At 43.6% G+C, this 70,870-nt stretch overlaps 6 protein-coding genes across 7 annotated transcripts; 3 read left to right on the top strand and 3 right to left on the bottom strand.

The window, feature by feature from the left end:
• Positions 1–5,511: 5,511 nt before the first annotated feature.
• On the bottom strand, positions 5,512–6,069 carry LOC117894153. The gene has a single exon (XM_034801049.1). The coding sequence runs from the start codon at positions 6,067–6,069 to the stop codon at positions 5,527–5,529; it is 543 nt and encodes a 180-aa protein (XP_034656940.1). The 3' UTR covers positions 5,512–5,526.
• A 13,600-nt stretch (positions 6,070–19,669) lies between these two features.
• LOC117893757 (cytosol aminopeptidase-like) lies at positions 19,670–33,620 on the bottom strand. 2 transcript variants are annotated; one of them, XM_034800493.1, is made up of 3 exons: positions 33,612–33,620; positions 33,322–33,330; positions 19,670–21,256 (listed from the first exon to the last, which is right to left on the bottom strand). In XM_034800493.1, exon 3 carries the CDS (start codon positions 21,251–21,253, stop codon positions 19,751–19,753), a length of 1,503 nt encoding a protein of 500 aa, XP_034656384.1. In that variant the 5' UTR covers positions 21,254–21,256; positions 33,322–33,330; positions 33,612–33,620; the 3' UTR covers positions 19,670–19,750. The 2 variants fall into 2 exon arrangements, with proteins under 2 accessions (XP_034656384.1, XP_034656383.1); XM_034800492.1 differs by lacking the exons at positions 33,322–33,330; positions 33,612–33,620 and having other exon boundaries at positions 19,670–21,334.
• LOC117893758 lies at positions 22,944–23,747 on the bottom strand. The gene has a single exon (XM_034800494.1). It carries the CDS (start codon positions 23,686–23,688, stop codon positions 22,966–22,968), a length of 723 nt encoding a protein of 240 aa, XP_034656385.1. The 5' UTR covers positions 23,689–23,747; the 3' UTR covers positions 22,944–22,965.
• Positions 24,699–28,556, top strand: LOC117893756. Its single transcript, XM_034800491.1, has 3 exons — positions 24,699–25,021; positions 25,077–27,325; positions 27,380–28,556. The coding sequence occupies exons 1-3, from the start codon at positions 24,826–24,828 to the stop codon at positions 28,370–28,372; spliced, it is 3,438 nt and encodes a 1,145-aa protein (XP_034656382.1). The 5' UTR covers positions 24,699–24,825; the 3' UTR covers positions 28,373–28,556.
• Positions 33,621–54,513: 20,893 nt separating the features above from the next.
• Positions 54,514–58,506, top strand: LOC117893351. The gene is made up of 3 exons (XM_034799941.1): positions 54,514–54,597; positions 56,308–56,353; positions 56,768–58,506. Exons 1-3 carry the CDS (start codon positions 54,514–54,516, stop codon positions 58,504–58,506), a joined length of 1,869 nt encoding a protein of 622 aa, XP_034655832.1.
• Positions 58,507–59,088: 582 nt separating this feature from the next.
• LOC117893347 lies at positions 59,089–60,780 on the top strand. Its single transcript, XM_034799936.1, has one exon. The coding sequence runs from the start codon at positions 59,089–59,091 to the stop codon at positions 60,778–60,780; it is 1,692 nt and encodes a 563-aa protein (XP_034655827.1).
• Positions 60,781–70,870: the final 10,090 nt, after the last annotated feature.

The following is a 70,870-nucleotide window of genomic DNA, read 5'->3' as shown; positions in this document are numbered from 1 at the left end:
CCACGCCTTTAGTTGATTAATATGTAAAGGCTCAAAATAAATTTGAGGTTTTTGCTCCTTAGAGTATGGAGTGGGGTTGGGATGGACTTAAAACCTTACGCGACGGCAGCACTGTTGGTGAAAACTCGGCGCAAAATTCGACAGTAACTCTGTTGTTTCCTTGTCCGCGTCCGAAGTTTTTGTGAGATACATTTAGGCTTAGATGGAAAATGGAAAACAGCAAGTGGGAAAAGGACTCAAGCACAGGTCGGAGTTGCATACGAGTTGCGTGTTGCGTTGGTCTCGTTTTGTATGCAAAAAAGACTCAACTCCGCAACGCAAACTAGCTCGAACATGCTCGACGCGAGCAGCGAACACGGCATCGAACAGCCGACTGGGCTTCGGCTGTAGAACACTTTGGGTGTGTATAAAAGTTTTGCAGTGCATGTTTTTGCGTGTGCTGTGAGAGAGAATGAGAGAGAGCTTGTGAGCATGTTGCGGTTTTGAGATTAGCTGCGACTACCTGAAAGGCGAAATAAAACTGCCTTAATGTATGACAGCGCGACCTTGATTCTTCTGCCTACTCCATGAAGAACATCAGCATAAACTTGGTCAACTACTACCAGAAACATATGTGTTATGACTAAAAGAAACCCCCAAATCAGTTCCGCCAATTTCCTTTTATAGATGCTGTCAGTGAACACTAAACTTTATGGATGCCCTCATAACGATGATGATTATGATTATTTACACAGGCTCTTTTTGTGTGTGTTTGTGTGTGGGTCACATAATTAGGCCATTAAATACACAAGTAAAGTGCCTTCGCCTTGGATATCCATTCGGCCGCCCAAACAGCAAATCAAAGAAGATGATAAACAAATTTCACTCTTGACAACCAGAAACCTAGGGCCATTTTAAATGGAGATGGCCATAAGGAAAATCATTTCAGACACAACTTTTCTTTTGGCGGAAAACGTAATTGAATTTTTATTGACATTTCTAGGAGACACGACCGAATCGAGAGGGAGGTGAATGACAGAGTTGCCTGGAAAATAAAGCGCAACTATTTTGCAGAAATTGCCAAGACAGACAGACAGATTGCGAGTAAAAGAGGAACCAAAGGAAGGAGTAAGAAGAGGGAGCATGAACGAAACAAAACCAAAAACTTGAGAAAATCCCAGGGAAATGAGAATACTGGATTTTAATTTGGTTTCTTTTCTTAAGAGGTTTTCCAAATGGGTTTGTGGTGTGGGTTGTTTATGGTGTGGGGGTACCAGGAATAGCTCTAAATGGTAAATGCCTCGAGGGATGGGAGGTAGATGCGATTCGAATGGGAATTTAAGCAGCTTAAGTTGCAAGTTGAAACCGAAATTATCTCTCTGCTTAATCAGGTTCATTTAAAGGGGAATTTGGTTAATTATACTCGTACTTACATATTGCAGTTGTTGAATTAATATCAGCGCAGCCATTCTCAATATCGAGTTGTGTAAAATGATGCAGCCTCAAGAAGAAACCGTATTTGATAGAGGGAGATGGCACTAGTGTTCTAGAAGCATCTGTGCACTCTCTCCACTGTTTCTTTATCCGCTTCTCTCCTGCTTCGCTGTTGCTTCTAAGCGTATGCATTCTGTTTGCAAGAGAGGATTCCAACGGTAAAAAGAATGCCTCAAGCAGAAGAAGGGTTCTAACATCTCTGCCGCTTGTTTATGCCTTTTTTGTTGACCGATTTCAGCAATGAATTCAAAGAATTAAGCCGGTGCGCGATATACATATACACGTTCACTTTATTACGCTTGTTTTTTTAACAGTCGGCTCACAAAGATTTGTTTTTTATTATTTACATCACGCGCAATTCACTTTTCGCGTTGGTGGTTGCGGCGTAATGAAAGCATGTGGATCGTGAGAGCGAGCGCATGGTGAAATTACTAATAGGTGACAGCTTATTCAGCACGCTCTCTCGGCTCTCAGGAATATTTAGAAGAGAGTTTCTGGAACTTTTTATTTTCAGTTTTCAGTTTTTCTCCGCTTAAAGATCTTTGCCAGAGCTGTTTTTGACTCAAAAATTACTTTAGCCCTTAAGTTCACCAATTTTCTAAAGAATAAACCAACTTTTATTTTAGTTATTTGTTTATATTATTTTTGAGAATTTCTTAAGAAGAATTCACTCTTTACCTTAATGTCAGTTCTGTGGAAGTGTTCAACATTTAATCTCAAACCAGCGCTCTTCTGCATTTTTTCCTTGTTTATTAGCTGCGATCCGACACCAAGATGAGTGCCGACTCCTGTGGCTGGAATTTGTTGAAATGGTAATTGTCTGTGGCATAATATTATGCCCATGGGTGTAATAGTGGCAGTACTCAGTACTTCCTTTGGGAAAAACACAAAACTTTCCCCATCTAAGTAGACTCCGACTTGGGAATTTGTTGGGGTCATAGGCAAAGCCTGGATTTAGTTCATTCCAATTTTGTAACTCGTAGAGAACGGACCTAAATATTTCTTTTTTTTTTGCTTTGTATAATAATTTTTGTGTGAGAATTTCATTGCATTACTTTTTCTTTGAATCGTAAAGGAAAAAATCAAGATGAGCAAAAAGAGCAATAAGATTGTGAAAAATAAAGCCAATCGTGGCCAAGTAGAGGACATTGAAATGGCCGAGCAAGTGGCAACCCAAAGGTAAGAGAAACAAATATAAAACAAATACCGGAAAGCATATTCAGACAAAATGAAACATTCTAGCATCCTAGAGGAGTTCGAACACCTCAATGAATCTGAGGCCAAGTTCTTCCGCGACTACGTGGCAAAGCAAATTGGCTGCCTGGTGGAGATACAGTATTGTTGGTAATTACATTTAAAGAATATATTTTTGCAAGTCCTCCTACTAAATGCCGTACAAAATTATCTACAGTTTTCTTGCAGAAACTATTTGGTGTGAAATTAAATTAGAGACTACAAAAGGTTTCATGTGACAATCAACATTTTTTGTCTTTGACATTTTCTTCAAAGGCAAACTAGATCGGAAAGAAATTTTAATAGGAAAGAACCATGCCAAACAGTTTCTGCACTTAATATGATTGACAATTCGCGGTGTATCGAGGGGATGCATAAAACATTTCTTAAACAACCTTTCTTACTATTTTACAGCTCTTTTCATAACGAACTGTTACAGAAACACAGCAAGGAGCCATCTGCCTCCTATCCCTTAATCAACCATCACATCTGGAGTCGAGCTCAGGGCCCCATTCCACCCACCATTTTCACGCCAGGGTTCTTTTTCAATGTTAAATGTCGGGACAACAAGAAGTCCGGTGGGGTTGTCGAGGTGCCTGAGATCTTGGATGAATATGCAACTGGCGCGGAACTTGAGAGAAGGAGCTTTAAGGCAAAGCCTCAGTTGCCCGACTTTCGCAAGATAAGGCCAGATCTCTTCCATAGGTCTCTCACAAAACCACAACACTTCAAGCCAATGCCCTGCAGAATAAAATGCCAGGGACATGCCATTGTTGCCAGGAAAACAAGAAAACAGGAAAGAAAACACACACAAAGTCCATCAAAAAGTCCAGCAACAACTAAATTTTGGAAAAAATACATTGATAGAATCCAGATACAAGCAACATTAACCGATACAGATACAGATTAAAATAGAAATAAAACCATTAAAAATATATATTCTACGAGGGATAGATAGAAAAAAGGTTGGGCGACCATTTGGAGATACAATATCTCTCAATATATCTCTCGAAAAACATCAGAAGAACATTTCAAAAGAGGAAATTGCTTTGATGTTGTTCGCTGCTCATCTCTATGCCGCCGTGCGTTTCATTTGACGTGCATCGATCTGCATTTGGATGCTGTTCAACTTTGAATTAACTTGCCTAATTTGTTATGGCAGTGTGACTATTGTGTGGTTGCCAGTGACTCTCATTCCACTCGCTTGAAAGCCTTTTTCGCTTTGTCGATCTGAAGTCGGACTTTCAGGCAGCCATTTCCGTTGATCGCCGCTACTCGAGCCCCCACACTTATACGCCTCTTTGCCATGAGCAACCCAGAGCCCGTTGTATTACATTTGACATTCCTCTTCTACACAACAACAACAACAACAACATTCGCTTTTTTCGCTCTGCGCTTTGTGCCACGTTCGTACGGCTGCTGTTGGATCGGATAGCGATGCTCTGGCTGGAGCTCTCTTTCGATTGCATGGCAACAACATAAGTAATTTCACCATGAGCGTAAGCATAAGCTTACTCTCAGAGAGCGCTAACAGTGAGCTGTAAATTGCAGCTGCAGCGACCGCTAATCAATTACAGAATGTTAAGCTGTTAGCCCCGCGGGCTGTTGCTCTCGCTTTAATTAAAGTTTCGGCAAAGCCAAATAATAATTAAGATTTTTTTAGCTTTCTATGGCTGTGTGTACTAATTTTCGTTAACATTTACACTAATTGAATATTTGCGCTTTGCTCTTTGAGCACCTGCTGCAGTACCGTAGCTACTGCTTGGACCATCAACTTGTGTGTGCCCTCTGCACTCTCTCTCTCTCGTTTTCTCATTATGTTAGCGTGTCCGCTCTCTCATATGTGTATCAAATTGCTCTATTGTGCTGATACCTTGCCATTCCACTTCCAATTAAAGCCGGACCTGGGCCAACACTTTGTCATGGGCTATCTGCTATCTCCGTCCCCCGTAATATGTGCAACTATTATCATTTACAGTCACCCGCTTTATGGCCCCCCGAACGTTTTGCTCATTACCAGAAGATAGCCCCGATCCTCCTCCACCTACCAGTCGGTGGTGCCTCCGACTCCACCCTCTACCCCACAGTGCTGAACCACAGAACCACTTTCCCTGGCTGGTCATTAAATTATTTTATATGGCACATTAAAAGCACACACACACACACAGACACAGCCACGTGGGGAAATGCATTTGCAGGCGAGGGTCAAAGGCGAGGGTCAGAGCATGGGGCTGGAGTTGGTGTGGCAAGTACTCATCTGTGGCAGCTTCTAGCTGCTATTACATTATCATGGCTGGACCTGGGTGCTCGGACTGTGTGTTATTATTGTTATTAGTGTGTGCCACGGGGCACTAAGCAATTATTTAAAGCACCACAGAGAGGGAGAGCGAGCGAGAGAGAGAGAGAGTGCTGCAAATGCCACACATTTGCATGCAGCTCCACCTCTGCCTGGTGTCCTCTGGGTACTGCCTCACGTTTGCTGCTGAGATTTCAATTTAAAAACATGAAAGGGGAACCCAACCCAGACCATGCCACAACTTTGCTGTGCCAGCAGGACATGCCACAAGCTGGCAGGCTGGCTGGCTGGCAGGCTGGCAGACCCCCCAGCCTGTGATGGAGCTGCTTGCTCGCCTGATTGCGGGGCCATTGTCCAGAGATGCTCTCACATATTTATTTACAATTTAAATGCAGCAGCAGGCCACAGCAGCACTGTCTACCTGTCCGACCTGTCGACAGCCGCCTTTGTGTCGCTTTAATTGGGCCAATCAATTGAGCCAACAAAGAGGTTAAATGCTTAAACAATTGGGGGCCACTCCACAACTATACGCGTCGTGGTTTTTGCTTTTGTACGGCATCCAGGAGCGCACACCGCAGGTCTTGCAGCGTCTCTGGACTATGATCGTCGTCTGGCGGATCCGGGATCTCCTCCTCTGGCTCGGCATGTTCGGCGGACCAGGGCCAGGCAAAGAGTGTGCTCTCCGTGCCGCCCAACAGGCTATGCCAGAAGAGTTTGCGACGCACAGCCTGCACCACATGACGCTGCCGCTGGCAATCCTGCTCCGACACCTTCTCCTTGATGTTCATCACATCGTCAATGTTCTTATACGGCGTATGATTATATTTCTCTATGGGCCGCTGCGCGTGCAGCTTGTCCAGCAAGCGTTCAAGCTGATCCAAGCGCCAAAGTGTGTCCTCCCAGTGGGCCGTCAGATTGGTGGAGCGCGCCAGGCACTCAATAATTTCCGTGAAGTTTGCCTCCTCCATGTGAAGGTTTCTCGCGCAATCGGAGAAACTTTTGCGGCTCTCTCGCTGGCACTGGGTGAGGGCCAGTAGCTGTAGGAGGAGCAGCAGAAACAACAACATCTTCGGTTCGGAGTTGAATAAAAACTGATATGAGGTTGATGGCTGCTCGAGGGCTGCTCCATGACTGCAGTTTGCCCTGCAAATTGATTTGTTTCGCACAAAAGAAGTACAATTTCAGCGGTGAAGCTCCAAGAATTCCGTGGCTATTAATATCAGTTTTGCACTTGTGTTGAATCGTGACTGTTGCGGAGGAAAAACTGGCAGCTCATCCGGCTTTGCAGACCAAGTTGCGGGATCATAAATAATCCATAGAAATTAACGCTCTGAGAGCGCGCAAAAGAGCAACAAAACTCGAGTGAAAAACTGAAACCGAAGCCGAAAACCGCGAAACCTCTTGGCACGTAGAATGTTTAGCAGTTTAATCGACGGCAGCAACGTTTGAAACTGCCAGGAAGCTGCACGAAACGTGGAATAAGAGAGGTGAAAAAAGCAGTTATGATACCCTGTAGAACGATTAAGCTGTGGTGGGTACCACTTGGGACAAGGAAGAGACGTGGAGATGGTATTGATTGTATCTATGGGATGCTTAGCAGCATTTTCTATGACTTTTTTCACCTTTTCTTTTCCCAACTCTTAAATTTACATTGCTTAAAGTTAATCCATAATTAATTTATTAACTCAAGTCTACCTAAACTTCTGTTTATTGCAGTATTTTAAATTCGTTTTAGCAAAATGTTTCCTATATTTTTATGTTTTCTTTGCAAAATATCGCTTGAGTTCCACTTGGAAGCCTGACGAGTTTTTAGTTCCGTTGAGGCAGCTTCTGGCTGGCTTCTTCTTCTTCTTCTGGCTGTTTTTGGTAAGCAAAATTTATTGTTTGCGGAAGCTGTCTTTAATGGTGCGCACCCCAGCAGCCACGCCTCACAGCACACACCACCACCCCCCTTGTCAGTGGCCCAACCGACAATCCTTAGAGTCCGCATTTAGTTGACCTTCAGCTGGAAATAATTTCAACTCATTGAGTTTAATGTCCTGTGCCTTCTGGGCGTGTCCCCAGACCCATTTGTGGAGCTTCATTTATTTCTTTTATGGACTACAGTGCGTTATGAAAGTGTAAGCATATAAAATGGAGAGAAATTTGAACAAAGAAAATAATTAAAAAGGATTAAAAGGCCGAAATACAGTTAACATCTCTTCCAATATTTCCTCTCAGAATTTTAGCTTCATCTACCATGAAACGCACTGTACTTTGCCTGCATATGGCCACGTGTTTTTATTTTGCTTCCCCTCCAATAATCGCATGATTTATGCCCAACATTGGTCAGGGAACACATTTTCCTCTCTTGCTCATAAATATTTTATCTACACAAATTTGTTTTTTTTTTATTATATATTTTTGTATACATATTTCGCATATTTGTTTCTGGCTTGCAAATTGTATTTTGATATGGGTATTTTCCCCTTTTCTAGTCGCCTTTTGGGACTGGCTTGGGGCCCCCTAATGCGTTTATAAAGTGTTAACATTGCGTATGTGTAATATTTAATGGCAGCTGTGCGGATGAGTACCCCCCGCTGGACAGCTCTACCTACCCCTTGCTTATAGTTTATGTCTCAGATTTGATTTATGCTCATGCCACGCCCAGTTTTTATTGCCTCCAAGGCGATGCGGGTCGTAAAAATGTTGAAGCTCACTCGAGCATTTTGTTGAAGCTGCCGCTAAGAAGGTCGTAAATTTAATTGCTGCGATTATTGCCGGGAAATTATCGCAGATCGCAGATAATCACATTGCCCGGAAGCACCGAGAAGACAATAAATTTCGCAAAGTTTATGGCAAAAGCCACTGGCACACTACTGAAAGTGAAACTTGATTGGCATTGCCCCAGCAGCGGAGAGGGCAGCTGACGGGCAGTTTGAAGAAGAAAATTGTGCTTTAAAAGTGGTTAAAAATTATAGTAGGTGCTTAAAACTTTTAAATGGTTTAATTTGGTTAAAATTGTACTGCAAAAATGGGTTTTAATAATAAGTGAAAATAGTACATCAAAACTGGACTTAAATAATTTATGTAAAATATAAAGAAAATGTTTTAGAAAATATATTAATACCTTTTTTAATTTTCTATAAATATTTTTGGTGGATTGCAAATTTTTTAACGATTTCTTGGAGGTGAAAACAATGTTGCAAAAATGGGCTTTTATTATTTTTGGTGAGATTTATACTGCAAAAGTTTGTTTAAATAATTGTAGTTGAAAATTGTTTTGCCAAAATGTGTTTTAATAATTTATGTAATAAGAGATTTAAAAATATTTAAAGTTTGTTTTAGGTGAAAACTAAACTTGAAACATTTTCATGGTTTGTATACACAAAATCCTCCATTAACGCTTATTTTTATAGTTTTCAATAATTAATTTTAGTGCTAAAATAAATCAACCCAGTTTAAAAATAAAATTTTACTTAAAAATGGCTTCAAAATAATAGTAAATGTTTTAGAATACTTAATAGATTATTTAGGAAGCAATGATGCTGCAAAAACGTTTACTAATAAATGTAATTAGCTTAAGTGTTCTGAAATTATTAAATGGTTTATTTAAGCTGATAATTCTACTGCTAATTACTTAGATTCTTAAGAAATGTATTAATATTTATTTTTATAATTTATATATACAAAATCCATCACTAGTTCTTGTTTTTATAATTTTCTATAATTATTGCTAATGCTAAAACGAATCCAAAACTTATCTGCAGATTTCTCTGATCTAAAAAATAAAACTCCGAATATTTAGTGTAATTTATTAAACTCAAAATTAAGTTTAAAAATGCTAACCAATCTCTATCTCCTACAGGTTAAAGATCCATTTAGGCCAGGTGACTTAAGCTGCCGCCACTGGCACCGTGTCGCCCAATTCCCAGCAGCTGCACAGGCCAATAATTTATGCTAATTCACTTGACTCCCATGCAACCAGCAGTCGACCGCAGGGAAGAAAAAAAAAACACACCCACAAAATGACAATGAGGATGACTTGCTGTAAGCGAGACTTAGCCGCAGGCACGTGCCACACGCACACACACATAGATACATATATACGGATAAACATTAAATCGAGTCCCTGGTAATTCAGCCAATTTCCATGCAAGTGGCCAACTAATTGCTTGGGGGATTTAGACCAGGCCAAATGAATTTGCATTTTGTTTAACGCACTTAAGTATGCAGTAAGCTCTGTCTGTGTTTGTGTGTGGCACGTGAAAGAGATAGCCTGAGACAGTAGTTAGGAAGAGTGAAAGAGATGCCTGGTAATTTATTTTTAGAGAAAAAGTTACAGGAAATGTTTTTATTTGAGATTTTCCCCACCAGCTGCATGGCCACTGGCCTTCATTTTATTCCCATGAAACTGTCGCTGAAAAACCCATAGTGTATTAAGTGACAGCTGCTGCAACACTATGAAATAAAAACCAAGCTCGAGCATAATTTATTTAAAACAAAAACAGCAGCAGGCCAAAGAAAAGTAAAAGTTGGACAAGGATAAATAAAGGCAACAGAAGTCACACGCAGCAAACGGTCTCAGCGGGTTGTGTGCCAGCTGTGTGCGTGTGTGTCTTATGCATATGTGTGTGTGTGTTAACCCAATATGCATCTGTGTGTGTGTTTTACCCATATATACATACATATGTAGCTGTGGGCTTGCCATCTGTGAGTAGGTCTCATTATTATGCTCAACACTTAGTTGGCAATATTTTTAGACCCACGTCGCGACGCTGGCGCCACGCCCACGACCTTCACACACCCAAGCACCCACACAACAACACAACAACACACTACACACGGGTCAGTGAAAAATGCAAACAAGAAAGGGGCGTGCACACCCTACACACGCGCCTCTTCCGCTGCTCTTCTGCTGAGTAGTCAGTCGTCGTCTAAGCGTTTTTGTCTCTAGTACGAGTATTGCTCTGTTTCCGTTTTCGTTTCTTTTACACATTTCTTACTTGGCATTGTTTAGGTTTTGAGTACCCTGCAAATGCTGTGAAAGAGGTGCTGTATGAGCTAATAGGCAGTGAAGGTCTTGTGGATCACCTTTTTATTTTAGTATATTAAATTTTAATGTCAGTATGGACACCAGAAATAAGTGAGGAATTGTTTAAAGAGGCAAAAGTACGAGGTGCCCTTCAGCTAGTTTTGTTCATTTTTTCTAGGAATATTATGAGGTAGATCGAAAACGAGTTTCTGCAACGAAATATATGGAAATAATTCCCTATGCTTCAGAGTTTTCTTGCAGTGGCGAGCCTTAATGGATACATTTTCATCACTTTTCAGTTGGAAAGCCCGTAAAGACCTTAAAAATGAATGAGTCCTTGTACTTTTCTTAAATTTATATTCTTTAACTATTTATAAATTAAACAAAAAAACTATAAAAATGCAAAGAGATCGTCTTCACTAAGAGTTTTAAGTTATTTCAAACAAACTCAAAGAGAATTCTCTTTTTTATCTTCATTATTTGTGGACATTCCGTGGGTTACTTACTCCTCATATAAAACTTATTTAAGAGAGGCATTCCCGTAGTCGCTATACCATCAACATTCCTGTCTTCTTGCACTTTGTGTGTGTATATTTTTTCTGTTGTTGTGGTCTGTTGTAGTCACTTAAGGATTCATGCAGCACAGCAGCCAGCAGCCGGCAGCAAACCGCCAGCACCTTCTGCATGTACTCCCGTCTGTCAGTCACTCAGTCAGTCAGTCAGTCAGTCAGTCAGTCAGTCACTCAGTGTGTCAGACGCCTTCAGGCATGCGCTGAATTTTCAAATAGCCTTCATGAACCTTGAGAGCAAGCCAGTGCCGCGGCAGCCTCTGCCCCCAGGCAGGCCCCCAGGCATGGGGTTCTTTGTTGTTTTAACCATTTATCATGCGCGTATTTATTTGCACTGATTTAAATTTAATTTCATTGAAATTATGTGACAAAATTTAATTGGTTTTGCATTGTTTAAAGGGGGAGACAAAAAGTGGGAGAGGCAGATTGTGGGAGACAGATTTAATCGCTTTATAAGCAAAGATACCAACAATCTGTTTGTCTGTCTCTGTGCAAATATAAACGAATTGTTATTGGCAAAGTTATCCAATTTCGTGCCACAAAAGATGTTGAATTCCAGCAAACAAACGAAAAGTTCAGGAATTTCTTCACAAGTTTTCACTTTTGTGGGTTAAATAATTCCATTTTCCATGCTTCAGTTTGTTGTCAAGTTGTTCGTGCACTTTCCATTAGCATATTTTATTTATCAATTATGCATTTCTGCTGCACAGTTTGTTGGCAACGCATAGGTAATTAGCTTGCCACACTTTGGGGCAATGCAGAGTGCATTATAAACAGTTAACTCTGTAAGCCAGTGTGTGGCAAGGCAGCCAGAACCTGTGGGTTATGGGGTCTTGCAGGTCGAGTCAACTCATTCAAATGCAAATCCTGCTCAGGCACACACACACACACCATTGTAAGGCGAGGCAAAGGACAAATGGAAATGTCAGCTGCAGCAGGCGCACGACCCTGCACCGGATTAGACCAAGATGAAGATGAAGATGGCAGATGGCAGAGGCCAAGTCCTTTGGTGCGCTGCAATAATTAGCAATAATTTGGGTGTCAATAATAAATTAGTAGTGCGATAAATACGTAAATTAAGCAGAGATAAAGCAGAGTTAAAGCAGATTCAGTAGCAAGAGCAGCACGGCAGGAACTAAGCCATTTTCGGGCTTTAAAATTAACATTTTCATTAGCAAAACTTGCCACAAAAGAGGCAAAAACAAAAGTTGAGCAAACTCTTATGCCCAGACAGTCTCTTGGCAATGAAACGCACTGTAAGTAACTGCCACAAAACTGTCTTAAATCCTACCCAGTAAAGTTTCATATATCTTCAACAGTTTCTTTTCCCTTTTCGCATAAATTTGGAGAGACAGCCAAAGGAAGCTGCACATTAGGAGAGCCATCAGTGTGGACTGCTGCACCCCTCTGCAAGCCCCTGCAGCCCCCTTGGCCATGTGTGTTTAAGGGGCAGGCAGCCATCCATACAGCCATTTGGATGGAAATTACAAAAAGCCGCGGAGAGCTACAGTGCAGGAAATAACACAGAAAACAAAAAGGAAATAAGCAACAAGCAAAACAAAAATGAATGGAGAGCTGTGGGGACTGTTTGCCCAGTGAGTGCAGGACATGGACGAGACACTTTCACCCATATTAGCACAGAAAACAGAGCAGAAAATGGCACAGAAAAAGGCACAGAAATTCGGCACTGAAAACAGCACCCAGAAAATGATACGGAGAAAACTTCACAGAGAAAACTTTTGCATACACTAAGGAGCAAAAGGAAATGCAGCTTTAAGGACATCCATACGCAGCTGCTGCTGCTGATCCACAGTCACGGGATGTATGAGCTGTGTGCTATGTGCTATGTGCTCTATGCCATATCGAGTGGGATGGCACAGATAATGAGCCTGCAATCAGCATGCAATCGGGCATGTCCTCGACCTGCAGTTTGTGGTGCTCTAGCCAGAGGCTGCTCCAACGGGATTTGCATCTCTTCGTGTCTCGTCTCGTGCTTTGACTCTTGGCCACAGGATGGGCCATGGCAAGCGGTGCAGTGCAGCAGCGAGATCGCTTCTATGATGGTACGTGCTGTGCATCGCTGTGTGATTGCCATTGCCATTGCCATGGCATTTCCTACATAAATTAATGCAGTCGTAATGCAACACAGCCAGAGAGTGAGAGGGAAGTACAGAGGGAGAGAGCGAGAGAGAGTGAGGGAGACACATGGGCACTGAAATGCTGCAGTGTAATTTCTCTTTTTGGCTGTTATTAAATAGAAATTTCTGCTTCACGACTTGTGTCTGTGTGTCTTTGTGTCTGTCGATGTGTGTGTGTGTTTGTATCTCCGTCTATGTGTGTGTCTGCGGCAATGTTCTGCCAGAAAAGTTGCCTTCATTCATTCTTCCTTTATTATTCATCCGCTCTCTCTCGTATTTCTTGTCTTTTCCATTTTATTTATTTTTTTGGCACTCGCATGGCACTGCAGATTTTTTGCTTATCTTGTGGCACGCCTTGTGTCTGTCTGCTGTGTCGTCGCCTGCTTAAATTCTGAAGCCAAACAACTGATTCGAGTGGGGTAAAATGATAAGCAATTTATGCGAAATTTTTGTGCTTTAAAAATGCAAAAAACTTGCTATTAAAATTGAGTTCTTAAAGTGATTTCAAGGGGCCATAAATACACGAGAATAGTCTCAATAATAGTCGAATTACTACAGAATATAACTAATTTGTTGCACTTTGTATTATTATTTGTAAAGATAATCTTTTTGTAGCTTTAAATACTTTTTTTAACATTTATGCAAATTTTTTATATAATTAAAAAAAAGGTTTTATTGGGATGCCCAAAGTAGGCGTTTATTAGGTAGGCATTTGAGCACAAATCTCTTTCCGCTAAGGAATTTTTTCAGTTTTGTAAAGGAGATCTAAGCTTGAGGGACTAGATACAGAGAAAAGGGTGATTCTGGGAGCAATTTGTGGACTACTAAATGGACTTTTTCCATGAAAACTGCACCTGGCTGCGACCTTGCATTATTTTGCAAATTAAAAACAATTTCTCGCATGCAGAAAGCGGCAACATAATTAATAATATAAAGCCTCGAAAAACTGTCCAAATAGCTGCTGTTTTTATTTCTATATCACTTTAAGATCTGCACAAACGGAAACTATTTTTATTTAGCTTTTATTTAGTGCATTTTTAACTTGTTTGGAATGCCGCAAGTACTCGTAAGACAAGGCAAGTCCTCCTTCTCAGCCGGAACACCCAGTCAAGCTAAAGATAGTTTACACACACCCACACACACACACACACACTGCCACACTCTATTGGCAAAGTGAAAAACTTCAAATACCAAAAATCATTCAGGCGTATAAAATCAATTTTAATTCTTCGCCAAACCCACACAAAAAAAAAAGGAAAAAAAAACGAAAATATACTTTTGGCAAGTCACTTGCAAGGCAGCTCCATAAAAGGCCCAAAAATAGCAATAAAATTTAATGCAAAAGGCAGAGAGAGAGCAGGCACTGTGAGGCATGGAATAGCCACAAATGTGTGCAAAGCGTATAACAGTATAACAGAAAAGGACAGAGGCAGAGGCAGAGCAGCTGGAGCGACAGCAGCAGGCTGGGGGAGTGAGACTTTTTTCTGTGTTGAAAATTCAACTCTGCATGAAAATTTCGATTGGAAATTCATTAGTGTCCACAGCATACCGCTCACCCGCCCACAGCCAGTCGACTAATTAGGCAGATTTATTGATAAACTTTCGGCAAGGAAAATATTGAATTTTTAATGGCAATTGCGAATGGAGCGCAGCTGTGTGCAGACGAGCGACAGGCAAACGGACGTACAACGGGTTATTATGAGCATTTTCCAGGCGCCAATTACGACCAGCTGGAGGATTAGGTCAATGTCTGTGACTGAACGTGGACTTTGCGTAGGATCTAGCCTGTCCTGCCTCAATGGGCTGACAGCATTTTGGGCAAACGGCTCACAATGGCCCTCTGGCAACATAATTCAATAGGATTGGGCCAAAGGATATTTTGATAGCCCCATGTGTGGGCCCCCCAAACACTTACCTTTGCTGGCTCGCTCGTTTCTGCCTTTCGTTGCTTTCTTTTTTTCTTTTTTTTCCACCTTTTTTTCTTCTCTTGTTCCTTTATTTTTCCTTTATTTTTTCCTTGTTTTTTTGGTGTGGATATTTATCCTGGCATTTTGCTGTTTCCGAATTGGATCAAGTTGTCGTTCGTTGCTTTTGATTTGGGTATTTTTCCGGCTTATAAGGAACGAGCTTATCGGCGTGTTTTGTGCGGCTTTGTGTTGTGGCAACTCACACCCAGTGTTGCCCCACCCCCAAGCGTGAATATTTCAGTCATAATCAAAATCAATTATGTCAGCGACTGACAGATTTTACGGGCCATTACTGTTACGTTCTCCCTCGCGCTGTATTTCCCACTGTCAAAATATCAATTTGCATTTGCTGCAATAAAAACAAATGACATTTTGTGGGTTCAGATATTCCAAACGGAAATTAGTGTATGAAATTACAGCAGCCCCACGGCCATAATTGGAAATTTAATTTGAGCAAAAAACATTCCAACTGCATAGTTGATTATTAATTACACTGTGCAGCAGATTATTTAATGGACAATTTAAATGTTTAGTAACTTATTTTATTAAGAATAAAAGCCACTGACAATGTCACGTCTAAAAATACTGCCTTGCCATACAAAAAATATTTTAAAACATTTTCAAAGATAAATTAACATGAAAATTGGTAGAAAACTTCAAATTGTAGTTGCTATATGTTCGAGTATGTACATTAAGTCAGCGCAAATAAAACATTCCGTAAAGTTGGTGTAGTTTTTGGCCATTTTTTTAATTTTTACAAATTTGAATGAATTTATTTTTAATTTTTAAAACATTCTTTGGGGTCTAAATTGCAATTTTAAGTATGAGAAAGCAAATTACTCTGTTCGGCCTTGAATCTAATTTTTGCTGCACAGTGTTATGCATAATCGTAGCTGCTGTTGTGGCTGCTCCAATTTCAATGCATTTACCGATACAAATGTCTGCATAAATGAGATACATTTTAGAACATGTTTTTGGTGTTTTATTTCGGCCTTTAGGGCTGTGGATTTAGGAGTGTGCAAGGCAGAACTGAGTCGGAAATTTATGCAAAATATATCAGAAATATATTTGATATAAATCAGATTTGTGTTTATAGAAAGAGGAAACGTACGGCCTGGGGTTATCTGTGTTTATAATCTTCTTTTCATTCTTGTGTTATTTATTCTGTAAATGTTTATACAAAGTTATTGTTATTATTTATTCGCTAAAATCTTTATCTTCAACCCCCTCTAAATTCCCATAGAAAATTACGCTTTACAAACCATCTTTAGACCCAGCTGCCTTGACCTCTGCTTTTGCAGTGTGATTACCGTGGCTGTACCCGTGTCCATCGTGTCTTTCCATTTTTTCTCATTCACATCTTTGAATTGAATCAAGTTTGACTCGTTTCCGTTGAGCGTGAATCCCTCTGCCTTCGTTTACCTCCCTTTCTTTTTCCCTTCCGCTTGCCAAGCGCTCGAGCAGCGGCAGCCAAGTTTTTTCCGCCGGAAAACACAACATCCGCTTTTTATAAATTTTCAATTGTGCGCACCGAAAAAAAGGAGAAGAAATTCCGCATAAAAGCTGCACACAACAACAACAAAATCCACGAATCAAAAGTGCACAAAAAAATATACGAAAAAGCGAAGAAAAATCTCGAGAAAAAAGAGGTCGTTGAGGCGTCAGTCAGTGAAGGGGCGCGGCAGGTGACAATTGCGTTCTAGGGCAGCCATTTTGTGGATTGTTGCTCAATTTTTGTCGCCGCTTTCTGGGCGGGGAGGGGCTTCCTGGTTCCGGGCTCTGCTTCGGGTTTCTGCTGCGGCTCTGCCGAAAACAGGTGACACTTTGACAGTTGGCAGTCATTTTAAGTGGATTTGCTGTGACAGCGAGCCTGAGTGTGTTTTGGCTGCTGGCTGTACAGCGCTGTAAAGTATGCCAGGAATTATTTGGCACTGCCAAAAGGCTGTTTCTTGCTGCGTCCTTCATTCTGTTTTAGCTCAACTTTGCAGTAGCTTTTCTGCCAGATTTTATGCAAGATTTTTATCACATTTTACAACAGAATTTTATAATATATTTTAGGCCAATTAAAGCGCCTATGCCTGGCCCTTAAATAACTCAAACAAACTCCAGTGAAGCGCTCCCATTCAGCGCCCCCAAACAACGCTTTTCCTTGCCTCTAAAATTGTGCAAAAAGTCTAAATTTCCATGCACCTTCTACTGCCTTTATTTTCGGCACACTAAGCACAAATTTATGCGGCATGAATGCTGCTGCTGTTGCTGTTGCTGTGGCATTAATTAAAAGCGACGCGGCTGCGGCTGCCGCTCGACCCTGACAGACCGCCAACATTTATGGGCATTACGCATGGTGCATGCAACGCAACACAAACACAGCACGAGCACAGCTTAATATGCGCTTTAAATAGACTCGTTTTGGGTGTTTACTTTTGCCACTGACTGTGTGTGAGCTGCCCATTCATGTGGTTGGAAATTTAAGGTCAAAAGTTACCTTAAAGTCGCGCCCGCCAGTTGCATTTTATGTCACAACCAAATTGAGCAAGAAACTTATCGACAGCATCACAATTTGCTGCTCGCCTGCTTTATGGCTCCCCTCCTGCAACCCCCTCGCTGACCTTTCCTGACGTTCGCCCATCACAACACGCAAAACTGCATTCATCAACAAAAGGTGCGCGGAGTGTGGGGTGTGTTGCGGGGCACTGGCTGTGTAGTCATGGCCAAAACGATTTGTCGAACGACACCAAGCGCTGCCCCCGTCGCCGCTGCTGCATTGTGCCAGAGCGAAATGGCAGCTGTCCGGCATGGGCAGGACACGTCAATGGGTGTGTGCCAGTATCTGCAGCATATCCGTTTCCAGTCATAAATAACAATGGGGCGAGAGGGAGCGTGTGGGATAGGGGTGGATCCCATCAAAGTGACAGACAAATGACAGGCAAAAGGCAACTCAATTCCAGTCTGACCTTTGGCCTTGCTCTGCTCTATTTTTGGCTAATTAAATGCCACAAAAGAGGTAAAACGTCAGGCAAAAAAATCCAACAAACGTCAGCCCAAAAAAGCGGACACTTTAATAGTTTTAAGCCGCCCAAACAAAAATGGGAAAAGCTGCCAAGCGCTGCCGCAAACTTGATGACAGCTCCGCACAAAAAATTGGTAGAAAAAAATAGTCCACGTCTCGTGGGAGGCGAAATTAAGCCATAAAAGTTTGGCACAACTCTCAGGGGAAAGAACAGAGCAGGGAACAGGTGCGGAAGGGGCAGGGACAGGTGGCAGGTGTAGGGTCTAGGAGCAGTCTCTGGGGCTGTGCTGCTGCTTGCACTTTTTTGCATAATAATATAATGTGCAACGAAATGCTTTATCATTGCGCAAAGTTGACAGCTAAGACCACCGAATTTTCGCATTTAATTTGCCTTTGATTAAATTTTCCCACATCATAAATATTCATAAATATTCCGCCCAAAGCCTCTCCCCAACGCGGTGACAAATGATGTGTGAGGCAGTGTCACTGGCAGACCTCTATGATGGATCATCTGTCCTTTGTTATATACTTTTTGGGTTGTGCCACAATTGAATTAGCACTTGAATCGAGTGCACAACATTTCAATTGGCCTAAAGTCGGTTCGGCTGCGGGGCACGTGCAGGCCAAGAGTTGCGTCGTCGTAGGAGCATCAATAGCGTGCGGAAAACTTTTAGCCACAAACTCGGAGGATAAAACCAGAGTCATGCCTTGCAGCACAAACTCCGCTCTTTCTCCTCTCTGTCTCCTCTCTTTATCGCCTTCATTGGTATGCCCAAAGCGTGGAAGGTCAAGGCAGAGATAGAGGCGGAGGCAGGGTGCCACAATGAGGTCATTGATTTGTGCAACCTGCAAGCAATCTCAGCTTGAACCTCTGACACTAATCGCACAGGGGGCCAGTGTCTGTCCACTTGGTAACGCATCAAAAGTAGCTGAAAGTTTGTTTAATATTTGGCTTGAAGGAAAGCTGAAGGAGCGGCACCTAAGGGGTCTTTAGGAAATCGATGGTTGAAGGAAATTTGCAGAGAAATAAATGCCGCAAAAAGTGCTGGAAGATGTGTGGTTGAAGCTATTTAAATGCTTAATAAATTATGCAGATGTCTGGTTTAAAGAGTTTAGATGGATGTTTATGTCCTTGGCTCTTAAATATCAGTAGAAATCATTCGTAAAAGCAAACTGGCAAGCAACTGCAGCTGCAGTTTTAAGACCCTTGTCCGTTGAACTTGGGTAAGCTGCCAGAAAAAGTCGTCGCAGTATTTATATTAATTTTAATAAGCCAAAAGCATTAATCACTCAAATGTCTTACATGTAAGCATGCTCAATAAAATAGGGATAATATATTTATATATTTTAGCTATTTCTAGACTCAAGAGACATTCCTTGAGCCAACCGTATGTTGGCATAAATTCTAGCTATAATTCTAATTAATTTGTTTTTCACCCAAAACATTTCGTATTTAGATTTTTGCACATTTTTACTGCATTTCCTACACAGTTATTTGCATTAACAATGATTAAGAAAACGTGAGAAGAAAAAAATGCAATTCTTTGCGGAATGCAAGCGGAAAAATAAATTAAAAAGGGAAACATTGAAAAAAAAAAAATGCACATTTTACCCTTTGTCCAATGAACATAAAACAATGAACAAAATTCAAACATAAATTCTGAAAAAACCCACAAAAGAAAACTCTAAGAAAAAACATTTTCTCTTGGATATTTCTCAAGTTTATTGCTGGGGTATACAAATATTAGCAGCAATTCATGTAAAAATTCATTCGCCATCCAAAACATGTCCTTAAAACAATTTTATTTAATTTGTGTTAAGGCCGAAACGTTCCAAAATATATTTACTGAAACTGATACAACAATTTTCTGTTCATGCGTTGATCAATTGATGTTCTGATTGCTGTTGCTGTTGCTTACCGAAAGATTTATGGTGTGTGTATTGTGTGTGTGCTGTGTGTGCCTTCTTCTGTCTGTATATAGAAACAAATCAAACAATTAAAACAAATATCCATCCACACCCAAACGAATCAGCAGCTGAAAGGCTGCAGCTACTCGTTGGGACATGCCAACTGGTACAGAAATTGCACCAAAGTTCGAGTGGGACGCCCCGTCATTTGGCCCGCTCGTAGATATGGAATCAGTCCATAGGTGGTCATCAGGCCAGTGCCATAGGTGTCGAGATGGGCCCAGTCGGCGCAGGGCACCAGCTCGTTGAGCACTGCGGCCGCCAGGCAGGACGAGGCATGGCCATTGCCATCGTTGGATAAATCGAAGCTCCTGTGATTGGCCACGCGGCGCTTGTAGAAGTCCCACAGCGGGAACCGCCACAAACGATCTCCGGTGAGGGATCCAGCCTTCTGGAACTGCTTCCACACGTAGTGCGAGTTGGACCAGATGCCCGTGGCGCCTCCGCCCACTGCCTTCTTCACACCTTTGCACATCGATCCAATGTCCACGACCAAACGGGGCTTGTAGGTCTGCTGGCCATAGATCAGGGGATCCGCCAGCACCACCACTCCAGTGCGATCGATGTTCCGCACGGACATTGTCTTGGCATTCAGGAGGGTCACCACATCCCCCGGCTTCACGGACATGCCCGAGGGCAGGTTCTCGCACAGCGGCAAGATGGCCGTAATGTTGATTGGGAGCGACAAAGCGGCAGCCGCTCGCATGGTGGCCAGGATGGAGGCGGCGCCATTCAGATCACCGCGGAACTCGTCCATGCCCTTGCAGGGACGCAGATTGATTCCGCCAGAGTTGAAGGTGATTCCCTGGCCCACCAGCAGGACGGGCTTGTCCTCGGGCGAGGTGCCGCAGTAGGCGAGCTCCAGGACGATGGGCGGCTCGCAGCTGCCCTTGGCAATCGTGAGGAAGGAGTGCAGCCGCTGCTGCTCGATCCACTCCATCGTGCGCACCTCCACGGTGATGCCGCAGGGGCAGAGCGTGTCCACGGCCACCTGGGCGAAGATTGTGGGCGTCATGCAGTTCGCTGGAGACTCGGCGATGCGGCGCGAAATGTTCTGGGCCTCCGCCTTGAAGAGGCCGCGCATCCAAGAGTCAGTGTCCGGGGAGCCAAAGAGCTCCATCTTGGGCTGTGTGGAGCGATACTTCTTGGAGAGGTTCTCCTCGAAGCGCCAAGTGGCGAGGGATGCGCCCTCAGCTGCCTGCTCCGGGTAGTCCATGTTGTCCACATGGATCTCGATGCATTCGATGGCCTGCAGGGAGCGGGCACCAATGCCGGCGGCCACGCGGACATTCTCCATGCCCTCGTCGATCATCTCGAGCTCGTTGAAGCCGATTCCCTCCAGCCCCACACCGACCACGCACACCGACCGGAACTCCTCATCAATATTGTTGAAGACCTTTCCGCGTCCCAGCCTGCCACTGATCTTCGTCTCGCAAATAAGTTCCGAGAGTTTCCCATGCAGACGATCATCGAACTTCTCCCCCGCTGGCGTCAGACGTGGCCCCTTGCCCGCCTCCTTCTCGTACAGCCCCAAAACGAGGCCCTTGCCGCCCTTATGGGCGTCGGCACAGGCAATCGCTGCCATGCGTCGCTGGCTAACAGCACGAAGAGAGTTCCTGGCCAGGGCCATCGAGCCGGCCATTTGCAGCATCTTCGAATTCATATTTGTATTTTGTCAATGATTTCTGTTGGGAAACAAAATAAAGATTATTTATGGCAGAGTTATAAAAATATAAAAAATATGAATACGAACTGAGTTGAGCGACAGATGAATGAGTTATGTGTGGGTTTTGGTGTCAACAGAAACGAGAATAAAAAGTACTAGATTGATCTGAGGTGTAGGAAGCAGGAATTTATGTGCCAGCCCTTTGTCAGGGTATTGGCTAGAGATGTGTAAAAAGTACCAGCCAAAAACCTAATATCTATAATGCAGGAACTGTTTCAGTCGCAAGACAACTCTTTGCGGGCAAGACTGTTAAACAAATGGAGCTAAAGTTATGGCAGCTATGAACACGAACCTACGAACCACAAAGATATATTTATTATCGTGTGAAAGTGACGGGAAGTGACTTATTTCCGAGGGGTTTTTCTTATGAGTTGCGCCACAAAAAGCGACCCAAAGAAGACAAATCGGAGTTCTCCCAATCGCCATTGAAGGGCCACCTATTTCTCCTATTTTATGCTTACTGCAGTGCCCTTTGGCATTCTTTAAACAATTCAAATGATAAATAGTAGCTAGTTGTGTTAAGAATAGATGCCACTAACAATGTCAAGTCAAAATACTTATTACCAAACCAAAGAAATATTCACAACCATTTTCAATGTAGAAAAAACCTTTCAAATGGTAGAAAACTTCATCTTTGAGTCGCCATATCTTCAAGGGCATCACTTATATCACCAAGAATCAAAAATCATGTGAAATAGGGCACGATTTTCTTTCAAACTCAATTTGTTTTGTGTACATCCGCGCAGCAGATTCTCTTTTAAAATTATAAGAGTGCAAAGAGTCACAGAATCGCGGTTTTTGATTCTTTAAAACAGATTTTTTGGGTACATTGTAACTTTTAGGTTTAAGGAAATAATCTACTCATCGAGGCCTACAACCTAATTGTTTTTTCGTGAAAAAAGACTGTCGCACAGTGTAATGACACTCACCAGCCAGTCCACCGAATAAAGTCAATGGGAAACCCCAATGATCCTTGCAAGTGCAGCGGCTGCTTCGATGCACCGAAATCTTCTACGGTACACAATAAATCGAGTTTAAATAAATATATAAAATATGCCACGGACTGTTAGCAGCAATATAAATATATTGAAACTGCTTTGAAATTGTGTCAAGCGCTTGCTGGGGTTGACTTTTGTGTGTGAATGAAGGTAGCAAAAGCCAAGGGATGGGAGAAAATAATTCGATTTAATTAAGAGCCACAATCAACATCAATCTCTGCATATTTCTAGCTGCAATGCTCTCTGTAGCTGCCACCTAGGACCCACCAATTCCAGCAATTCCCACTGGCTAACGAGCCGCAACTACTGGCCATAACAGCCTGCCCTTTGGCTTTTGCCAGCAGTCAACAAATAAAACTGGGAAAAATGGGAAAAAATAGGACAGAAAAAAAATGATTTCTGCATATTTCCCACGTGGTCAGAAAAGTTTGTCCAGCCAACAGTTATGGCTGGAGTGGAGTTCATGGCAAAAGTTGACTCGTTTTTGTTGTTGGAGAATTTCCTTTATTTTCAGCTGCAGGAAAGGAAAGAACTGAATATTTTGATGGGTGCTGGGACGGGGGAACCCTTCGCTCATTCCGTGGCCAGCAGATGCGTCTCGAAGCTGATGAAGTTGCTCTGCTTGATGCCGGGATCCTCGACGGCGCCGTGGAACTGCCGCCAGTAGGTGGCCAGCGATGCCTCAATCAAGCGTCGCAGAAAGAGCCACTGAATGTGCAGATGCAGCGACACCGACTGCCAGTGGGTGAGGCAAAAGTGCTGAATGACCAGATAGAGTCGCCCGTAGTTGAGCATTCCCGTGACGACAAAGGTGAGGGTCCAGGGCAGGGCAAAGAGCAGAAATTTCCTCCAGGGGAAGAACGAGCCCTCCGACTGCTCCAGCTCCGTGTCGAGCGCCGCCTCGTCCGCTTGCTGGTCCGTGATGGAAGCCTCCTTGCGACGGCGCACCCAATCGTTCATCACCTGCTGCGCGGTGATCCAATGGCTGGAGTTTCTACCCAGAATGCTCTTCCGACGCGCTCGCTCCTCCAGCAGCTCCTGGCGACGCTCTGCGCGACGCACTGCATCGCGATGGCGTCCGTACCACACACCAAACAACGTCAGCAGCGAGTACATCATGGCACGGGCCAGCATCATGGGCCGGTACTGGTAGCCCACATTCAGCCACAGGCTCCGCTCCACATTCACGCTGCTCCAATTGAGTTTCGCATGAGCCTCCACAGTCGGCTGTATGACGGCACACACATGCAGTCCCGTGAGCACCACGAAGTAAATTATGTCACGGAATTTGAACATTGCAAATATTGAGAATTTTGTCTGTGTTTTGTGTGAAATTTGTGTGAAACCAAAAGTTTGATGTGAAGTTCTGATATTTTAGGCTTCGAGTTGGATTTTTACTGAGATTTAGTTGAGAGCCAGTTGACAGAATTGCTTGGAAAAGCGAAAACAAGTAGAAATCAAATCACAATTTAAATATTCCCGCCACGCGAGCACAGTTTGAGAGTCTCTGACCGTTGGCAACATAAATTTGTAAATTTCAGCAACATGCTGCGAAAAAAGAGCGGCAGTGCTCCTCAACATGGGCACGAAATGAGCAACGTTCTGGTTCCCTTGTGGCGAGAGACATGGGGGAACATTGAATTGATGATACGTTTGACATCTCAACTAGACAATCTCTGTTGTCAACGAAATGTTGCTGGTTTTATTTACCGAAAATGGCTATTTGTATCTGTATAGAAGGTATTTTTAATTCTTAAGAACATGTCATTCCATCATAAAGTCTTTATTAATGTTCACGATCTGCATGGAAAACGGAATTTGAACAATATTTAATGAAAATAGGGTATACAAATACCCGTACTACCGGTAAACAAGCATCAAATTGAGAAGCTTTTTATGCATTTTTTTTTACCTTGTTCGTTTGTACTTAATTTTGTAAGAAATCCATTAGGATATGGTCTGGAAAACTAGCCAGTTTAATGAACAATAGATTTTTCAATCACATAAAATTATTGTTTCAGCGCTGAAACTCCTAGCTAGATGGTAATATTAATCAGAACATCAAAATCGAGGAAAATAATTTATTATCTAGGGTATTTTTGGAAGTGAACGTATTTTATTTTTGGTATATTTCTGGGGTATTTTTGTGCTCACATTTGAAACGCAAAAATGAATCCGGGAGAATAATTGCTGAGTTAATCCGAATTTAAGAGTTGATTTCAATCCAAATTATGTCCAAAATGTTGTCTTTTTTCTGGAATGAATCTAAAAGGTTGATACTGTCGATGGTCGGCTAATATCTCAACCATCGATAGTAACGATGGTGCTATCGATTTTTCTCCCAGCCCTGGTCACGCCGAGTGCGACGCCAAAAACCGCGTTTTTGTTTTTATTTTAGAAATTGCCTGATAAATATTAAAGAATTGCACTGAAATGGAGGGCGGAGGCGCAATTGCGCACAATTTGGCGAATGGCGAGAAGCGCACCAGCGACGTGGAGGCTGGCCGACTGCAACACTTCTCGGATTTGCATCTGCGGCCGGTGGTGCTCAGCGGCCTGACGGCCAACAATTTTAAGACGCCAACGAAAATTCAAGCTGCAGCCATACCCATGGCGCTGACTGGAATGGGTAAGTAAGGTGGTAAAGTATTCAAATGCGTCCTAAAATAAACATTTTGTTGCAGATCTGCTGGTGCAGTCGAAGAGCGGCACGGGCAAAACGCTGATCTATGTGGTGGCGGCGCTGCAGGCGGTCAGCGTGAATTGGAATCATCCGGGGATTTTGGTCATTCTGCCCACACGTGAGCTGGCCATACAGGTGCACGACACCTTCCGCTACTTGGGCCAGAGAATGCGCCAGTTGAAGGTGAATTCGTTTATTGGCGGCACCGATGTGACCAAGGATCGTGAGAAGCTGCGAAACTGCCATGTGGTCATTGGCACACCGGGCCGCCTGCTGCAGCTGCACGAGAAGGGTGTGTTCAATCCATCCCGCGTGCGTTTGCTGGTGCTGGACGAGGCCGATCAGCTGTTCATGACGGAGAGCCTGCAGAGGACGGTGAACGAATTGATTGCGCTGCTGCCGCGACAGCGCCAGGTCATCGCCTGCAGTGCCACCTTCGATCAGAATCTGGACGAGAAGATAGCCAGGATGATGGAGAAGCCCATACTGATATCGAATAGCGAGCGAGCCACCGTGCTGCTGGGCATTCGGCAGTTTGTCTACGAGCTGCCGGAGCAGATCAACAACATGCTGGAGATGCGCCTGAAGCTGGAGGCGCTGAAGAAGATCTTCACGCAGCTGAACTACGAGCAGGCGGTGCTCTTTTCGAACTCCAAAATGCGCGCAGATTCGTACTGCAATTACCTGAACGCCGGCGGCATACCCTGCATGCTGCTGTCGGGCGATCTCGCTCAGAGCGAGCGCTCCGAGGTCTTTGAGAGCTATCGCAGCTTTTCGGTGCGCACCATCGTGGCCACGGATCTGATTGCACGCGGCGTGGACTCGCACCACGCCAACCTGGTGATCAATTTGGATCCGCCCAACGATCATGTCACCTATCTGCATCGCACGGGGCGTGCTGGGCGCTTCGGGTCGAAGGCCATTGCCATCACATTCATCTCGTCGCCGAAGCAGAGCGAGAACTTTAAGCGGATTCTGGCCAAGGCCGGCACTGGCATGTCCGTTCTGCAGTTCCCCACGGAAGGGCCGCCAGCGAAGGGCTTTAATTACTTTGAATTTGATGCCTATGAGTTTCCTTATTACTTCAAGACGGAAGCCAACGAGCAGGACGAGAATGAGTTGAATCAAATCAAGAAACCAAAGTCCACGAAGCTGGCCATCAAAATAGCCAATGAAAAGGCAGAAAAGGCTTCCGGAGATGTGTCCCCAGTGGAGGTAAAGACTCCGAGCACAGACACAGATGCAGGCCAACAAATCGTGGAGGAGTGTGCCCCACAAGAAGTTCTTATCGCTCCCGCTGTAGTGGAGGATGAAAAGCCAAACAATCTACAATTTGAGATTAACACATATCCCACAGTGGCAGGCACCCAGCAGCCATGGCCGGAAGACATTCTATCGCCAAATGATGACAAGCCCAGCACCAGTTCGGCAGCCAAAAAGCGGGAAAAACTCAGGCGCAAAGCCGAGAAACAAAAGCACGCCAAAAGCAGCTTGAGTACGCCAGCAAAGGCCAACGTTAGTGCTGCTCCGACAGACAACAAGGAGAATCGACCAGCTAATGGAGCAGAAGCGAGCACAGAGAAGCCGCTGGAGAGCCACCTGACGATCACGGAAGTGCAAGTCTCTGCACAGACATCACAGACACCATCGGATGTGTCACAAGAACCAACGCAGACCTCGACAGATGCAACACAAACCCCGACAGATGTTTCCCAGCCACCAACACACCTCTCGGTCAGCTCGGCTATAGCCGAAATCACCGCAGAGCAGCCGCTAGAGACCCACCATAGAGTCATGGAAGTGGAAGAGTCTCCGCAAACATCACAAACCCCGTCAGATGTCTCCCAAGAGCCAACGCCAACCCCGTCAGATGTCTCCCAGGATCCAACCCAATCAACTGGCTGCTCGGCTGCCACTCACCCGGGGCCGCCAGCAAATTCAATCAATACGAAAACCTACTGCCTAGTGGTGCCCGCCATGGACAACAGCTCGACCACGCTGCAGCCGCATGTGCTGTCGAACACGGTGGACGATGCCAGCAGCATTGTGTCGGACAGCCTGGAGTGTGGCTATGGCAGTGATGCCTCCTATGTCAGCCACTACACGGAGAGCGATGGTCAGATCATTTGGCAGCGCTACAGGGCGCGTCGGCAGGTGCTCAAGCGGCGTCGTCGCTCTCTGAAGACACGTCCCTGGCACAACAAATGCTTAACGTTAGTGCGTATGCACAGAGCATTCAGGAGCGTCAAGGTATGTGTGGAATGGATTATCCTTTTGGTTCGGGAAATTAACTTTTTATTGCAGAGACCCGGCATTGAATCGCTGCTGCCAGTGCTGGCTCATCATCAGTTCCTGTCGAAATTTGACAACAGGGAGAGCATAATCCAACGCTTGAATGCCTACAAAAGGCGATTTAAGGTGAAGAATGAGTCGGACTGGCTGGACGAGCTCTACAAGACGGCAATGGAAGTTTACTCTGCGGATTATGGCAATGCCACGGAGCAGGACAAGTCAGAGAAGCCGCAACAGCAACAGCAGCCACCAGCAGCAGCGCTGGGTAAGCTGAGCGTTCATGTTGCCCATCAGATGAACATTCCAGCAGTAGCAGCAGCAGCAGCAGCACAAGGACCAGCGCCCGCACCTGTAGCTGTAGCAGCCGTGCAGGCAGCAGGCGAAGATTCAGAAACATCCTCCGAATCGGCTCTAACATCAGAGGAGGATGAGGAAGTTGTTGAGGAATTGAGTTCCCCGTCGAGCGGCTTTGGTGAGAGTACAGAGGAGAGTGCCTCATCTGGCATTGAGACGTCTGCCTACGATCCTACTGCCTCCTCGGATCCACTGGAAGATGATGATGAAGATGACGAGGAAACCGACTGGGAGGACTATGGCCATGAGGAGGAGGACCCGGCCGATGATTCTTATAGCGATATCAGCTCCAACAGCTATGAAATGAGACACACACGCTTTAAGCTGGTCAAGCGGTCACTCAACGAGAGCAGTTCCAGCTATGAAAGCGATGACAGCGACGAAAGCAAGGGAAAAAATGCCAGAGATGCAGCCATTGCTCGTAGACCCATTGCCATTGCTGTCAGACACAATGCCAGCGGCACAAATAAAGCAAAAGGTTTGACCACTGGCACTGAGCAGGCTGGGGCAGTCGCCCAAAGGCTGACCCAGAGGAAGCTGCAGAAAGCAGCGCCACAGAGGAAGCTGAAGAAAGCAGCGCCCAAGGCGAGCCAGATGAAAGCAGCGCCCCAGAGGTTCGGGCAACAGAGCCTCCGGACTTGGACCACATAAACCGCGCCATGCAGCTCTGGGAGGAGACCTTCAACAGGCAGTATCTGCTGATAGCCAACCATGTGGCCGCACACATGTCACAATTTCACGAGGAAGAAGATTAGGCACAAAAAAAACATCAACCAACATTTCTCTTACCGATGAGTAGTCGGAAAGTTAGTCATTAATTATAAATAAAATGCTCCAAAATGAAGAAAACTGAAAACGGAACAAGTTCCCAGAGGCTGCATCAGTCTCGCTCTCTCACTCTTTAGACTTCAACGAATGTTAACTATCTTTAACTATCGTTAACTAACTACACTTTTTCAAATGTAAATTGAAACTTAAGTTCATTTTTTTCTCAACGTATAACGGGGATTAACCTCTACACTACATTATACTCAATAAAAAAACTTTGTTATTGAAATACCTTTATATTGTGACAAACAAAAAAGAGCAGAACCCATTCTTATAGACCAGTATAACCCAGTTGAAAGGCTATGTGATTACATATAATATAAAATATATATCAATAGATTAATAATCATTTTCATACGTAATGCAAGGCAAAAATATTGAATATGGTACTGAAGGCAAGAAGCATTGAATATTGAACTAGATAACAATGAAAAAGTTACGTTTTTGTTATGAAATTTTGACGGCAACTGACTGCGAAAGCCTCCCTTTGAATCAACATTAATTAGTTATAAATTATATTACATTTTCTATAACCATTTTGAATTTATTTTGCAAGCACAGCTGAAAAAGTGATCTTTGAAAAGCATGAACATTTAATGTTTTCTTCACAATTTTCTATTTACAATTTCAAATTAATTAGTTGTGGTAGATTATTTTACTATATTTTTTATGACCATTTAGAGACAATTTAAATTGAATCTATTATGTCAGCGCAGCTAAAAAAAGGGACAACTATGAAAATCATAAATAATTTTCCGTTTAACAAAAAAACTCAGATTTAAATTTGAAAAAAACTACTTTCAAAACTAAAAGTTTTTGCTCATATAATTATCAATCAAATTTAAATTCAAATTAATTAGTTATATTTAATATTATATTTTGTATAACCATTTAAAGAACATTTTTGAAATTAGTTTGTCAGCGCAGCCAAAAAAGATTCAACAATGAAAAGAATATAAATATATTTCTCAATTGAAAAAAATTAAAATTGAAAACAAATTCATTAAAAACTAACATATTCACCACCTTTAATTTTCAATACAACTCATTCAATAAACTAAGAACTTGATAAACCATGAACAAATAAATACCCTAAAAAGTTATTAGTTTTTTGCACTCATTAAATTTTCAATACAATTTTTTAATAAAGAGATTTGTAATATGAACAAATGTGTGTAATTATATTTTTTTAATATTTTAAATGCGGTAATGAGGTACACTAAAATGTGGAAAATGTCTTTGACTACCTTTAGTATCTCTCACTAAATTATTTTTGATCTTTATCTCAATTCTTATAGCAACAAATATTCCCTTTGGGGGCGCCAGTCCACTGCTTCGTGCATAAATCACACATAAATATGTTTGGAGAACGGGGCATGGGGGCAGCATCATCAGCTGTGGGGCAACAACATTGTTGCACAGCCATGCTGTGCCGCCGCCGCTCACTTTGAATTGATTGCAACTGAATGCGGCATCTGCGTCGGTGGCAGAGTCCAATGCACATTCGCCCTGCGGTGGAGCACGCAAAAGCTTTTGCCTCGTCGTTGTAGTTGTCGTCCCCCAGTTGGATGGGGCAGCAGCATCGGCAGCAGCAGCAGCAGTTCGCGTGCACTTGCGTTCCACATCCAATAAGGAGCGTGAGAACCTGCCGCATGAATGCAAAGTGAGTTTTGTGGCTGCTGCTGTGGCTGCTGCTGCGGCGACAACGACAACATTTTATAGATGCTAGAAGTTGCATTTTGTCGCTGTGCTTTTGCCCCATAGCCACATGCCCCATGCCCCATAGCCATACGCGATTCGATTAGCGATAAATGCAAGATGCGAAAAATTGTTGTTGGCCAACTGCTGTTGCAGGTGTTAAGGCTTTATAATGATGTTAACATTTTTATGGCCCACAACAAAATAAACCTAAAAATTTGTTCAGCGTAATAATATATTTTTGCGGTTAAAGCTTCTCTTTGCCACCATATAAGGGGGCACAGGCAATTGGCGTTTGCCGTTGCTGCTGGCGCGCGGCTTGCCTTTCGGCTAAGTGGAACGCTCCAGGGGCCAAGAGCCAAGTCACAGATACAGATACAGGCCTCCACAAAACTAATTAAAATTGCTGAACGTCGTAAACAATTATGGCCAAAAATTAAATAAATATTATATGGTTTTTTTTCCCCTGTATAGATTGCAACAAGAGAGGCATGAGGAGGATGAAGCAAAGCGATGAATGGGAGCAGCCGAAGGTGTGAGGAAGAATCTCCAAGGATGTCTGAAATATGAAATATTTTCAGAGAGATTAAAGTCTGTTTTTTAACGGATAAATGTTTTCCAGATACCCCAATACCTGCTCCTTTTTCGTTCATATTTTTTTAACGAATAAAAAATATTACAGCTGCTTAAATAAATTATAGGAAATTAAGAATTAATCTTCACCCTACAACTAATTAAAATTTATTGCCTAAGCAATTCCAACTATAATTATGAAAGATTAAACTGGCGAAAAGTTCTCCATTTAGATCCCATCTGAGCCAATCAATTCGGCTCTTAACTCAGTCCAGAGTTAACCCAACATATCCAGTCCCTCCGCCTGGTGGGTAGGAGTGGCCTCTGGGGCCCAGCGCCCAGCGATTTATGTGACCGAATGCCTGACGCCTGGCCACGCATTCATAAATAAAAGTCATCGTTAATTAAATTTAGTATAAACAACATGGCATGCCTGCAATTATTCACTCACTCAGTCACTCACTCAGTCACAGTACCACTCCCAGCAGAGCAGCGCAGAGCCCAAAAAGCGGCGACAGGCGGCCAAAAGAAACAAAAACAAACAAACAAAAAAAACGCTAGGGAAACGCACGCAATGTTTGCCGGTGACAGCCAAAGCAAAAAAAAAAGGAAAACGGCCAGGGAAGCGACTGGACAATGGGAATACCCTGTATGTCCACGAGAGCTGCAGCTGCAGCTGGTACGGGAATTTCCTTGAGGAGTTGCTGCCTCTGGAAGATATCGAGTGAGAGAAAAATGTAAATGGAACAGAATGAGAGCACGGGAAGCATTGGAATTGGAACGCATCAAGTCACTTACGCATCTATCACTCTCTCTCATTGCTTCCGCTTTTCACCGTTACTTTAGCTTCCATATTCTTCTTTGTCTAAAAAGCGTTGAATTGTTTTGGTTTTGTCCCATCCGTGCCCATCACACCCTTCCAGCTCCACAGCGCGGCCAAAAAGGGGTATCAAAACAACCGTTGACAAAAATGATCTGTGGGCAATTATAATGAATTATTTTGACACTTAGGGCCTGTGCAAATGCATAACTAAAATCGCATAAACGTAATTTATGCACTGCCCCCCCGTACACCCCGCTCCTTCCCTCACTCCTCTGTGGAAATACTTTTTATTGCATTTTAAATGTGATAAATATCCCAAGCGGTTCTTTTTGGTGCCACTTGCAACACAAATAAAGACCTACGCAAAATCTCTGGCGAGAGGAGCGGCCGCAGTGGCAGCATGGAATTTTTCACTTAACTACAAGTGCAACAACTAGTTGCACATGCACCAAGGGGCGGCCATACACACATATGGCTCGGAGGGGTCTCTGGTGGCATGAAGAATTGCGGAGAATCCGTTTTTAATTGGTGAAAAATAGCTAAAATTTTCTACGCCGATGCCCCAAAGGGTTTTGCCGAGTTTGCCAAGTAGCCACAACCGGCCTCACCTTCATGGCCTCACCATCTGCCGCCACCCCTCTGCCGCCCTCGTGGCTTCTCTTTGACCATGCATAAATCGCACTCTTAATGGCCGCAGCGACTTGGTCGTGGATTTGTGCGGGACTTGTATGCGATTAACATCGCCCCAAAGATTCGCAATGCTAATAAATTCGTACACCTTATGGCGGGTGCTGGGGTGTTGTTGATTCCAATTGCTTTTCCAGAGGTCTTGTCCTGAAAGTTGAAAGGTTGAGCCCCGTATCGCTTCAGCAATGGGAGGCATACTTTCACCTGACAGTTGGAAATTGTGAAAAGGTCTAAAACTATCATAGAAATCCATGCAAATCATACTTATGTAAATATGTACATACATATGTGTGTCTATATGCATGCACATATCTATGTACACCCCTCTCCCACCAACAGTTATTAGCGCGAGAAGCGGCAGAGAGAGCCCATCCGAATTGCAATAAGCGAGCAATTAGAAAGAGACCATGCGATGAGAGAGCCACTAAACCACCTACTCCCACTCCCCTCTCAACCAAACTCCCATTAACAGCAGCAAAGAAGAGAGTTCATCGAATAAGCATCTCTTTCACCCACCTAGGAAACGAAACAGAATAAGAGCACGGGAAGCATTGGAATTGGAACGCACAAAGTCACGTACGCATCTATCACTCTCTCTCATTGCTTCCGTTTTTCACCGTTACTTTAGCTTCCATCTTCCTCTGTGTCCAAAAAGCGATGAATAAAAGCCTCCCAAAGCGAGACCCAACAAACTGCGAAACTTCCACTTGATGGGATGCCTTTATGTGGCTGCCAATTGGTGGCAAGAGTGCAGAAGTGGCCACAAAACTTTTTGGCTTTTGTGGTTCCCAGGCGACTTGGAGCGAAACATGCGAGTTGCGGCTTTAATTGTTGCCACTGCCGCGGCCGCGACTGTAACTCTGGCTGCAGCCAAGTGGAGTTTCTAATGCAATTTTCCAAAAGAGCCTTACGCAATGCACCGCCACATCAACAGCGCGGCAACAGTGCACCAGAGCAGCAACAACAATGGCAACATTTTGCAACCTACCTACCGCTGCTGCTGCTGTTGTTTTTGTGTTTGTTGTTGTTGCTGTTTTTGCTGTCGCTGCCTTGAACGTGTTGCGCGCATAATTACCAAACGCAGTCATTCAGCGAGCTGCCCACAGTTCCATACCCAGCAATGTTCTCAGATCTCGGGCTCTGTGCCGGCTTCAGTTCCAGCTCCAATCCCAGCTCCAGGTCTCAGACCCAGGCAGTAATCATTCCTTACATACGCGCATATTTAGCATTTTTAAATTGTTGCATTTCGCGCATTTTTTATGACAAGAGAGAAGTCTGAACCACCACCAGCAGCCGTAGCAGCAGGCAGTATGTAGTACCACTGAACCACACAACCACCAGGTTGTGGTCCAGGTCCAGTTGTGGACACCACAGACCAGACCATTCTCCTCTGGCCAGCTGCTGCCCTGTTGCTCTGTGGTACCATGCCGCACACTTGTGGCCCATAATTAAAATACATATTGCAAATCACACTAAATAGTTGGCTGTTTCTCAGGTATTTCGGCAGTGATTGTTGTGTGGCTGCTGCTCGGCTAGGGGGGTACAGAAGGTGGAGGAGCTGTGTAGCTTTAAGTAAAAGACCAGTCGGAAATATCCAGAATTATGTCCACCTGTGGTGGAATATCAGCATTTCGATTTGATTTTGCATTAGTAGAAGAGAAACATAACATGCGCATATTTCAAGTGAGCATCGCCATCGCTCTCATTTTGCATTAGCAGAGGAGGAGAAAAAAAGCAATGTAAATTTTCAATAAGAAAAGAAGAGAGCGGATTGAGCACTCAAGCCGCTGACCTCTCACTCACACTCCCAGCAACAACTGCCCTTTTCTCGTTCTTTTACATTGACCAAAAGGAGAGCATGGAAGCACTGGAATTGGAACGAGATCTAAGTCCCGTACGCATCCGTCACGCTCTCCCTCTCATTTCAATTTTTTCGGCGGGTCAAACATGCGTTTTCAAGTCAACTCCGCGTTTCGGGTCGCGAAAATCGGGAAAATGGTGAAAATCTAACCGGAAAAATGTCGCGAAAAATGTATTAAGTAGTGGTGCAGTAATTAAACATTGAAAATGTTAAAAAATTGTGGCTTAAGTGCAATAAATTCGACAGCGTACCAGCAGGCAATATGGCGGCGAAGCAGAAGATTCCAGAATAAATGCAGCGGAAATATGTGAGAGTTCAGTGAAAAAGTGCAGTGGTTGTGGTTGAACCGGCAAAAGTGAGTGAAAAGTGAGTGCTGTGTTAGAGTGAGTAAACATTTAAAACAGTTGAATGCCCCGAATGACTATAGAAAGAGCGGAGAAGAAAATCTCACTCAGTGTTAAGTGCAAGTGCTAGTGTCGATGGTCATTATGACGGCAAGGAGGGCTGGGCGGTTGCGGCCAAAGTGAGTGAAATGTGAAAAGTGCAGTGTTAAAGTGAGTAAACATTTAAAACGATATAATTCCCAGCATGACTAAAGAAAGAGGGGAAAAGAAAATCTCACTCAGTGTTAAGTGCAAGTGCCAGTGTCGATGGTCATTAGGACGGCAAGGAGGGCTGGGCGGTTGCGGCCAAAGTGAGTGAAAAGTGAGTGCAGTGTTAAAGTGTAAACATTTAAAAAATGTAAATGGAAGAAGAATTCAGAATAAATTCAGCGAAAATATGTGAAAGTGGAAGTGAAATAAAAAGGGCAAAGCGGCCGGCAAAAAGAAGATGGCCTAATAAAATATGCAAAAATATATGATGAGTGAAGTGCAACAAGTGATATATCCAAATATATAAAAACATATTATATTATTTTTAAATATATTTTTTTATGTGCAAAATATACCCCGCAGCCCATTGTGTCTCCCCTGTCCCATTAAAGTGTCTCTCTCTTCTTTTCGTCTTTTTTGGTGTGCGTGGGTGTGAGAGGAAATAAAGTTAAGAAGGGCGCGCAGTTCTTTTCTTTCTTGATCATATTAGGCAAAAGGCGATTATGCATTATTTGATTTATTTATTTGCAAAATGTGCGTAAGTGTAGGTGCACACGTCTATTTTTTTCTTTGCTCACTAGATCTCTTGTGTGTGTGCGAAATAGGCGCGAAGTTTTTCTATTTCTCACTCCTACACTGCAAGTAAAAGCGCAAAGAAGAAGTCTAGAGAAGAAGAGCGTGAGGGAACTTATCCCTCTCCATGCAAGTTATCGCAGAATAAGGTGAGGCTCTCCAAGTCTTTGCAAATATGTCCCTCTCTCGTTTAGGATGTGTACAGGCAATGAACGAAAATAGGCAAGCATCGTGGGAGGGTTCCTCTCATGCCTCACCTCACCTAATAATATAACATATCAAAGTGCGCTCTAATTGGAAATTCTCTCTCTCCGAATCGATTTACGTTTGTGCGTTTGTGTGTGCGTGGAGCTGACTTCGGTAGCGAAAAAAGGCGATGAAACGGTAAAACTCGCGCGCAAAAACAGAATGCAGAAAGCAAAGGAGAAGTTATGGATGAAGAAAAGGTTAGTTTTATTTATTATTTACTTATTATTTCTGTCTATCTGTGATGTTTGCGCTACTTTTTGCAAGTTTAAAATATTCTCAGCACAAGCGCATGTTAAAATTCAGCCATGCGGGTGCGTGCCACAATTTTGTAGATGCCATGGCCCCCATTTTCCTAGGTCAGTTCACACCAGAAAACAAAAATCAAACAAAAAACAGTTGTCAAGCAAATTCCGGTGCCAAGCCCGCACCCCGCACCCCGCACCTCAAACAGAACCCGCCCACATCCGCCACCCGTTACTCGGCACCCCCCTCTGCCACTTTGCATAACAAACGACTTTATTAATTTTCAAATTACCGAAAGTCAGAGGCCGCCCGAGCATTTTTGTGGCCTTTCCGTGAATATGGATTGAGCCGCCACGAATGGGGGTTTATACAGATTGTGGTCGCTCTGTGGGCGTTGTGAGAAAAATCTTTGCCCGAAAATGCCAAGAAAATGCTCCGTCTGTCTGTCTGTCTGTGTGTTTGTTTGTCTGTCGTGGGGGCAGTGGCAGCTGCAACAGCATCGGGTGCCCCGAGGGGGGCGCTCCAACTGGGAGATAAGATGTATGAAATATTCCGGCTTATGCAAATATTGGCTAAAAGCAAAATGTCGCTTCGTGCCGTGTCGGGCTCAAAGTTGGCTAATAAATCAGTGGAATTATCCAATGGCCGATCGATTGATGAGCATTAACCATTTGACAAGTTGTCTCGTCGATTCCGAAGAGGAAGCGAGTGCTGCTGCAGCAGTCGAGGAGGATGGGAGGGGATGACTAAATTGTACACATCAAAAAATATAAAATGTTAATTTCTCAATTAACATTAACATAACGCGAAATGCGAAAAGCGAATCGCGATTTGTGCAATGCCATAAATCATACAATTAAAAACTAATCAAGCGGTGACACAAGGCATCAAAAATACATAAAAAAGCACACAATGGCGACAAAACAACAATGTTGCTGCAACAAACACACACAATTGGCACGTTGCAGTGCAACAGCAACAAGAAAACAATCTCTTGCTGCTGTCGGGCCCACATCAAAAACAAATTTATGTATTGTCAGAGACCCAACAAACTACAAACATAAAGGGAAAAGCTCACAAACGGCATAATTCAAAAATCATTAGAACCATTTGATGGTTGCAGGGGGTGTCGTGTGGCAGGGCTTCGAGGGCAGCTGTGAAGAAAACCGCAGAAGGAATGACACCTTTGGGCTGATGATTTTGTTTTTTCGGCTGAAAAATCTGCAGATGGCATGTTGTGGGGTTCATTCAACAATTTTGAAAGCATTTTAAATTTTTTTTTCATATTTTAAAACGATATTTATGACTATTTCCAACATTTTTCAGCTACATATTTATATTTTCTATTCAATCAACAAACACAAATGGTCAAATAATACCTAACCAAGAGAGAGGGAGAGAGAGTTTACGATATGTATAGGAAATGAACCTTCCATTATCCATTAATCCATTAATTAGTTCGCTTCAGGGTAATAGCTTCTCCCCCTCCGCACCATCAAGCATTTAGCCAAGAATCCGTATGGGAAATTAATCTGTGTGGCGTGGCATTTGCTTTGTATTTGTTTCTGTTTTCAACACCTCCCTCCTGCCTGCCGCCTGCCTGTCTGAAAGACCGACCGTCCATCGGGGGTGGCTGTCGGGTTTGGTTTTGTTTGCTGGCTTTTGGTCAAATTAGAAGCCGCCAACAGCAAAATTGCTGGCTAATTAATGCCAATTGGCCAAAGGCAAACAGAGAGGTGACGAGAGAGGGGAAGAATGAAACCAATCGGTGGCGGCGGTGGCTGAGACACCAAATGTGGGCGCAACAGCCGGCTCTTACGGCATGCCACTTATTATAGACTGTTATTATTACTATTATTGCTGCTGCTGGTGGTGCTGGTGTTGCTGCTGTGGCATTTGCATGTGACATAAAAGTGATTGGAGTAATTGATAATTGTGCAGAGACACGGAACGATCCCCCAATTACGGGGTGGCTGGGGAAGGGTACGCCGCATGGAAGATTTCTCCTACTCGCTCTGAGGTCTGTCTGGGCTGCAAGTTCGTTGCCTAAGTTTTTGGTTTTTTTTTGGTTGAGAGTTGAGCGAGCGAAAAAAAGCCAATTACAAATGCAAATTGAATTAGCCGAAAGCCATTGACCATAAACCCAGAAAAATCCCCAAATAGATTTATGAAAATATATTGATAGAGTGGCTCAACAAAAAATATATATCTAGCATTTGAAATGCATTTGAAAAATGTTTCTACAATTCCGAATGCAATGGTTTTGGCTGGCTGTTTGCTGGTTTGCTGGCCAATCTCTTGCCATAAATCAAAGCCATAGAAATGACCGCAGGCGCCTTGTAAGCGAGTCCCGTCCCCCAAGTGACTGTGGCCGTAGCTGTAGCTCTAGCTGTAACTGTAGCTGTAACTGTGACTGTGACTGACAGCCGTACGAACCGAGATCTTGACCAACAGACGACGGATAGACAGGCGGTCAGCCCGAGCAGACCCACGCCAGCTCTTGGCAAATCAAATACAAATTCAAAATCTAGCTAATTTCCAGTGCCCGAAACTCATTTAACTTTGGGGGCCTCAAATGGAGCAACAAATACAGCAACAAATACAGCAACAAATATAGCAACAAAATGTTGTACGACTACGAGTATATCTAACCGCAAAGTTAATTTTATTTTCCACCTACTGGCCAAATCAATTTGGTTCGTGTGGCACGTGCGCCAAATAGAATGAAAACTTTAGTCCGAGGACACATGGTGGGGGGGGGGCGGCCTGTCGTGTGCGTCACTCCAAGACGGAGAGATCTCTGTGTGTCTCTGTTTTGTGCCACAACGGTAGCCGAAGAGACTTGAACCCATTTTGCAATAACAACCAGCAATTACAATTAACAATTTTCGGCAGCCCCCACAAGGCATCAAGAAATTTTCCAGCAGAAATGTTTTGAAAAATTACCCAATTGAAAAATGGACAGTGTTTTAGCTCTGGGGTTAAGATTTGTGTACCGTTCTTGCAACATATTTAACAAATGCGTATTTAATGTGTCGAAAAAAGGGGGCTACAGCACTCGAGAGGGGGAGGGGAGGGGAGGGGACTTGTACTGGCGTCCAGTTTCGATTACCATTTAAAGCGGCCCGAAGTAATTCTCTAGTTTATGGGTGGCATGGAATCGTGTGGAGCGTTGAAAAAGCCCTCCGGGGGCATTTGTGCTTGCATTTTTAATTCGTTTTTAATCAACACTCGGGCACGGATCGAGGTGCACACTGTACACTGCACATACAGATGCAGTGCAGCCAATGATATATGTTTGTATGCAACTAGATTATAGAGAGAGAGAGACCCTCGATCGTGTAATTTGGAATTCAACACCCGACCAACCAGGCCCAGGCCCACTGCCGGCCAAATGGTGGGTTGTCAGCGCAGTTTATGGCTGCCAGAGATGGGCATTGGCCAAATGGCTAACGACAATTCCATGCCTCAGGCTAAATATATCATGAGCATCGCAGATAAGTTATTTGTGGGTTCGAATAGCGAGGCAAGAGTTACCCTGTAGAATCTGGCTATCTACAGTGTGTAGCAAAAGTGTATACCCTCACGGTGTACCTGGTATAGGGTAAATTTTCTTAGATTCAATTCCCCTTTCCAGGGTCAAAGCATTTCTTGGATTTTCTTGGAATTCTCTTGGAAATTGCCAACTTAATGAACAACATTTTGCTGCTCAGAGGCCAAGATCCACTTCAATTATATAATTTAAGCGTGAATTAGCAAACAGCATTGAGTCGATAGATAGATTGTTAGAACAACAACCAATAACTGGATTGTGTTAGATTGTGTTAGAGAGAGAGAGAGAACATGAAAACATGTTAAGTGCAGGCCGCCGCATTATGTTGCAAAATGTCACTTTTAATTGGGAGACGAGAGACCTTGAAACATCCAATGTGAAAAACGAGCGAAAGAACGAGCAATAGCAATAACAACAAGAACATGCATCCAGCAACATGTTGCTGAAGGCCAAACAACACCAACAAAGAGAAACACAATGACAACAAAACAACAAGAAAAAAAGAAACGATCAATGGAATGGAAAGGGGTTGGAGGTGGGGATCAAAGCAATCTATGAGTAAACGAAAGGGATAGATAGATGCATAAAAGACCAAACCAAAGCACAAAGTTGTCAGTAGAAGGGAGAGCTATGGGCCATGGACATGTGTGCACGAAAGGGATAGATAGACATATGAACAGTTAGAGAACAAACTCTGGGCAGGGGAAGAGTGGGAGTATGTGGATGTGTGTGTGTTCGTGTTACAATTAGCAAATTGCACATTTATGCTCGCTCACTCACTCCCCCACCCCGTGCTCTACCCCCCTCCACTCGACTGACAATATAAATCAATCATTGACCGTCGGTTCGTTCTTATTGGAAAGGCAACCTTGAAAGCTGCAAAGTCGCAGGCAGAGGCAGAGAGCTTTTGCCTCTCTATCGCTGTCTCTGTCTAGTAGATTGGCACAAAAGCTTGCCATTAGATTGCAAAATCAAACACACAGACGTTTGTGTATGTGTTAACAATAATATATGGCACATCATTTATAATTTCCGCTCGAAACTTCCAATACAAATTCGAAATTCAATTAATGTGCATTTCCTGTCAATGCTTTGGGCCCCTCGAACACAGGAAATCCCCCAACCCCATAGGCACGGGCACTCGTTAAGCAATTTGCGATGCACTAGCCAGAGGCCTGTCATTCAGATTAAACTCCAATATGCAGTTAACCACTGATTTCCAGGCAAACAGATGCACACATTTTAGATGAAAAATGCACTTTCAATTGCCCTTTACATCAGACTCATCAGAACAGCAGTCAAACAAAAGGTTGAGTCCCCTTGCCGCTACTGGCCTGAGACAGAAGCCGAGTGGCAGCCAGCGGCAGCATCAGTGGCAGTGGCAGTGCCAGTCGCTTGTTTGCTCTACACCTTTCCCTATTAGCCCGCTTTGGGGGCCAGTCAACTGGGTCAAAGTGGCACAAACCTCTAGGCACCTACAGTCCCCCGTGCGATCATTAGGCGAGTCGTTTGCTTTGCGAAAAAAAAAAAAAAACAGAAACAGAAACAATCTTCAGCCCACAGGCCAGGCCAGGCCAGGCCGGGCCAGGCCACACCGCCAAAAACGAAACGAAACGAAATGTTGACAACCAAAAGTGCAGGCAAATGTATCATAAATTTTCATATAATTTTCCAGTCTGGAGAAGGAGCCTGTTGCCTGCCAAACACTTGCAGCAGCACCACTAGCAGCAGCAGCAGCTGTGTGGCAAGACAAACAAATGCAACAGCAACAATGATCACTGCTTGTAGTTAATTTTTCACAAGTGACTGCCAGATTTGTGCAACAAACGAGAAGCGGGTTTCGGTCTGCAAACGGGGGGAGGCCACAGTCAGAGCCTGACCTGTCGCGACTTTTGCCAGGTGCACGGAAAATACTTCTCTGAGACTCTTTTTTTTTTTTGCTGTTCCTTTTTTATTTTTCTCGGCTGGTTGGGCTTTCGGCAGTCACTTAACGTTTTTTTTTCTTTTTCGGCTCTTTGCAGCTGAGACGATAATTAATTCGGAGCACAAAACACTCGGCATACCCCTCGTATTTCTATATATAGCTGCCTTCGATCCGGTTCAATTATGTCCAAGGAATTTCTGTTGTTCGCGGGGAGGGATCTACGGTAGACCGAAAGTCTGAGATTTGGGGCAGTTCCATTTCTGTGGAGGCAGCTGGGGGCCATTTTTGACACTGACATGCTACAAATTCTATGGCAAAAAAAAAAAGACCAGAAAGGAAGGCAGGCTGGCTGCTTCGGTGCTTTGGATAACCTTGCGGCACATAACCATAAGGTTTTCTATGGGCAGAAAGTGTTGCAAAAGTGCTGGCAGGGCTGATGAAGAGATGTAACTCCCGAAAAAGGTGGCAGGAGGTGGTAGAAGAAGGTCCAGAAGAAGTGAGACTCCAGGGCCTTGAGCTCTGAGAACGCTTTTTGGGATAGAGGTGGAAATGGATTGAAATTACTCAAAGAAACTTACTCAAAGCCTCTCAGAACACAGAAATTAATTTCAACTCCCCACAATTTAAGTTTAAACCACAAAAATTCCCATATATTAGTCCTAATCCATTGATAATTTACCTTTAAACCAAGAGGAAACATTGCATCATGATATATCAAAGAGAAAAACACTTAACAATCGCAAGAAATGTCACCATTTAATTACGCACACAAAACAGTTTAATGTTGCGGCAACTTGTGGCTGCAGCAGCCGTCACAGTGACAGCAGCAGCAGCAGCAGCAGCAGGCACTGCGGCAACTTGCAGCAAGGCAGGCAGTAACTTGCGGCATTGCACAAATCTCGTCAGAAATTAACATAAATCCAATCACAAAAGCCCGCGCACGTAGCACGTTAGCCGCCACGAGGGGAGGAGGGTAGGGAGTGGGGAAAGCCGTAGGACGGCCATCGTTTAAGCTGTGCGGCAAGTGTGGGGCAGGGGCTTGCAGCAAGGAGTGTGGGGATCACTGTGGATCGGATCGAATCGGATCTGTCTGCCTGTCCGCCTTGGTCTTTGCATCTCAAACGGGCATCTGTCTCTTGTGTGTTGGCCGTCATGTTGCGCCTGTGCCTGCGCCTTGCGCCTTTGCTGCTTGCAACTGCAACTGCAACTGCATTTGAATCTCGACGACTCTGCGCCCACGCGACTAATCGCGCAACTGTGCAACGCCAACTGCAGTTACGTCTGTGGCACATTTCTTGCTGCTGCTGTTGCTCTCTGCCTGTGCCTCTGTGTTTTGATTGGTTTTCTGTTGCAAGTTGACAGTGGCAGAGAGGGTATAGCCACAGGGTATGCCAGAGTTGGAGTGCTGTTTGCCCTAAAGAAACATGAAAACCCAAGAGATAGTTGCATTAGAGGGTATCTGAGAGTTTATACCCTAAAAATGTTGCCTTTTGTGAATAGTTTTGGATGTGTTTTGCATGTTGGCTAACTGTCTGATCTGCCACATTCCCCCGCAAAGGACAGAGAGAGAGAGAGAGAGAGACACTTTGCGTTCCTTTTATTTTTATTGGCGGGGAACTGTGATTCTGTGGATGCTGTGGCGGCAGCGGCTGTGGCTACTCATGCCACATAAATGTTGCATTCAGCCGCACCGAAAAACAATTCAATTATCAGAAAATGCAAATGCCAAATGGTGTCTTGAAGGAATGCCTTGAGAACTCGAAATGCTCAGCGAAAGGGTGGCGGGGAGGAGAATTGCACTCGTGACATATTCGGGCGTGTATCTTGATTTCATTTTATTCAATTTTCCAACAACTAACTGAAAGGAGGCGCTGGAGGAACCTTTTAGTCATGAGTTGGTGGAGACAGGAGGCGGCAGTTCAGATGGAGGGGTGGCAGCAGAGGAGAAGGTGGAACCGAACGCTCTACAACCTTCAGAGATCAGAAGGAGAGGAGTAGGAGTAGGAGTAGCCTGCAGCACGGCCAGAGTTCGTCCGCGTCAGACGCAAATTATATGGCCTCCTCTTGGCTTGTAATCTTTGCAACATGTTGACAAGGCGCAACCACCAGCAGCAGCAACACAAACAACAACAACAGCAACGTAGAAACGTGGCTTCGGAGCGGGGGGCCCCATTTCCGTTTCACAATTAACGTTCTACGTGACAAGTGACACCGATTTTACCACCTCTACCAGCTTTAGCCGCTAGTCTGTTATGTTCCATGTTGCATGGTTGGGGTGGGGGGACTTGGGACCACCATCAGGGGCCGCCCCAGACCAGAGCGTGCTGCAGATGCACGTTCAGCGATTGTGTGCGCAGTTTTGTTTTGGGTTAATGGAGATGATTTGTTGCCCTATTCTAATGCAGCGCAACACAATGTGGCACACAGACAGACACCACTGCCACAGTGCCACATTGCCACTCTCTCTCTCTCTCTCTCTCGGTGCAATAAAACTGCTGACTCTTTGGGCCATATATGGCACTGGTGAAGAGCCACAAACTCTCGGAGTTTTTCCCAGTTATGAAATTGACAAATTGCCACAGCAGCCGCTTGACCTTTGCCACTATCGCGTGTGACCCTGTGACGACACGCCTAACCATGAGTGGTTTTTGCCTCTGCCTCCGCCTCTCTCTCTGTGGTTGCAAGTTGCCAGTTGCATGGGGGTCAGTGTGTGGGTCTTCCATGCCGCTGCCGCTGCTGCTGACAATGAACTGAGTTATGGCCATGCAGATGGAAATTCGTTTCGACCAAAAGCGAGAAGAGTGTGGCAGCCACAGAGGGTACGGCACACTGTAGAGTCTGGCACACATGTGGGGCCCATAACCAAAAGCCACCATAAACGAACATCAACGTATGTGGCATGTTGTTTTCCAGGGAAATGCAAATGGAAATGGAAATTTAAGAGAGTTCACAAAAGTTCAGGGGAACTGCAGCAAAGAGATAATGTGGTGTGGTGGCAAGGTGAGAGAATGTTTCAATTAGTTATTGTCCACAGAGGATGGGGAAAGAGGGTAAACAGGGGGATAGATTATCTATGGATCTTTTGAATAGATTAGAGCAGAAGCAAAAGCTAGAGCTAGAGGGAAAGTTGTAATAGCCACAAGGAACATTAAGAACATTGACAGTATCAGCAACATGAATCTATTAGCTATCAAGCATCATCCATCACACTAGCAACATCACTCAAAGCAGCCAGCAACAGCCACAGAGCACACAGCAACATCTTAAGATGAGAGCATAGCAGCAACACCTCGCATTGTATAAACGATATCTGGGATAGATCGGTGTCAAATCAACACAGTATTTTGTCGACTCCTTCTTATACGAAATTCATGCAAAGCGTGGCAACAGCAAAAAGCAAGCGGGGCAACATGACCATCGATCGATTGGCACCTCGCAACATCAGAGATTTAAGATTTTAGATGGTTAATTTATGCTACGACTATCGCGGGCCAAGGCGCATTTGCATAGGCGTTGATTACAAAATGCCAAACTACCACACACACAGCACTCCCCCCCGTCTGTCCCATCACCTACTCTTGGATGGGGTGGCAACAAAGTTGTTGTAGCTTGCTGGAAACATGTCGCCTTGCACTTGCTGGGCAACATTTAACAAAGTTTCTTGGGTGCACACGATGCCTTTAACACCGACGGCAATTGAAATTTAATTTTTAAATTATTTTTAAGTCATTTTCAATAGACTGTGTGACTGGCTAAATAAACCGTGTGTAAATTACCGACGGCAGAATACGCATCGTGTGGCCGCAGTTCAAGTGTTGGAAGAAACGTTTTTGACAGGCGGAAATTGTGCGCCCGGCTTGGCGGGGCAGTGTCTGCCTGTTGCCTGTTTGTTATGGCAAATTCAATCAGCGAGGAGGGCAAGCCAGGTCAAATGCCACTAATGAGTTGCCCCACACGCAGCCACGCGAGGCCATGTGGCGATGAGGCAGAAGACCAGCCCAACCCAACCCAGCCCAGCCCATGCCCCAATCTCGTAGCTGCAACAACACTCAAGGCTATTTTATCAATGTGTGGCTGTTGATGCTGTTGCTGTTGCTGGTTTGCGGTAATTGCAGCATCATCTTGAAACTTATTACATGCCCCATCCATGCCACAGTCTCTGCTGCAACAACAGCAACAACAATGATAAAGCCGTTGCTGATGACAATCGGCTAGACCTGGACATGGACATGGCCTGGGACCAAGCGCTGGCTATGGCTCTGGCCTGCGAGTTGGCTCTTTTTTGTTGGCCGCTTCGATGAGTTGAAAAGTGCAGCAGCAACAGGCAAAAGGCAGCATCAGCGACTTGGTTCAGCAGCAGCTGCTTAGATTTATTGGTCTTAAGTAGCAGCAAAATGCGTCTTTTGTCGTAGTTAAAGTTTATTGGCCACATTACCCCCTCCCTGCGGATGGATATTTCTGCTGAGTTGTGCCTCAGATAAACATCATTCATTTGAGTACGAAGTCAAGTCGAGAGTGTAGTTTATTTATGCCACAAGCAACAACAAAAACAACAAAAGCTGTGATGACGACAACATAAGCGTTTATTACAATGCATTAAAATATCAGATTATCGGCAATTACCTGGCCAGCGAAAGATCTTTCAAAGCGTTGAAAGAAAGGTGCAAGAATGTTGAGATGACAATAAATAGTTTGGGAAAGATGAATATCTTAAGGTGTTGCAGAGTTAATTAAGATGTAAAAGGAATTTATACATAAAACAATTACTAAATAACTGAATTTAATATATTTCTGGATTATTTGTTGGCTAAAATAAATGTAAGCCAATAAATCATATAAAATCCATACCCACAGCTACTCCAGATACAAAATTCTGCCACTATAAACTCACAAAATCCAATCTCTTTACCAATTGGAGCCACTAAATAACTCAATAACTAAATTCTAATACAAATATCACCTTCAAATCTTCATCAATCTCTGCCTCATGCCTTATGCCCATAAAAATAAATTTTGCTGCAGTTCCATTTGGGTCGTAGCCACACATTTCGTGACAGCAACAACAACGCTCCAAATTTAAACCAAACTTAAAAAAGAATCGAAAAATGCTTACCCAAAAATGTTGCATTTTGTGGTTGACCTTTTTGGTTATAAATGCATTTAAAATAAATATGCCATAATTTATGCATAACATTAAACAACCAACAAAAAAAAAGAAGAAAAATCCAAATATTTGGATGGAGCTACCAGTTGCTGGCTGGTTGGTTGGTGCCTGGGGGGCTATATCTGTATCTGTAGTTGACTGTTGTCATAAGCCATGAAAATAAACTACATTTACCACCACCTCTCCTCGTCTCTTCACCCCACAAAGCTGTTGCTGCCACAGAAGCCGAACGAATGACAGAGCAGCCACCTAAAGCCCTAAGTGGCAGGCAGCTTCAGCTCTCCTCTGAAGCTTAAGATTCGGCAGCGGCAGCAGCAGCAGCCTCGACTCAATCGTCAACTCATTGAGATATTGATCTGGCCACCCCACCAACCCGCTACTCAGCCAGCTTAAGTTTGCTTTTTTTGTTGGTTTGTTTTTTGGCCAAGAGTCAGATCATCCAGCCGCCGGGGCTACGATAGTGAACTATTGTTATTTCACGAACTGTGACACGTTGGATTTTTTGTTTTGCTTTGTTTTTGGTGTTGTTTTTTGTTTTCGATGTTTGCTATCAGTTTTTATGCTCTGCAAAAAGGGTATGCAAGACTGGGGAGAAAGCGCAAAGGAAGCTTTTTATGTCTAAAAAGAAATGTGAATTTAAAGGAAATAAAATATATTTTTGACGATAATTGTAGTATCAGAGAAGGCAACTGAAAGAATTTTAAAATTATTTACTTGTCTGCACCAAAAGGTAAAAGAAAATATAATAATTCTAATTCAATTAAGGATAATTTCGTACGAAGCTACTTAAATGAATATCAACCATTTGATGACTCATAAAATTAGATAAATTTAAATCTGAAATGACAATAAAAAGCGTATTTTCAGTATGTTCTTAGTTATAAAACTGCAGCTAATAAAAATAATTTGATACGACAGGTGGAAATTTAAGGGAAAGGTGTCTCATATCCTGCAGAATTAAATCTAAAAAATGTCTAAAAATAATTAAAATTTCTAGGGTATCCCAAGCTGCGGTACTGCGAACTAATCTTTCTTTGTTGTTGTTATTATTCCTTCATTTTTTTGGTATTATTTATTTCTTTATTGTACAATGAGTAAATAAATTCGGTGCTACCGTTGCTGGTGCTGCCGCTGCTGTACCCCACCCTCACTCGACCTTTTGTGGTAGTGGCAGTAGCCAAAAAACCTGGCTAAATGTTTGGCTGCGATTTATCATTATCGTGACTTGTGATCTCCCGTTTGAGCCTGAATCCAACATTTTTTTTTTTTTTTGTTTCTCTTTTTGTTTTTGGTTGTTTCTATTGTTGTTGCTGCTGTTGTCTGGAGGGGTATTTAAGGCTGTTTTGTTTGTGTTTTTTGTGTTGTTTTGTAAGTTAAATTAACATGTTTTTTGCTTTGAGTGACATTTGTAGGTGTACAATGTGGCACAAATGAAGTGAAGTGTGCAACAAATATGGATTGTCAGCCAGCCAGTCTGGCCAGGAGATGGAGATTGCAGGCACTCGATTGCCAGTGACTGGTGGGGTCAAGAGGTTGGCCATGACTATGGGGGAACTATGGGAAATGCCCTGCAGTTAGAGCACCCAAAGCAGGAGTTCCCACTCTCTCTCTCTCTTGGTTAGGGGTTTCTTGTCAATCCGTTACCAACGCCCGCCCCCACACAATTCGTCACCCAATTCGAGCTGCAAAGAGCATGACCATAACATTAAAATAACAATCGTCTACCACTTACTTATCGTCAAACCATCATCAATGGGTGTCCCCCCTCCAGTCATGGCAACGCCTTCCTTCAATCTCCAGCGAACGATCTGTTTAAAGTCTAAGTATGCCCCATGGCGACACTTGAGTTATTTCCCTTCCCCCAACTCGAACTCGAACTCGAACTCAAGATCCGTAAAATCAATTTGCTCAGAAACGTCTACAACTTTATCAGGGAAGAGGAGGAACCCCCTGCGTTCCACCCACCATTTGAACCCGCATCAAATGCCACAGACAACTCCATCCATCCATCCATCTATCCATCCAACCATCTGCCTGGGATCAATCATAGCTTGAAGCCAGCCAAGTAGAGGGAAAAGGAAAACACTTGAGATTTTCGGGGCTATCGTTCGGGCCATATCAATTGACTTTTCATGGCCCAAAAAACATAAATTACAGTGTGCCCCCCGCACAGCAACCCCCAACAAGAGTTACAAATATAATAATTCAAAGTTGTTTTATTTTTTATATATTATTTTTTTTTTGGGGAGCAGAGAGAACTGCAATTTTCGCATCAAACGCTTTCAACTAATGTCAGAGATTATGAGAAATGGGTGGGTACCGGTGAAAACACCAGGAAATGGTCAGGAATTGATACAATACACACGTAGCTGCAGCTGTTGCACTTGTTATGCGAGTATGTGCAACATGGTTGCCAAAAAAATGGGCAAAAAGATTACTTTTTTGTGGGTCAGTGGGGGGCCCTGGGGGTTAATCAAAAATAGTTGAACCTACGACAGAGATCGGTCGCTCTCTCTTTGTCTATCTGCCACGCATGGACTACGACTAGCCTTAATTGGCCATCATTTAACAGAGAGACAGAGAGAGAGAGAGAGAGAGGTAGAAAATTGCTTAATCAAGGCGTTGGTCAGGTTCGATCGCACGTTAATGGCCCATAAACATGGCTGGCCTGGGGTGGGCTGGGGCTGTAGGGGAGTCCAAGCGATTGCTTGGCTAATTTGTCGCTGGCCAGGCATCAGCATCAGCAACAGCAGCAGCAACGGCAATCAGACAGCATCATGGGGCAAGTGCAACACTGGCACTTGGCTGTGCCTGTGTGTGTGTGTGTGTGTTTGTGTATCTGTGTGTTGTTTACTGTCAAATGCTGACATTTGCAACGGTCGCTCCAATATGTTTGACATTCATTTGGCGATCATTCCGCGGCCAAAGCATGTTGCCAAAGTGCCTGACATTTTGCGTTTGCATAAGAGAGAGAGCCAGAGCCACAGCCATGCTATGCCATGCCACAACAACAAGTGCAACTGCCACAGTTGCAGATGCAACTGGCAACAACAGGCAAATCAAATGCAGTACATCAACTGATTGCACTTGTTGCACCGCACCAATCGATGGAGTGGAGGCGACAACGAAACTAAGCAACGAACACAACAAGTTTTGCAACAAAAGGGGTTTGAAACAAGGGGGGGAAATGCAAATGTCGCGGGTAACATGATGCGGCAACATGTTGCTGTTTGTGTCTGAGTGCCACACCAATACACTGCCAGAGGATGTAATTAGCTATGAGAGGCCTTAAAGAGAATTTTAACTGGCAGAAATGCAACGGAAAATCTTTGCTACCCTATTTAGGGAATGAGACAAATTTATAGTTACATTTTTTTTTTAAATTTATGTAAATTAAATACATTACATGAATGAAACGTTAACGAAAAAAGTTCTCAGAGTCTCGATTTTAATTCTAAAATAATAATCAAAATATTAAATTCATTTATATATTTAAAAAATATATAAAAAAGTATTTTTAAATGATGCAAATAAGTTTGTTCAAACCAAAAAAATTACTGCCATGTCAAAATACATTTTTAAATCAATTTTTAATTTTAATTAAATTTATAATTCAAGAACTACTACAAAATTTATTGCAGAATTAGTTAATTTCTTTGTTTGTTGAGATGAGTTCCTTCCTCGAAAATATAGGATCTTTTGTCAGCAAACTTATACTGCTTTGAGCCATAAAATCACTCATCGTACAAGAATAAAATTCACTCTGGCTTCTCCTTCACGCAAGAATTTGTAAAATTTGCTCTCCTTAATTCCATAGAGCATTAAATATTCGTGACTGCCAATCAAAACTCTCCCACAGTCCACTCTCCCTGTCTGGTTTTCTTTTTTGTTTTTCTTGTTTCTCATGTCGAGAGGGGGGAAATGCGTTTGCAATAAAAAATCAGCCACATAAACGGGGCACTTAACAACAATAGTTGATTGATTGTCGACAATTGGCAGACCCGAGAGCTCTTTTGACAGCTCCACGCTGTTTTGCTGTTTGGTTGCAGGTGTTGCCTGGTTATTGATTTGCTTTTTGCCCCAAAACCCTACCGCACTCCCCACTGCTTCCCCTTATATCACACGTTTTTGTGTGTCTTGCATACGAGTGAGTGTACCTTTTGGCCTAACAACCGAAAACCAAAGTCTCACGACACTGAGGCTTAATAGTCTCTGTGGCCAATACACTGAGGCTTAACAGTCTCTGTGGGCCAGGGCTTAGGGCGCTACTTACAAGAGCTTCGGGACCACACAGAAACCTCAAACCAGCGAGTATTTTCTCAGTTATTTGATACTCCTTTTCTCGGCAATTGGAAATTGGTTTATGTGTGAAATTATAATCTGGGATCCAACTTTTTATTTGGTATACAATTTCATGTGTGGTTTCAGATATCACTGGAACTAAGATTATAAATGTTTTTGACATAAACATTTGTACTGAATTTTGTTACTTTTCTGAAGATTTATTTTCGATTTAGCTTGTCAAATATTTTCAACTACTTTTAGAGCAATTTCCAGCATAAATCTCCAATTAATATTTATCTCTTTCTCTCTATCGTTACAGGTAAGCTTTATTTTTGGATATAAACTGTGGCTTGGCTTTCGGAAAATCCAATAAAAATCTAAAAAGGTTAAATTTTGATAATAAACTTTAATTTAAGACCTTACTTTACTGGCCTCTCCCATAAACGCTCTTTAAATATCTCCAAAATGCCATATATTGAATACTCGTAATTTTCTATAGTTTTTTCATTGCTTGAACATTTTTGGAATTTTTGAAATTGCTTGCCATGAAATTTTCTTGATATTTTCGAGTCTTATCTGCAAGCAAGCGCTTTGTGTTTTTTCTTGACTTTTAGCACATAATTATCTTGAAGTTTTGCGCCCACAACAAGCCACAAACAACAAACAGTCAACACATGAGGGCCAAAAAAGAAACGTATGCTGTTGTCGAGAGGCTTTAATACTCATAAAAAAAGGCAGGCTGGCTGGCAGGCAAGGCAGGGCAGTCCAATGCAGGCTTTAAGCCAAAAAGTGCCACACAAAAGTAAGCCATAAAAAATATTTAACACACCCTCGGACAAAGCTGTTAACCAGCGCAGCGAGCATTGGAAATGCGTAGGATATGGCCATAAAATCGATGTGTGTGCTGGGTTGTTGTTGTGTGTTGTTGAGTTGTGTGTTGCAGGCCACAAGACAACTTCTCTGTGGCAATGCGACGACGAGTTGTTGGCCATTTTTCTTATTTTTCTTCTGGCTTTGGCTTGGCGACAATTAAAATGCAAACAAATTGAATTTGTGTGTGCGAAAGGTTTGGCTCTTTGGCTTTTAAGTGTTTTGTGCCATAAACTCGCAACAAACAACAGCAACAACCATGCAACAGCAGCAACAACAAATAACATGAAGGAAATGCTGGCACTTTTCGAGGGTCGAAGCTGTAGATATACTCCCGCAGATCGTAGATGAAGCAGACCCACTGGTAGAGAGCGAAAGATTAAGAATTTGCTGCTAATCCACACTGTGAGAGAGAATTTGCACCCAAAGTGGAGCTACAAAAGAGGAAATTTGATGCCTAGATGTGGAGATATCTTCTCTCCAGTTGTAAACCGTAATACCCTATTTTCTAGGGTATCCTATCCAACACCAGAGATGGTAGTAGGTTTTGTTGTCGCACGCGCGCGCTCGCGCTCAACATTTCTTGTTGTGCTTTTGCGGGCGAAAGTTGGCGTGCCGTTATTTTAATTGCAACATGTTGCCCGGTAATTTGTCTGGCACTCGTAAATGTTGCGACGCTAATTGCCGCGGAAACAACAATGTTGCCGCAGTGTGTGTGTGTCTCTGACTGTGTGTGTGAGTGGGTTGAACAGAAAAAAAATTGATTTGCTTTTGTGGAGCGAAGTGTAGTTAACGCCCTGCTCTTAAGCCACCGCACAGTATCTACCATAGCCAAAGGTATTAACCGTTAACCATTAACCTGTCAACGTGGCCACAGTTTGCAACACCATTTAGTGGCAACAAGAAGTTCAAGTGTAGCCAGCGTCTGGAAGACCCAGCGGCGGCATTTCCTATCCTAATCTATAAGCAGTAATCAAATTTCATGCTACCAACTTGCAGGAGCAGCACCGGCAGCGGCGTACGTGGCCAGGCCACAGCCCATAATTATGCAACACATGTTCAATGCAACAATTGGCCATAATTTAGTCAAAGGTAATTGAGTAAGCCACGTCGCTCTGGCTAACGCCACGACGCCACGGTCTGCTCTATCATTACTGCGGTACCCAAACGGCAACCACCCGAGAACCGATCCGATACGAGCTGGGGTTCGGGCCCGGGCCCTCCCCATTGTACGCACAGTAGTCAAGGCAGTGGCAGAGGCAGGCAGTCAGGCAGTAGCCTTGATTGACGACCACAATGAAGATTGAGTGATGTGCCAGTGGCTGGTGGCTGTGGCTGTGGCAGTGCTGGTGCTTCTGTTGGGCGCCTGCCACTGCAACCTTCTGCCTCCTGCCTTGTTTATTTATTTCTAGTTAGTCGCATTAACTCGCTCGACTGTTATATAATTGTATACCCGAGCCCGATTGGATGAGCATCTCTGTTTTATCCCTCTCCCTCTGTATCCATGGAAATTCCTTGGATCCTTGGATCCTACCGTAATTGCAGTACTTAATGATTGAATAATGGAAGAAGAGAGTGAGCTAAGCGCTTGCCTCAGCCACGAGATACGTATCCGAGAGCGTAGATACAAGATAGAAATTGTTGTTTAATTTGCGGAAATTGTTTGCCAAAGTGGCTAAAAAAAAGTGAAGGTAGAATACGAGGAGTTGCCTCTTCCTTGATTGTTTTTGCTACTAAAGAGAGTATCTTTAAATCGGTATTCCATCTATGGTTTATTGATTGCTTTGTGGATTGAGCAAATTCCAAATAAAACGCACCTAAAAGTGTTAAAAAATGCCCCTAAATTCCACACTTAGTCTAGAATTATTTACCATTTCCGCCTGGCAACAATCAATAGTCGTTGAGGGCTGCTGGTGATTACCCCCCAATCAACAATCAAAATGCAACCCACAAATACCGCCCATGAAAAAAAAGTTCATACAAATCCCAGGCACCACCCACGCGGCCAGTGCCTACGGGGGCCAGCCCACTGCACGCCTGCTCATGGCTCGTATCTGGCATCTAGAACCGCGTAACCTTGCGCCGTTTTCTCAAACAAATACACACACAAACGGATCGAGAGTGTAAGAGAGGGAGGGAGAAATATTCGTATTGCAATTTTTATGCGCCACAAAAATTATAAATTAAGTACTAATTACATGGAAATACTCGGTACGTTCGCGTACCAACGCCAAACAATCATCTAGAAAATCTGTAGGAAAATCAAACGAATGCCGACCGCCCTGCACTGTGTTGTGTGTGTGTGTGTGTGTGTGTGTGTGTGTGTGTGCAACGTGATGGTGGCGGACACGCCCACCTAATGCCCAATGCGTGGGCGTTACACTAATGATCGACAGAACAAAAAACTGAGAGAAAAATGTATGAAATTATTGAAACTTACAAAAAAAGTGGGCAGAAAATAACGAAGCTGGAGTCGAGGGTTGAGATACACTTGGAAGTAAATATTTACGTGTAAATCAGAGCGGATTAATGAGGGATTTATTGTGTATATTTTTGTAGCCTCGCAATTTCTTCCAGCCTTCGTTTAATAGCAATAAAAACAACTCCTCTCGCTCTTAGTGCACAAAAGCTTCGTCTCAGAGCAATAAAAATAACAAAAAAATGTTTTTAAATTGAAGAAAAAACGCGAAGGCATTAATAGAAATAACCAACGGTTTCCTAATTGTTTTTCTTTGCTTATATTTTATCAATGGCTTTGCTTATTTTATTGCAAATTAATTTCCAACTATTCTTATTGAACTCTAATCTTCGTTTATGCTGCCCAAACCCTCTCTTTGCACTCATAGCACCCCTCTATGCTAGAGTAAATATGCAACAGCATCAGCAAATAAAACGAAAACTAACCTCAGCCACATCACTGCCCACTCCCAGTGCACCCAAACGAGTGTCCACTGTAAGTATTGCAATGCTTGGATGGAACATTTGATTGGTAGTATGTCGAGACATTCGACATTCGGCATTCGACATTTGGCGCTTGCCTGCCTGTTGCTCTGTTGTTCTCTTGAATGGGGTGATAAATTATTTCCCCGGCATTTACATAAATGCTTTGAATGCATTAATTAAAGTCCAAATGCCCACCCTCCCGCCTCTGCCATGCCACGCCCCCAAATAGACACACACACACACAGCCTCCTCCTCTAGCGTGCAGCAGCGTTGTTCGGATCCAATCAATTGTTGTTGTTTATTATTGAGCCAGGCCCATAGAGAAGCCATTACCATTTCGATTAGCCAAACGGCCTTATGCGACTGCGAGAGTATCTTTTGTTTAGGCGCATATCTGCAATCGCCAGGGAAATATATGCATCGCATGTGTTATTCGCCATTTTAAGTGGCCTGCCGCCGCCTAATTGTTCATAAAAGTCAACAGTCAATAGCTCTTTATGTTTGCGCATTTGAAATTTATATTTATTTATTGTTATACCGATGAGTTTTTCTCCGGTCTGTTGTTTGTGCGGTGCGGTGCGGTCTGTGGTCTGCTGCCGCCCAGCAGCTTCATAATTTGTTCGCAAAAAGACATTTTCTGCCGTGGTGGTTTCTCTGTTGGGGCACTCTGCAGTAGCCAGCATTTGGAAATGAGTCTTTCAAAACGCCAAGGTCTGTGCCATTCTTTACAATTAGCAACTGAATTTATGAGCGATTTCAATTTCAATGCGATTTGTTTGTTGCCAATTGCCATTTGCCGCTTTGCTGGCTGTGGGCTAACGAGTTTCTGGTCAAATGAGCTAATGGTCACAATAGAAATGACAGCAAAAAACAGCAACAGTTGGGAAACAATAAAAATTCAAAGTCAGTGACAGCAATCGAAGCCATTTAATTGAAGCAAAAGGGTCGGTTAGCCCACTGTGCGCTTTTGGGTCAAATAAAAATCCAACTAGTTGAGGTCTATTATCACGTTCTGAGGCTTTTTCCACTGCAAAGTGGGTTTAAATGTAATAAAAATATGTATTTTTGGATGCCAGAAAACAGATCTTGAACAATTTTAAACGTAAAGTTGTTTCTTTTCCATGCAAACATCTTTTATTTAACGGCAAAACGAGCAGGGAATATCTTATTATTAATGTAAAAACAAAGCTCAAGCCATAGGTTTAGGAATCTCCTCCAATTCTCAAGCTAAGAAAAGATTTTTCCACTAACTTGAACATCATATTTATATTTACTTGGTTCAGGTGCTTAGATTTTGCAGGGAGTCTTAAGTTATAGGAACACCTTCAGAGTAGATGCAGTAGATCTCGGTCTTTTCGACAGAATATTTCTCTGCTTCCATAATTAGAAACCCATTCAAAAACGCTTTAATTGTGCTAGATTCTTATAATTTATTATTATTATTGAATTATATTTTTTTATTTGTTTAAATATTATATTTATTTAATTAATTTATTTTAATTTTTTTTTTTTTTTTTTTATTTTTTATTTTTTTTTTTTTTATTCATTATTATATATTATTTACTATTTATTTATAATTTATCTTTATAGCATTTTCACTATATTACAATTTCTGCAGCGTGTATCGCTCTGTGGCTATTTCTAGGCCAAACCAATTTTAGCTACAATTCATGTCGGTGAAGGTGTTTCTTGTCCCTCCATTATTTCCCTTCACATTTAGCACCTCAGTGGCCGCAGATCTTCTCTGGTCTCGATGCCCTTCACTTGTAAGCCATTTTGCTTGTTGTATCTTTCACTTCCCACCCTCCATCACACATGCCACACCGTACTGACATAATTGTCTTAGATCATCGCCCAGTTTAGCGCCCATTTTATGCAATCATTGTAATTCTATTAACAATATCTACCCGCCCTCTCTCCCTCACTCTTTGTATGACATTTAGCAATTGTTTGGTCACGTTAGAACAAGCCAATAGGAATGGAGTCGCGTAGACCATAAACAATTACGTGGTCGTGGTCAAGGGGGCAATTTGGTAGATGTTTCTCGATAAGAGAATAACTCGACGCTGGCCGCTGGCACGACTTCCACTTCCACTTGAACCTCCACCTCCACCTATTAGCTCTGTAACCGATTGAGATCTTGTTTCGGGGTCTTAAAACTGTAAGAACTTTGCCTCTAGGGATACAGTGTCCTTTTGTCCGGCCTTTGTGGTGCAACATGTCTTTGATTTTCGTACTTTTGTTGCTGCTCGATGGGGCTCAGGGCGCTTTTAGAGCGGAAGATGTGATTCAACAGCTCAATGAGGATCTTAAACTTCAGCTGAATATTTATTTGAATTGTGGAGATGTCATTGAGCTGCTGCCTCGCATGGATATGCCCAAAGTTATACTGGAAACGAAAGCGGAGGATCCGCTGCCAAGGATTTTGGGGCGCTACAGTGAACGCTCCCTAACGATCGCCTGTCTGGCGGATAATCAAACGCTCTCGGGAATTGTGCAACTTCTTTGGGGACTGCAGCATTTGCCGATACTCTTTCTGCTGTCAAACCCAAAGGAGTTCGCATTCGAAAGGGCGCTCAGCCAGGGTTTCCTGCACGTATTGGCGCTAAATCTAAGGAGCGGGGAACTGTACACCTATCTGCCATACCCCACTGTACAGATCCAACGACTGGAGAGCATCTCGGAGTACCATCGCCTGACGCAACTCAAAAATCTGCAGCGGCATGCGGTGCACATCACGGTGGAGACAATGGCGCCGCGTTGCTTCCACTACACGGATCGCAGTGGCAGGAATGTCTACGCGGGTTACATGTACAAGCTGCTGCACGAGTTCGTACGCGTCCACAACGGCACAGAGGTGGCTGTGCTGCAGGACATGGATCCCATACCCCTGGACACCGGTTTGTTCATGTTCAAGCGGGGTGTCATTGATATGGCGCCGAGGATCATCCATCCACTGGGCTGGGTGGCCTACTATCGCAGTCATGTGCTCTTCAATGTGAACGGATACATTATGGTGCCCTGGGCGGAGCCCCTGCCCAAGAGTCTGTACATTGTGCGTCCATTTGAGTCGTCCGTGTGGGCGGTGCTTATTGGTTATCTGCTGCTGGCCACAATCATCATTCGCTGCATGAGGGATAGGACCAGCAGCCTTGCGGCAATCTTTCTGCAGGTGCTGCAAATGTTGCTGCAGCAATCGCTGAGCACCATGTGGCACTATACCCAAGGACTGCGGCATGTTCTCGTTTTCTTGGCGCTCTTCACTGTGGGTTTTATCCTGAGCACGATGTACCAGGCGCAGCTATCGAGCTCCGTGACGACGGGACTGTACAAGCGGCAGATCAACAGCTTCGATGATCTCGCGCACACCGATCTCAAAATGATGATGGAGAACTTCGACATTGAGTTCCTGATGAACCACACCAAGTCGGGCGTCATTCAGCCGGAACTCCTCAACATCGTGCTGAATAAATCCCTCGATGAGGTCTTCTACCATCGCAAACATCTGAACACCTCGTACATCTATCAGGCCATAGAGGATCGCCTCCGTTTCGAGCTCTTTCAGCAAAGGTATCTCCGTGTGCCGCTGTTCAAGCAGCTGCCGGAGGTCTTCTATCAGGTGCCCTTCTTTGTGGGCATGAGGCATGGCCTGCCCTACGCCAGTCTCTTCAATGTCTACCTACGACGCATCTGGGAGTCGGGCATACTGTTGAAGTGGGAGGGAGATGCCTACTTTGAGGGCATATTCAGTGGCGAGATTAGCTTTCACACGTCCACGGGCCTGCAGATACAGGTCTTTGATATGGAATTCTATTATTGCACCTACATACTGCTGGCTCTTGGTTGGATTGTCAGCGGAATTGTGTTTGCGATTGAGAGATTGGTGTGTGGGCGGCAGGCAGCAGGTGGAATTTGTTAGGTTTTACTTCATTTTTATTGAATAATAATTATAAATGTAAGAGTGGCAGTTCTAGATAAACAAATTCTTCATCTAAATAGTAACACTTTCTGTAGAGCTTTTTGCTTTTAATTGCAGGAGGGTTTGGGATTATTTTCATAATTTTTTTAAGCGCCAAATGTTTATCTCTAAAAATATCAATAAATGGGATATAATTCGCTACTTCTAATGCCAGTGAAACGAATGTAACTCTGAGCTAAAAATGGCACCTAAATGCAGGGCTCGAGGTTTGGCATTGGAATGAATATAATTGAAGTAAATCTATTTTCTGAAGTTTCATTTCAGCTTTAGTTAAAGCCAGTAATTCCAGGCCAGGCAATAATTTCAGTAGGATAAGCAAAACCCCACGACTAAAACCTATGACATGCGCTTTTTCTGTTCCTTTTTGATAAGCGGCCAATCATTTGCATTGTGCAACGTTTTAGGCAACCATCAATCGCGTCCATTTTAATGGTTTTAATGGGTTTTAATGGTTTAATAATGCCACAAGGAACTAACTATAAATAAGAGCGCCACGGCAATGCCGCGTCCCGAGTCGCTTCGATGGATTTGCTGAGCCTCAACGCGTTGCAGAACCTTTCACTGCTGTCACAGTCGATTCAACAGCTCAATGGATTGTACGGCATGGAACTGAATGTTTTTCTGGACTTTGGCCATAGTTCGGATATGCTGGCAGCCATCAGGCAGCCTGCGGTGCCGAGTCTGTGGATAAGAAATTTCGAAATTCAATTGGTGCTCCAGGGAAACTTTAGCAGTCGCACTTTGACCATCGTACAGCTGGAAGATGCGCCTCTACGGGAGACTCTAGCGTATCTGAGAACTTGGCTATGGCGTTATCAGCATCTACAGGTGCTCATTTTATATCAGGGAACTACGGAGGCGCTTTTGGAGATCTTTAACTACTGCTGGAAGCAGGGTATGGTGCACATATTGGCAGTGGAACCTGAAACTGGAAATCTCTACAGCTTTATGCCGTATCCGAAATTGCGACTGCTTTCCCTTTCTTCAATTCAGGAGTACTTCAGGCGAACCCGTGCAATGTTGTGGAACTTCCAAGGCTACAACATAACCACTGGCATCGGATACCACGGTGGACCGCGTTGCTTTGGCTTTCGGGATAGTCACAATCGTTTGATACTCGCCGGGTATATGCTGCACATGGTGCTGGAGTTTATCAAACACTTTAATGGCACCATGCAACTGATTTACATTACGTCCGTGGATCAGGCCATCGGACTGCTGGCTAATCGCTCGATTGATCTGCTGCCGTATCTGATTGTACCCGCCGATGAATATTATCAATCCACGAATGTGCTGTATCTCGAGAACTGTGTAATGATGGTGCCCTCCTCCCGGCCATTGGCTACGTTTCTGTACATGGTGCGACCCTTTACGTGGGGCACGTGGCTGACGTGGCTGCTGGTGCTGCTCTACTGCTCGGGCGCTTTGCTGGTGCTGTCCCAAGGTCGCCTCAATCCGAGCGCCGCCTTCCTGGAGGCACTGTGTCTGGCTCTGTTTCTGGGCATTGGCAACTATCTGACGCGTGGCACACCCTCGCCACGTGGCATATTAATTTTTGTGCTGCTAACAGCCTCGGGTTTCATGTTGACCAATTTGTATCTGGCGCAGCTATCGACGAGTCTCGCGGCGCGTCTCTATGAGCGGGAAATCAACACCGTGGACGATCTGCCAGGCACCAACCTCAAGTGGTATATGATTGCCTACGATGCCGCTCTGGTGCGCAGTCAGTTTGCCAATCGTCCGAATCTCATCAAGCACATTCTGGTGGGATCCAATGAGAAAACGGATGATCTACGGCGGGAACTCAACACCTGCTGCGTGCACTCTGGCTACGAGGATCGCATTGACTTTATACTCTACCAGCAGAAGCTTCTACGGTTTCCCATATTCCGGAAGTTACCCGAAATCCTCTACCAGCAGCCACATCAGATACCCGCCTCGTTCGGGCGTCCCTATTTGCAACTTTTCAATGACTTTACACAGCGAATATTCGAGAGTGGCATACAGCAGAAGATGAAGAGCGACTCGTATCGCCACGGTGTGCAGAGTGGACAGATACAGTTTAATTTCAGGGATCGCTACATGGAAGTCAGTTCGAATGATGTTGAGTACTACTATGTGATTGGGGGTCTCTGGCTGGGCGGCATGCTGCTGGCCAGCATCACTTTTGTGTGTGAATATTATCGAATAAATGCGAGTGTGCATAAAGTGTGAATGGAATTCGAAACTGCAATTACAAATGAAATATTTCGCTGTCACCTGCTCGCTGGAGACTGTTACGCCTCCCTTGCAGCAGCCTCATTTGCATGGCCCCTGGCTGCCAGGCTGCCAGGCTGCCAGGCTGCAACCTGCTGCCTGCCTCTGAAGGTGTCTTCGATTATTGCCAAACATTAATTATTTGTACGCCTCCTTCTCCTGCTCTTTGGTTTCTGTTTTTTTGTGAAAGGCCTGGGCTAGTAGTTCAAATGTTTATTTATCTGTTGCGCTTTTGTGGTGTATCTTTGATTGCTGGCTATAGCCACAGAGCCACAGCCTGGCCGCGCGCACTGCAATTTTTGCGCAATGAATGTGAGACGAGGTACGGTCAGGTCGTAGTCTCCCTCTTGCTCTCTCTCTCTCTCTCTCTCAGCCTGGCTTATTTATTTTTGGCCAAAATTGCACATTTTCCCATGCTGCTGTTGCTGTTGCCTCTCGTTGTTGCTGTTGCTGCTGCTGCTGCTGCCTGCTGTTGTTGTCGCGTCTAATCAAGGAGCGGAGTTAAGAGTTGTTGCCTTAGTCGCCCCTTGGTTGCCATTTAGCCCGAAGCCCGAAGCTGGCTGGCTGCCTGACTGCCTGCCGCAGCCAAAACGATGAATATTGATTTAATTGAAAGTCATTGAGAGGCGCGCACGTACTTCATAGACACGAGGCGGCGGCGGCATCGCTGTCGCTAGATGTTGTTGCGGGGTTTCAAATACTTTATAGAGGAAGTTGTATGGAATTGCGAAGAGATTTGTTAGATACTTATGGAAGGGGTTGGGTGTATACGATTATATAAAGAGTACCTCCATAAAGCTTCAAAATTATTTGAAAATTAAGTGTTTAATTTAATCTTAAAAATCCTTAATAAATCCTTAATAAATTCCCAATCTATGGAAAATTATTACAAGTATTAAATATTCTGGAAGTTTGTGGTAAATTGCGACGCTTTTGTCATGGAACTAGTACGCTTAAAGGACAAATTTAAGTGGAAAACAGATAAAAAAGTTCAGAAAGTTCCTAGAAGATCCAAAATCCTTTCAAAGGCTATAGAAAAATGACTTCTAAAAGCGTATTCCTAGCTTCGTTCTCTCAGTTCTTTGCCTTTCTTGCTGTTGTCATGGCTTTCCATTTGGCGTGGCAGCAAACCGAACGCCGATCGCAGCTTGTGCCTGCCCTCCCACATGCCACATCACACACAAACCCATACACATGCGGCAAGAACCGACGCCCCAGCTAAAGCTTTTTGTCGCTGTGGCTGCTGCTGGCACATTGACACAGTTTTTCCGTGTGGCAGATGTGCCCAAGAGGAGCCCTCCTCCTCCCGCTGCCTCTCTATATTGGAATTTTGTCGACTTGTTTTCTGCTTTGGCTTCGTCGTCGTCGTTGGCGATGCTGCCAAATGTCAAAAGGTTAATACGTGAATTAACAGCAAATTTCTTTGACTTGTGTGTGACTGCATGCCTGCCTTTTAATACCCTCTGTGTGGGCAGGGAGAGTATAATGATTTTTGCAATCAAAAGAATTCTTTGAAATCTAAGAAATTAAATTTTCTCTGCGGCAGGGTATCTAAACATTCGGCCCACGAATTGTGTGGTGTTTTTTTTTGGGCTTTTAGTTGTTTGTTCGTCGTGCAGCTGCTGGCGCTTTCATTGGAATGCGGGCGTTGCTATGTTTGTTGATTTTCCTCCTTAGTTTTTGGGGATCCATCCCGCTTTCTTCGTGGGTTCCCCTAATGCAGCAACAGCATGTGGCAGGAATGGACTTATGGACAGGGGCTATGTGTCTCCTCTGCCGCATATTACATTCAAATGGCTTTCTGTTCATCGAATTTTTCTATGGTCTATGCTAATAAATCATTGGGGGAATCTCTCTAGGGCGAATTCTCCACATTTTCCCAGGAAAATAAAAGGAAGCTTTTAAGTATGTTGTAAATTTCCCTATGGGGGACATTTTGTGGGGGAAACACTTAATTGCGTTCTTTGAAATAAAATCATTTTAAAGTGGCAAATATTTAGAGCTTAATTTAATGGAGTTTGACATTCTTTAAATATTTTATGATTTATACTTAAAATTCGAATATCTTTTGATGTTTGCTTTAACGAAATTTGTGTGGCTGCAAGTGAACAAAAATCCACAGACCTCAAAATGTAACTTTTGATTTTGGTTTTTCCTCAGTTTTGTTAACGTTCCTTAGAGTATATTGTTTATTGTATTTTATTTTATGTTTCCAGCGCTTTTTTAAATCGTTTTTTAACTTTCTTTATTTAAATTGGAATTTTAAATTGACTTTCATGGATTATTGGATTCTTATGATTGATTTTGGATGCTTTTAAAATATTCAATTTAAATTTAATTTCTAAAATATTCCTAAAATGCACCTTCATTACAATTCCTGGAAATAAATGTCCCACCAACAAAGCTTTCGTATAACAGCGCTCCTTTAAATATAACAGTTGTCCTGGCTATCTAGCCGATACAACAACCTTGTGTCCCTTGCCTAAAAATATCCTTCTAATGCTTCTGTCCATGTACGCCAGATGGCGTGAATCAAAAATTTAAATTCTTTTTGGACATTTTCAATTTGTATTTGAAATAATTTGAAAAATTCCAGGCCAAACGCCCGATTGAGTTTTCCTAAATGTAGCGCAAATACGATAGATCTGTCGATTAACCCCCCACAATGGCACAAACAGAAATGCAACACAGAGACAGAGATAGAGACAAGGAGAGAGAGAGAGAGACAGAGATAGAGACAAGGAGAGAGAGAGAGAGACAGAGGCAGGGTACTGGGTATGCAAATTTGTGTGCCACAGCGGCGGCAAGTGCATAATTTGTATTAATATTATTATTATTTCGCTTTTTTGTGTGTGCCATGTGTAGCGTAGCTGTGGCGCTACAGAAGTGCCAATATCGGGGAGTAGATCAAACAGCTGCCTACCCCTACCCCGCTTACCATGGATTATGGCAGCGCCAGCCATAGATAGATTCAATTCATTAAGCGATCGTTCGCTCACAGCCACAGCAGCGATTAAATCGTTAAAAAAAAACTGTACTAGAGCGCGTATCTATATCTATATTATATTTAGTTGAATGGGGACCCACTGACAATTTATTGGCATTTTCAGTGTAAATTATGTTATTTCAATAGAAAAATGATTTTTCTTTTATTGCCACACCACAAGACCACATCAAACCACACACTTTATGGAGAGCACAGCCACAAAGTATCTTATGGCTTGACTTTATCTCTATCTCTAGTGTGTGAAAAGTGGTTCAATCGCGATAACGGACGCTCACTGGATCGCAGATCGTAGTTTTTCCCCCCCTTTTCCGCTCCCCGGGGCATCTATTTTAATTGATTCTTAATGGAAAATATTTCCTTATCACGATTGCAAATTTATGAAAATGTTAATTACAAATCGACACAGATACTCTCGTACTCAGCCACAACATGTTTTGACCGTAATTCAAGTCCAATTTTTGTTACTTCTTTGGTTTTTTCTTTTTTACTTTTATTGTTGCAAAAACTGTCAAAGACTTTGTGAGAATTTGATATCCGATAAATGGAAATAATCACAGCAGGTGGGAGAGCCGGCTCATAAATATTGCAATTAGTTTTTAGAAGTGGAAAAAAACATTTGAGCGACTCGTGGGGGGAATTCTTGAAATAGATCTGAACTTTGTTAGACTTTTGGTATTTGGTTTATGGGGAATCTGAGCTTATAAGCTGCCATTTCCTGCTTTCCTGTTCAGGTCAAGTAATTTCACTTGACGGCTACAAAAAAACAAACTTAAAATCCACTTTTTTAGGGATTTTTAGTGGTAAGTTTTTTAACGATCTATTCGGTTCCGCTTCAATATTTGCTTTATCCTCTGACCCATCATTTCGGTTCATCCTTAAGCTTTACTTTCTCTGACAACTAAAATTCGTGACCCCTAAGCTGACATTAAATCTCCAAAAATATGTGATGATCTTTTGAAAGTCTAACAAGCTTCTTTCAGATTTCAGTATAAGACTCCCTTGTAAAGCTTTCTTCCAAAAAATCTACTTGAAAACTTGTACTAAAAATGTTTGAATTTGATGTCGGAAAGGTTTGAAGATCTTGCATTTGATGGCCCATAAGTATTTCCCTTCATTTGATGGATTCATTCATTTGTGTGGATTAATTATATGATCTAGTGGTTTTTACGATCCATTGATTTCGTTTCAGTCGTACCATAACTCGTTGCCCCTTTGCTCTATATTTTTCTCCGACTTTTTCCCATCTTTCCCTCGCTCTCTCGCACTGACTTTTCCCTTCTTTCACTTTATCTTTTCCCCAATTTAACGATCAATAAATTTGGACTGCCTTATGGCAACGATTTTATAGATATTTATGCCATGATCTGATCTAATTTCCTGGGACGATCATGTCATTTGCCCCCACAAAGGGATCAAATCTTCCCACTGTTTAAATTTAACGATCGTTTCCCCACTTTGGGGGCAGGCCATCTGTGTTGCAGCACTTGACTAAAAATTTAATAACATCATTTTAATGCACTTTACTGGAATGGAGATGAGACGAGGCGTAGATGTGTCTGTGTGTATTTATTTCTCGCTGCCTAATAGCTGTCCCATATGGGCAAACATTTAAATTCCCATCTGTCCCAAAGTCCATGCATATTTGCCGCTGCTTTGACGCCATTGTTGCATGCAACTCGCGGAGGCTGGCGGCTGGCGGCGGCGTCAGTAGTCGGCAAAATGAAATTTCATATTTTTTCATAATTTTTGCTTTCTGTTGGGGATTGTGGGACTCTGTGGTACTGCGAATGGGAATGGAAATGGGAATCTGCGGAATGGGTTCTCGGACTGAGACTTCATTTAATGTCCCACACCCCCTGGAGGCGCAGACAGCAGTGGCAGCATCGTCGTCGTCGCATTTAGCAATTGCAGAATCCGAGAGAGAGAAAACCGAATCCATGGCCAAAAGCAAATGTCGGGCGGGGCGGGGAGGGGCAGGACTGGGCGCGCATCCTTTTTCGTAGCTGGAGCGTTGGAGGCTGTACAAAAAATCCTTTTTGTCTGGGCCGCGTCGCTTCTCATTTTCGCCAGGCGTTAATATTAAAATGCATGTAAAAATGCAAGGACTTGGGCAAGGAGTGCTGGGAGATGGAAAAAAGGGTGGAAGGGTGGGAGTGGAGGAGCGCTTGAGATTGTTTGCCATAAGAAATTATGATACGTTTAATTACCAAGTGGAGAGGAGAGCACATGGGATAGGCACCGGCACGTGCCCTTCCCAGGGTACCTCTCTCGCTCATTAACATCTGCTGTCAGCACATTTGGTGAGGAGCGCGGGGGGGCAGGCTGCCATAGCGCGCACTTGGCAGCGTTTCACGAACCGCCGCTTGGCATGTGGCATGGTGGCGTGTGCATTCCCCAATGCGCGTCGTCTCCACAATTTGCACCTTTTTAATTAACGTGATTGCAGTGGCACCTCATGCCCCCCACACACACCCCACCCGCCACATCTCTTTATGCCACATGCAAACGCGTTGATCTATGCACTACGTGCCCCATCCATCCATCCAGCCATGCATCCATCCATCCATCCCAAGGGGCAGGTTTTCTTCTCATCAGCAGCCATCAGGAACGGAGGCTGCTGCTGCCTGCCTTCTGTCTTCTTGTCTCAAGTGTGCACTTGCACAAAAAGCATGGAAAAATTTCCTTCCTAAACTTGGAATATACTCTCTCTCTCTCTCTCCTGCTCTCACTCTCCCTCTCTCTCTCTCTCTCGCTCTCCCGTTCCTTGCTTTGTCTTTCTGCATAAAGCGAAAGTTTTTGTTGTTGGTTTTTCTGTGTGTTTTTTTTCTTGTATTTTTTTTATGAGTTTTCAGCATCATCTTCCAGCTCAATGATGTCACACAATGTCACGTGCTGATTTGTGCTCCTGCTGTTGTTGCTGTGGTGGGATGAGGCAGGGGCAGTGGCAGGGGCAAGCCACCGTCGCGACAGGTTCATGTGAGCTATGGAAATTTCGCTCTCCGCTGAGTACTCCGACATTTATGCACTTCAGCGCGCACAAAGGTGGCATCCAGGGGGCTGGGTAAGGCACATTGTTTATAGAACTTTAAGCTAAGAAAATGCAGAGATTTCAGCGGAAATTGAGTAGTTTCCAGCGGCAGCGGGAAGTATTTCAAAGGGAGGTTTATGAAGAGGGGATAGTGATTGTTATTATGACTCAGAGAGATGGTTAAGAGATAAGAGATGGAAATGAGTGTTGGATTTCCCAGGCTTAAATTTTATAAAGATCCCCAAATTGTTGATATTTTCTTCTAAAAAGATCAGAGGATCTCCACCGATATTTTCTGTTTATTGCAAAATAAACAACTGCTGAAAAATCCTACAAAATCGAAGATTTCTGAAGGCTCGAAATCACTTGAACATCTCCAGCAATTTGTTCTGCTTATAATTTACATTAATTGACACCCAAAATATTGTAATTAATGAGATACATAAGAAGGTGCCTGACTGCTTGTCAATGTGCCTTATCGACAGACTCTTTTTTGCCTGTTTTACCCGCCAAAAGCCATAAGCCAAAATATTCTTTTTATTTTTACAACAATATTTTTCGTGTGTCGTGTGAACCCTTTGGTGAACCCTTTCACACTTCTTGTCTCGCGTGGGGCTCTCTCTCGGCATGTCTGGAGCACTCAAAACAATTTATAATTTCAACGCCTTGAGATAACAAATAGCCCCAGTGGTGTGCACGATTCGACAATTAATCAAATGCCGCGTCGCGCCGAGTCGCGTCGCGTTTGCTCGTGTTACTTTTTCGGCATAATTACGGCTAAAATGCTGCACGGAAACAACGGAATATTCGTAGTTTGCAGGCACCCAGGGACCATAGACCATAGACCAGGGACCATAGACCATAGACCAGGCCAAAAAGATAGACAGTTAAAAATGACAGCGCATGGGGCCAACAAACGAACCGAAGCCAAATGACAAAACCACCAAAAAGCTGCAAGCGGCAAGCGGCAGTCAGCGTTTGAGCCACAAAAATACAAAAAATAAGAAGAAAACATGGCCCGATGATCGATTAGCCAATGCAGTCGCTCAGTCTCAGTCTTAGTCTCAGTCTACGTCTGAGTCTGAGTCTCCAGAGCGCCTCCAGAGTCGAGTCATGCAAAACAATTGCGGCCACAAATATTGGGACAGCGCCAAATATTGGCCATGGCTATTTCTATTGCTTATTTCGTTTTTTATTTTTGCCATTTCGCTTGGCATAATTTGGCAATTGAATTGATTCGGTTTGTTGTGCATTTGTTTCTGTCTCCCGGTCTGGCCAAGCCCTAGAGCCACATTTGGTTACGCTCACGTTCCGCGGCAGAAGTCAGAAGTCGGAAGACAAAACCCAATCGAAAGAGCGAGATTTTGGGATCGTGAAAAGGGTTTGGTTTGGGTTTGAATTTGTGCTTGGGCTGGGGCTTGGGCTGTGTGATATTTCATGTTCGCCGACGCCGCCGTCACCGCCAACGCCTGAAAAGTATTGCTGCCGTGCATTGATTGATTGGGGGGATACCAAAAAGGTGATGTGGGAGGCAGATCAGCAGGGAGAGTGCCCAATATAGAGGAAATGGGTTAAAGAGCGGCTGAGGCTCAAAGGTGCCATAATTATGGCAGCTCTTATTAGGAATATCTGCATTTAAACAGCCACAAATAAATATTTCTACAATCTTTTTCAATATTCAAATAATGCAAACCAAAATGCGAATAAAATTCGCTGCAAACACAAGAGACTTCCCAGCTTTTCTGACAGCATTTCAGATACAAATCGATGCCCTGTCTCTCACCCTAAAATATTTGTATTGATAAATATTCATGCAACAAACAAAAATGTATAAAACTTTAAGCACGGCACAGGCGAAAACATTGAATTGTTCTACGTTATTGTTCGTGGCGGCGATTTCAGTTCTCTGGTGCTGCATGCCATACAATTGCCCAACACACACACAATTCCATGTTCCATGTGCAATTTTTGCATACTTCAGCAAACGCGTCATATTTTCGAGTGGTTTCGCTAACATGCAAAGGACACTTGAGGGCCCGGGCACACAAGTGGATCCTTAAAGAGCATTTCTTCTGGTGCTGCCAGTGCTTGCTGCCTGATGCTGCCTGCTGCTGCTGCTGTCGTGGCAGGGGCTTGAGAGTGTAGCTACATTCTGAATGGGCCTGATGAGGAGCATCAGCAGCAGCACCAGCAGCACCAGCATCAGGATGAGTATGACGATGATGATGATGATGGATGTGACTGCTGAAACAGCAAATGTTGCAAGTATGTGTATTGTGGAGTTAAGCAAATGGGTGGATGGAATGGAAATCAATGCAAATGCTGATCAAATGTTTGCGACATTGAGAGCAAACTGCCACAAGGGGCAAGGGTTGAGGCAAAGGGTTCATCAATAAAGTTACACATTTAATGCATTAATCGCCTCATCAGGCTTTAAATGGCAACAACAAATCACAGCTGTAGCTGGCATAAATATCAACAAAATATTGTTGCAATATTGCAGATGGTTGGTCATGTACCCAAGGGTCCGTTTCAGTGGAGTCTCTGTATCCCCTCTCTCTTTGCACTGGCAAACTGCAAACAATGCTTGTTGCCATTTCCGTTTCCTGTTTAACCATACACACACACACACACACACACACACACATAAACAACGAGTGGACAGCCACACATCCTGTGCATAATGCGAATATCATTTACAGTGCCAATCATGACAGACAGACGAACGGACAGGCAATCCAACGAACGGCCAGGGAATAAACTAGAAAGGGATAGCACTGCCTTTTGGATACCCTGGAAGGACTGTCAGTTAGGGGAGAAAGAAATGATTATTTTAATTATGAGAAATATCAGTCCAATCGGGGCCAGCTCCCACTTGCACATTCATCACCTTCCGCAACGTAAATGTCCCTGCCAAAAGGGTATCCATAAATCCACACAAAAATCCAACACTCCGCACTGAAAATCGATTGGCTGTGTGGATGGCCAAGCCAGATCCTAGCCAGTCGTTCGAGTGTAAAATGTTTTGCGGTCATTTTAATATAAAATAATTAATTTCAATGTAAATATTTATAACAGCAGAAATATGCCGCATAATTGATGCATTTACGGGGGCAAGGACTGCTGCAGCAGCAGCAGCACACAGGCAGACAGGCAGGACTCAACTCCATTTGATTTGCACAATTGTCCTTCATGGCTTGGCAGTCGTCGTTGCCATTCAATCATTACAAAATGAAATAAATACATTAAATGCATGTGCAGTGGCTGTCCGTCCAAATCAATTTCAGCCAAATAAAATTATTGGAAATGATTATTGATTCAAGCGGTGGCCAAATGTGCGTTTAAATCCGGAATTGGGGAAGGGACTGGCGCACGTTTCGGTTTCGGTATCTCTGGTGCTGGCCACAATTAAAAGCTTTACACATTTTGCAATCAATATATGAAATAATTAAATAAAATGCCGCTTAATTAAATTGGCACGACCTTTTTTCCCCATTTTTTTAACGCTCAAAATGCAGCAAACGTTGATGAGAGATGGCGATGATAACGGCCAAAGGCACTCGCCGAGACTGTGGAATGCGTTTAATTTGTAAAGATGAGTTCTGTGCCCTAACCAGAAGCGGGGTATATGGGTTGCAAGAGTATAAATGATGAGCTGTAGTATTTATTATTCTTTAAAGAAGAGCATTCCCTCCGCGTCTTTCATTAAGATTTTCGCCACTTGTTTGCTGCTACAATTCCCGCACATCACAGCAATGTGACAGCTAGTTAGTGGCACACACAGGCCGGGCCATGCCGCCTCTAAGTGTGTTCTCCTTTTGCCTGCCTTCAATTAAATTCAATTGAATTCTTTTTGTTTTGAGCTCGCAACGCTCAACGCCTGCGCGCGTGCCTCAATTTAGTGGCACACAAAAGATGAGAGGCGAGTGCCGGGCTTGGCTGCACTTTGCGGCTGCGGCTGTGGCTGCGTCTGCGTCTACGTCTGTGGCAGGCGATAGGCAAATGAGTGTCGG

The sequence above is a fragment of the Drosophila subobscura genome, chromosome J, assembly GCF_008121235.1.
Source record: "Drosophila subobscura isolate 14011-0131.10 chromosome J, UCBerk_Dsub_1.0, whole genome shotgun sequence".
Lineage (NCBI taxonomy): Eukaryota > Metazoa > Arthropoda > Insecta > Diptera > Drosophilidae > Drosophila > Drosophila subobscura.
The sequence above is the reverse complement of the archived record's forward strand: the minus strand, read 5'-3'. Positions and strand labels throughout refer to the sequence as shown.

What these genes read in the sequence shown, in the direction of transcription:
- LOC117894153 (XM_034801049.1), bottom strand. Translation starts at nt 6,069, where the DNA reads ATGTTGTTGTTTCTGCTGCTCCTCCTACAGCTACTGGCCCTCACCCAG.
- LOC117893757 (XM_034800492.1), bottom strand. Translation starts at nt 21,331, where the DNA reads ATGAATTCGAAGATGCTGCAAATGGCCGGCTCGATGGCCCTGGCCAGG.
- LOC117893758 (XM_034800494.1), bottom strand. Translation starts at nt 23,688, where the DNA reads ATGTTCAAATTCCGTGACATAATTTACTTCGTGGTGCTCACGGGACTG.
- LOC117893756 (XM_034800491.1), top strand. Translation starts at nt 24,826, where the DNA reads ATGGAGGGCGGAGGCGCAATTGCGCACAATTTGGCGAATGGCGAGAAG. An exon ending in CATGGCGCTGACTGGAATGG is followed by an intron (nt 25,022 to 25,076) that starts GTAAGTAAGGTG and finishes ATTTTGTTGCAG; the next exon opens with ATCTGCTGGTGCAGTCGAAG. An exon ending in GAGCATTCAGGAGCGTCAAG is followed by an intron (nt 27,326 to 27,379) that starts GTATGTGTGGAA and finishes TTTTTATTGCAG; the next exon opens with AGACCCGGCATTGAATCGCT.
- LOC117893351 (XM_034799941.1), top strand. Translation starts at nt 54,514, where the DNA reads ATGCAACAGCATCAGCAAATAAAACGAAAACTAACCTCAGCCACATCA. An exon ending in CACCCAAACGAGTGTCCACT is followed by an intron (nt 54,598 to 56,307) that starts GTAAGTATTGCA and finishes CTTCACATTTAG; the next exon opens with CACCTCAGTGGCCGCAGATC. An exon ending in GGTCTCGATGCCCTTCACTT is followed by an intron (nt 56,354 to 56,767) that starts GTAAGCCATTTT and finishes CTTTGCCTCTAG; the next exon opens with GGATACAGTGTCCTTTTGTC.
- LOC117893347 (XM_034799936.1), top strand. Translation starts at nt 59,089, where the DNA reads ATGGATTTGCTGAGCCTCAACGCGTTGCAGAACCTTTCACTGCTGTCA.